This window comes from Gavia stellata, chromosome 13 (genome assembly GCF_030936135.1).
Source record: "Gavia stellata isolate bGavSte3 chromosome 13, bGavSte3.hap2, whole genome shotgun sequence".
NCBI classification, from domain to species: domain Eukaryota; kingdom Metazoa; phylum Chordata; class Aves; order Gaviiformes; family Gaviidae; genus Gavia; species Gavia stellata.
In genome coordinates, this window is record NC_082606.1 from 15,931,952 (window position 1) to 16,001,265 (window position 69,314).

Genomic DNA, 69,314 nt, shown 5'->3' on the forward strand with positions numbered 1-69,314 from the left:
CTCGCGGGGGGGCGGCGCGAGGGCCACCCGCTGCCCGGCGCGGCGCGACCGGTCCCCGCCCCGGGGGCGGGCGGCGGAGCACGTGGGGCCGCGGCGGGCCGGGCTGAGTCACTCCCCGCCCCGAGCCCCGCGGCGGAGCGGAGCGGCGCGGCGCGGCTCGGCTCGGTGCGGCTCGGCTCGGCACGGCTCCGCGGCACGGCTCGGGACGCAGCATGGAGGCGGCCAGGCCGTGGCGGGCGCTGCTCTCCCTGGGGCTGGGGCTATCGCTGCTGCTGGCCGTGGCCGGTGAGTGCCGGGGTGCGGGGGATCAGGGGTGCCAGGGAGCCCGGGGAGCCGGGGATCAGGGGTGCCAGGGAGCACGGGGTGACGGGGATCCGGGGTGCAGGGGATCCGGGGTGCAGGGGAGCCCGGGGTGCAGGGGATCCGGAGTGCAGAGGATCCAGTGTGCCGGGGAGCCCGGCGTGCTGAGGAGCCGGAGTGCAAGGGATCCGAAGTGCAGGGGATCCAGGGTGCAGGGTTGTCCGGTGGGCAGGGGATCCGGGGTGCAGGGGATCCGGGGTGCAGGGGAGCCCGGGGTGCAGGGGATCCGGGGTGCAGGGGATCCGGGGTGCAGGGGATCCGGCGCGCAGAGCGAGAGGGTCTGGGGTGCAGGTTGAGAGGCTCCGGGCTGCCGTGTGCGGGGTGCAGGGGTGGCGAGTGAGAGGGTGCGCAGCCCCCAGGGCTGCTGCTGCTGCTGCAGGAGCCGAGGAGTTCGGGTTCGCAGCCCCGTCCTTGCTCCGGAGCCGGGAATAGCTCAGCCGGGCTGTCCCGTGCTTTCGGGCTTAGATAACCGCGCCTGCGATGTAAACAGCTTCCCTGGGACCGCCTGGCACAGCGAGCCTGGCTGGCCTGGCCAGGGGAACCCCGGGGAGAAGCAGCTCCATCATCACCCTGTGGGTCATGCCTGGCGTGGGTGACTCTGAAAGGGGTGGGCAAGACCAGGGAAAAGGGGAGCAAGGCCCAAGCGTAGGCTCCGGGCCAGGGGACAAAGGGCAGCAGGAGGGCGTGCTGTGAGGAAAGCCCTGTTTGTGCCCGCTCTCCCTGCGGAGAGGTGCCCGTTTTGCCCTACGGAGACAGGCTTGACCTGACCTCCCCCAGCCCTGCTGGGATGAGCAGTCCCAGTTTTCGGAGGATGTTATTTTTGCCTTCCAGCCAGCCTGTGGGTTCATATAAGCAAACATTTCCAAAAGCGGTGGCTGATCTTTGTTGCCTTGGTTCCCGACTGTCCAGCCTGTGACAGCTCTGTCCCTGATCGGATCAAAATGTGTGTGGGGAGGATGGAGATGCTGAACTGCTCTGAAACCAGGCCTGAAACAGCTGAGAAATAGGAGCATCCAAAACTACTTGCCACAGTGGAAAATGTGACCTGTGTGCCTCGCTGCTAGGCAGGGGGCTGGCTCGCAAGACACAACACGTAAGGGGTTGTTCCTGGGAGGGGATAAAAGAGAGTCCAGTTGCTTGGGATAATTAAAGTATAAAACTGGGACCCCTCCTGTCCCAATCCGGGCAGGAGCCCTTGCTCCTTTCCCGCTGTGTCCCACCCCAGAAACTCCTGTGTCGGAGGCAGTGCGGATGCCGGAGAGCACACGTTCGTTGGCGCTCCGTGTCTGGGGCAGCAGCTGGCTCCCGTTGCTGAACAGGAGCAGCTCTGTGTGCAGGGCCTTGGCCGGCTGCCGGGAGATATCCTCGGGATGGGGCGGCTGGATGCGCCCGAGACCTGCGGAGGGGCGTGGGGCAAAGGCATCCCCACGTATCAGCACGAGCTCTCTCCTCCCGTGCTGTAGCTCATGGCAGTGCATTGATGGAGCATGAGGTCATGCAGAACAGGCTGGGCAGTGCAGGCAGCGACTTGAACCGGTGCCCAAGTTTTTCTGCCTCCTCAGGCTGGGCTAAGGGAGCTACAGCATCTTTTCGGAAACCTTCATGTAACGCTGGCCTGTCTGCCACCAATGCATACCCTACAGATGTGGAGTGTCAGGAAGAGTAGGATTAACTCAAAGGAGCCCTGCTATTAAAAGACTAATGAGTAGGAGCTCACTGAGTAGTAGCTTAAGCTAACGAGAGCTGTGCTGTTTGGTGTGGGTCTGGGCAGCGAGCCCATAGCTCATTAACTTCCACCTTCTCCAGGGCATGCAGGTAGTGGGGGGTTATTCCTGGGTCTCCACCTGGGTTCAGCCCTTGCTCTGACTCCTGAGCGTGGCAGAGAAGAGCCTGGCATCAAGGGATGTGCTGTCCCAGTGCTTGGCGAGGAGTTACTGAGAACTTTCAGCCTCAGTGGCAATCTGGTCTAGGTTTAAGGAGAGTGTTGCTGTCTTGCAGCTTTTGGGGCAGAATAAATTGAGGGTGGGAGGATTTTCAGCCTGGCTCTTGCAATCTGATTCAGCACTGCAATGGGGAGCAGAAGGTTGATGGGTGCGGTGGGTTGACCTCGGCTGGCTGCCAGGTGCCCACCCAGCAGCTCCCTCACTCCCCCTCCTCAGTGGGACGGGGGAGAAACGATGAAAAAGCTCCAGCGTAGGTCCTTCCCACGGGCTGCAGTTCTTCATGAACTGCTCCAGTGTGGGTCCTTTCCATGGGGTACAGCCCGTCAGGAACAGTCTGCTCCAGCATGGGGTCCTCCGTGGGCAAGGGGACAACCTGCTTCACTGTGGTCTTCTCCACAGGTTGCAGGGGGACAACCTGCTTCTCCATGGTATTCACCACAGGCTGCAGGGGAATCCCTGCTCCGTCGCCTGGGGCATCTCCTCCCCCTCCTTTTTCTCTATCCAGGGTGTCTGCAGGGCTGTTTCTCTCACATTTTTCTCACTCCTCTTTCCCACAGCTGCTGTGCAGTGTTTTTTACCTTATCTTACGTATATTATCACAGAGGCAACACCAGTGTTGGTGATGGGCTCAGCTTTCGGCAACAGTGGGTCTCTTTTAGAGTTGTCTGGGACTGGCTGTCCCCAACCTGGGGGCAGCTCCTGGTGTCTTCTCACAGAAGCCACCTCTGCAGCCCCCCAGCTACCACCACCTCACCACATAGTGTGGGAGATTGTGGAGGTGGATGGACAGGCAGGGGGGACGGTGCAGCCCCACCAGCTGCCCAGGGGACCTGCCTGTGGGCTGGGGCTGCCTGATGGAAGCTGCTCGGAGAGTGGTTGGAGTGAATGGAGTTCCAGCAGGCATCGTGCAGGGATGGACCCTGTGCTCCCTCCTCACGTGTCTCCAGCATCTGGGAGCTGAGGCATGCGGGCTCCCCCTACAATGGTTTTTTTCGGTCTTATGAGTACTAACTTCCATTAGCAAAACCCAGCCATGGGACCAGCCCCGTTGCCTTGAATAATCCTGTCCTGCTCATGCCTGAGCGAGCCCCAGCCTGGCCACCCCCACTTCCTAGCCGAGCGGTGGAAACATTTGATGCACCAAAGACCTGGGTTTCCATTGGCTTTGGTTTGACGTGCAGGCTCTGTTAAACCCCTTTTCTGATGTGCCAGGGCAGGGTAGGTCCTGGCCGCTCTCTCATGCTCCTGGTCTCAACCATTGCTCTTGAACGCCGGCAGTCCCATGCAGGATCCCGCAACCGGTCCCACCAGCCCCTGCTGGGTGCTCCCCTCCCCACAGCATCTGCCAGGGAGCAGTTCCTGCTGTCGAGCCGGGATGCCTCCATGTTCATCTGCATGGCTCTGATGGATGCCTGCCTTAGAGATGGCTTGCAGTGACACGTGGCTTTGCTTCCAGGTGACTTCTGCGATGTGAACCACTGTCAGAACGGGGGCACCTGCCTGACCGGGATTAATGAGACCCCCTTCTTCTGCATCTGCCCTGATGGCTATGTTGGGATTGACTGCAATGAGACAGAGAAAGGTGAGGTTCTGACCCCATCACGGGGGCTCCGTGAAGTCCAGCATGGCATGGTGCCCTTGTTGTGGCCCTGCACCACTGGCCCTGGGGTCTGGTCCTGGGGTCCAGCCCTGTTGATGAGCAGGTAGAGGGGAGATCCACGCAGGGATGCGGTGATGTCCATCACTTGGGGGGATGCAATGTCTTCAGGGAGCAACAGCCCACTGGATGCTCTTATTCTCCACCTGTGCCCATATTAAAGCCATTTCCCTCCCTTTCCCCTTCCCCAGGCCCCTGCCACCCCAATCCTTGCCACAACAACGGTGAGTGCCAGCTGGTCCCGAACCGGGGGGATGTCTTCACTGACTACATTTGCAAGTGCCCCGCGGGGTACGATGGCGTGCACTGCCAGAACAGTGAGTATAGCGTGGTGGGGGTTGGGGGGGGCTGCTCTGCCACTAAGGGCTTGGGGACACCCTGGGCAGCAGCGGGGGGATAACCGGGGCGTGTTTGCAGCTGTGGCTGCATTGGGCACTGGGCTCTGTCAGGGGCCGTGAGCTGGTTTGGACCTTGCAGGGCAGAGGAAAGGACTATGGCGCAGGGACACGGCTGTGTCTGAGCCTTGCTTTCCATATCTGGAGGGACACGGTGCCTCGAGTAATGGGACAAGTGGTGCCTTGAGGCTCAGCCTGCTCCACGTGAACTCCCAGCCTTGCCGTGGTTGCATGTCCTGATGCACCCGCATGGCTGCAGTCAGCGGGGACATGGCTTAGGCAGCTCCTTGGGTTAGAGCTTCAAGCCGTGCCACCATATCAGCAGGGACCCTGCCATGGCTCGTGCTCAGGGGATGCCTCCCCCCCTTCCCACTGCACTGAATGAGGGGTCTCCTCCCAAGGACTGGCTCTGGGGTCACCTCCTGAGCCCCCCCACTCTGTTTCCTAGACAAGAATGAGTGCTACTCCCAGCCTTGCAAAAATGGAGGCATCTGCCTGGACCTGGACGGCGACTACACCTGCAAGTGTCCTTCTCCGTTCCTGGGGAAGACCTGTCATGTCCGTAAGTCCCTGATACCACTGTACAGAATTCCCTTTCCCTCCCTGTTTCCCACTGCTCTGTCCCCTATTGCCATCATGCGCAGGGGAGATCTCCCCTGGTTTTGCTCCCTGGGCTCCCTGGTCATGGTTTCTCTTTGGTGCTGATGTCCTCACTGCCTCCAGGCTGTGCTGTTCTCCTGGGCATGGAAGGAGGAGCCATCTCTGACGCCCAGCTCTCGGCATCCTCTGTCCACTACGGCTTCCTTGGCCTCCAGCGCTGGGGGCCAGAGCTCGCCCGCCTCAACAACCACGGCATCGTCAATGCCTGGACCTCCAGCAACTATGACAAGAGCCCCTGGATCCAGGTACCCGTGGCAGGACTGGGAGCACTGGCATAGTGGGCAGGACTGGGAGAGCTGGTGTAGTGGGCTGTCCTGGTAGCCATGGCTGGTCTTGCAGGGCTGCTCTCATGGCATTTCTCTGCTCCTGGTGGCAAACGCGTGGCTAAATTGCTGCAGCAAGGTGCCGCCCAGGGGCGTCTTGTGAGGTGCCTGGAGAAGGCAAGGTCCCTGGGGAGAAGATCCCCCCTCCTCTGCCCACCCTGTGATGCAAGGCTGGAGGGATGGAGGGCTTTCGCCCCGAGGAAGTCACAGCACCCTGGGCAGCCCCTCTCCTGGTCCTGATGCTGAGCATGAGCCCACCCTCCCATCCAGGCTTGGTGGCGCTGGTGGGCTCAGGGGCTGTGCACCCCATCTGCCCTGCGCCCCGCTCATGCTCTTCTCCCCTCCCCAGGCCAACCTGCTGCGGAAGATGCGGCTGAGCGGGATCATCACGCAAGGTGCTCGCCGCGTGGGCCAGCAGGAGTACGTCCGTGCCTACAAAGTCGCCTACAGCCTGGACGGGCGGGAGTTCACCTTCTGCAAGGACGAGAAGCAGGATGCAGACAAGGTGGGCTGCGATGCTCCACGTGGGGGCTGTGCTGGCTCCCCCCACCCAGCGGTGCTGCGGGCGCTGGGGTGGCTGTGAGCTGCATCCCAAACTGTCCCCATGTTTGGGAAAGTGCTTTTGACCTGGGTCAAAGCCACGTTAGGAACTCTCCTAGCAGCAAGACGGCGCAGGTGGTTCCAGAGCTGGGCAGCGCTCTCTGGCTCTGTTTAATTGAGCATAATAAGCATAACCAAAGAAGCAGAGCTGACTTATTTAGGTCGTTCAGATAACATCTTTATTGCTGACACACTGTGGGAACTGGGCATGGTCTGGAAGTGCTAGTGAACGGCTTATGCGGCTTGGTGCTGTGTCTGCACCCAGCATGAGCTGACAGTGTATCTCACTCTCAAAGCAGGAATACTCATTGATCGCAGCACTCTCTGCTCTCAGTTTTTTATGGCAAGTGTCTCCTGGTTGTTCTTGAGCATCCAGGGAATGGCTGGGAGTATCTGCCTTGCTTTAAAAAAAAGAAAAGTTTCTCTTGTTTCTGCAGCGGTGGAAAAAAATGCATGAAAACATGACCTGACTCTATTTATTGTGCTAAAAAGAAAGAAGCAATCCACCTCTCTGCTTGCTGCAATTTGGTTTTTTTGTTTCCCTCATGGCTGTAGCAGGAGGGAATGGGTGTTGCTGCATGTGCGTCTCTGTGGGGCAAAGATGGAGCAGGGAGTGTTGCAAAGCTCTGTTGAGAGTGTTACAGCTGCTGCAAGGTCATGCACTGCTCCAGGGCACGAAAGAAGAGCCCAGCTTCCCCTGCTCTTGCCGTGTCGTTGTCGGTGCTGAGGTCTGCCGCTGAGGTCTGTCCGTCTGCTGGGCAAGGGATTTCATGCATGAGGCTGCAGGAGAGCTGGGGCACTCAGCCCTGCTTGCCATTGCAGGTTTTCCAGGGGAACATGGACTATGGCACCATGCAGACCAACATGTTCAACCCTCCCATCACCGCCCAGTTCATCCGCATCTACCCCGTGATGTGCCGCCGTGCCTGCACGCTGCGATTTGAACTCATCGGCTGCGAGATGAACGGTAAACGTCGGTGGCTCTCCCCTCCCCAGGGACCACAGGGCAGGGGGTGACACGGGGCAGGGCATCACCCCTTCTACCGGCTCTGATCCCCTGGGACAAGGGGGGACAAGGCGCTTGTTTTTCTCACACTGTCTACGTGATGCCTGGAAATACCCATGGGTGCTTTTGGGGAGCACGCTGCTAACACCTTCCCAAGCTGGAGTTTTTTATTGTGCCCCCTCCCTGTCTGAGCTGTGAATTGGCTGTTTTTCCTGCTGGAGAGCTTGAAAAGCACCAGAGGATCAAAGTCCTCTGGGAAACGTGGGGGATGATTAGCCTGAGCCCATTCCCTGTGCCTCCCGCATTCCTGCCCTGCAGCACGTCCCGGGCAGTTGAGCAGGACCTGCGTGCAGTGCCGGGGTGGGAGTGGGGTGCCATGGGGGCTTGGGTCATGTCCTGCTGCTGCGTGGGTGCGGTGCCAGCCGTGTTTTCGGCTGGGGATGGCTTTGCATTGGTCTTTTCACCCGTGAAAGCATCCTCCTCTGCCTCCTGCCAGAGCCGTCTGTATTCCAAGGCTGTGCTGCGGGGACGTCCATGTGTCCCTGCAGCAGGAGGCACTGTGAACCAGGGAATAGCTCAGAGCTAAAAATCCCGGGAAAGGGCAAACTCCCTGCGACCCTGTGCCTCTGCTGAGCCTTTCCCTGCCTGGCCCTGCCTGCCGCTCCGGGCAGCGGAAACATGGGAACGTGGGGGCACCTGCCGGGGCTGTGGGCTTTTGCTTGCGTCGGTGCTGTGGACTCTTTCCTTTTCACTGCCTGTGTAAACCGTTGTGTTACAGTGTATTTCAACACGGCAGGTTGCTCGGAGCCTCTGGGCATGAAATCCCGCCTGATCTCCGACCAGCAGATCACAGCCTCCAGCGTCTTCAAGACCTGGGGCATTGACGCCTTTACCTGGCACCCCCATTACGCTCGCCTGGACAAGACGGGCAAAACCAACGCATGGACGGCACTCCACAACGGCCAGTCCGAGTGGCTGCAGGTCGGTCTCGGTGCCCTCCCTCTGTAACCTCGTTTCTCCGCCCCAGCTCCTCCAGCTGTGCCCAGGGCCACCACCTGTGCTTGGGGCCACCTCCTGTGCTCGGGTGGCTGGAAGCAGGACAGGCACAGCGGGAGAGGCTGGGCAGAGCTGCAGGGATGGTGTGGCCGGAGCCTTGCCATGGGGCACGCAGCCCGGCAGTGCTCTCCCCGAGCTGGGATCGCAGGGGAAGGTTGGGATGGGGCTGCAGCCACCGGCTTTAGCAGCGATGCTGGAGCGCTGGGTCGGAAACATCAGCACCCATAGGGACAGGGACAGGGTGGTACCATCTCTGCAGAACTTCTTGCGGGGTGCACTGAGCCCACAGCACCACAGCTCTGCATCACCCCCTTGGGAAGTACAATCCTGGCCTGGGGTGACCATCCCACGACCCTCCGGCTGCCTGGAACACCGTGTTTCTGTTTTGCAGGAAAGAATCAGGTTTGCTTTTCTCTGCCCAGTCTGGAATGGGAACAAATAGTTTTGAAATTTCCTTCTCAGTTTCCTTTCCTCCCCTGTTTTTATGCTTTTCACATGATTTCATGACATAATGGGACAAAGTAGTTTAGATATTTGTCCCGCTTTTTATTTGGGAAATGATTAAAAGCAGCTGCTCCATGGCCCTAAATAAACCAGCTTATCAAGACGTCTGCTGATAGGGTCAGGATGACACGCTGAGTTGGCCTGTCACACCGCAGGCTGCCTGTTGGTGTACGTGTATATAGATTTGCATGTATACTCATACGTATATGCTTGCATGTGTATATGTATAGATAGTACTGCTCGCGACGAGCATAAAATAGGAACTAAATTAAGGACACTTTCAGTTCATTTGCTGGGTTACCCTGTAGCATGCCAGCAGCAGTAGCACAGTGTAGCAGAGTAAAAAGAATAGAAACCATCTCACTTACAAACCAAATGTCAGAACGCGCAGAACAGCATATTTTCTCAGCCAGAATAATTTTCCAGTGGAAATGCATTTCCTCTGGGAATCCTTTAATTTTTTTTATATTGAGATTTTTTTGCCATCATTCCCACATTGACCTTTAGAGCAAAAAATGTCGAGGCGGCAGCAATGGGGAAGGGAGCTGAGATGGCAGGGTTTGCATCCCACTTTGGGTTGGTTTGAGGGATGCTGCAAGTGTTAAAGGGTCAAGTATTTCACGGTAGTGTTTTGTTAGTTGCTCTGGCATTGGGGTGGGGGTTGAGTGGTGTTTTCTCCACTCTTGACCCCTGAGGGTCAGTGCATCCTGGCTGCCTCTGGGACACACAGGATGCTCCTGGGTGGGAGAACTGCTCCTTTGAGGAGCCTCAATGAGCCTTGTCTCCATGCCAGATCGACCTCCAGAACCAGAAGAAGGTGACAGGCATCATCACGCAAGGAGCCCGTGACTTTGGGCACATCCAGTACGTGGCAGCCTACAAGGTGGCCTACAGCGACAACGGCACGTCCTGGACCCTCTACCGGGATGGCCAGACGAACGCCACCAAGGTGTGTGGGGCAGGGCAAGGCGGGCAGCGACCTCCTAGGGCTCGGGGATGCTGCTGTGGGGAGGATTGGGATGGTGGCGGGGAGGTCCCGGCAGTGCTGACACCCACCTTTCTCCCCCTAGATCTTCCACGGTAACAGCGACAACTACTCGCACAAGAAGAACGTGTTCGATGTGCCCTTCTATGCCCGCTTCGTCCGCATCCTGCCCGTGGCTTGGCACAACCGCATCACCCTGCGTGTGGAGCTGCTGGGCTGCGACGAATAGGCACCCGGGGACGAAGGACGGGGCTGCTCTTCCCTGCCGCCCGGCCCGCGCCCTACTTACTCCTGCCCGCTCCTGCTCCGACCTCACACTCCCCTTTCCATGTCCCTAAACTCGGGAGGCGGCCGGGAGGGCTCCTCTGCCCCACGTTGGCGCTGGGGCCGCAGCACTGCACTTTACAGGGCCCTTGCAGGTGGTATGCAGGGACGGCTCCTGCCCTTTTGCCCCACTAGCCATGGGTGAGACACCTTCCTGCAACCGGGTCTTGGCTGGGAGACCCTCTCCTGCAACGAGGGCTTCCTTGGGGGACCCCATTCTGCACATGGGGCTTTGCTGGGCACCCCGTTCTGCAACCAGGGCTTGGCTGTATCCTCCCAGCTAAGCCTGGAGACAAATTTTCTCCCCCTTTTTGCTTCTGCTTCCAGCAGAGAGGCTGCAGCCAGCGGCAGTCGCTTGCCTGCACTGGGGCTCAGCAGTTTTGGGGGGCTTAGGGCAGGCACCCCGGGTTTGCAGCCTCCGATGTCCCTCATGCACCCTGCACGGCTGCAAGCAGGGGCTCTGAAAAACCTACTCAGCTGTTGTCCCCTGCCCATTTTGCCAGCCCTGGGTCTCCTTGCCTGAGGTGTCAGCACCGCATAGTGCGAAGGGAGTGATGAGACGGCTCCTATCAAAGGCACCGGGTCCCTATTGCTGGTGGCTCTACCCGCTGGGTGCTCCCGGCAGGCGCCATGGCTGGTGTTTCTGCAGGCTCTGCCCATTCCCCTTCCTGGGGTGCCAGCTCCAGTGTCCTCCAAGTCTCAGCATTGCTGCCGTCCCCACCTTACTGCAGTTTGGGGTGCTTGGAGGTCCCTTGTCCCCAGAGCCAAGCGGTGACCAGGGGGGCTGCAGTCTGATAGTGGGGGAGAGATGGTTTGTAGCCACAAGGGTGTGGAGAAAGGATGTGAAAGGTGGTGGTTAAACCACCCAAATGCAGTAGGCAGAGACCTGTGCCATGACCCTTTTTGTAACCTGATTTTTTCCCTTTCTGTGGGGTGGAGGGGAGCCTCTTGCAATGCTCAAGCCCTCGGGATTAGCAGTAGGAGACGAGTGAGACCTGGCACCGGCAAGCCAGAGTGCAGGCAGGGTGTCCGGGCAGCGGCGCTGGTGGCGATGCTTCTCCTGCCTGCTGGGATGCGAAGCGGCCATGGAGCCGGGCCAGCGGCGGGTTCACTTTCGCAAGCGCCAAGGGAGCCCAGGTGGGATGGCGGCGGTGGCCCTGCTCCGGGGTGTCTCTGACAGTATTAAAACCAGCTGAAACTTTGGGGCTGTTGGTTTGGTTGCTCTGTGCCTCCCCGAGAGCCACCTCCCAAAGCCCGGCAGGTCTGGTGATCCCCCAGGATCCCCTCTGAGCCCCCCAGTTCTTCCATCCCAGGCAGCTGCTGGCTGCCGTGCTGACCCTACAGTTCTGCTTTCACAGACCCTCCTAGCTCAGTTCCCTGCCTGAAAAACAGGGTACCAGGGCTTTGTGCATCTTCCTTGCTGCCTCCACCCTGTTGCAGCTGCCAGAGCCTGTGCTCGCAGCTGGCCAAGTGCAGCGGGATGGGACTTGGGGAGCGGAAGCCACTATCAGCACCCAACGCCCTGTGTCTCCTCCTTTGGCTTTGATCCTGGAGGAAAAGTCTGCAGAAGAGGAGGCTGAGGGGAGACCTCATCGCTCTCTACAGTTACCTGAAAGGGGGTTGTAGAGAGGTGGGTGTTGGTCTCTTCTCCCAAGTGACAAGTGACAGGACAAGAGGAAATGGCCTCAAGTTGCGCCAGGGAAGTTTAGACTGGATATTAGGAAAAATTTCTTTACTGAGAGAGTGGTGAGACACTGGAACAGGCTGCCCAGGGAAGTGGTGGAGTCACCATCACTGGAGGTGTTCAAGGAATGTGTGGACGAGGCATGGTGGGACATGGTTTAATGGGCATGGGGGTGTAAGTTGATGGTTGGACTTGATGATCTTACAGGTCTTTTCCAACCTTAGTGATTCTGTGAAATCCCCCAGCTTGGAGCAAAACTGGCTCTTGCACCCTGGTGCGCTCCCAGGGCTGGAGGCAGCTGTGGGTTTTGCCAGGGCTGCCTGCGGGGATGCTCCCAGCAGAGCCCCCCTGGGCAGGGTGGGGGGACGGATGCTGCTGGAGCAGGATCCCCCTGCATCAAGGATGGGGTCCCTGGTAGGGAAGGGGTATGGATGAAGAGGACAGAGGAGCTGTGCTCTTCTCCAGAGTCTTCTGCCACACTGGGCAGGGACCCCTGAGGCTGCCACAAATGGCCCAGGGCCAACTGCATCCCACCACAGCTCTCCATCCCTGCAGCTCTGGACAACATCCATGCACCTTCCCGCTGCCAGCATTGCCCTGCTCGGCCATGCATCCCCTCCCCAGGCCCTGCCTGCGGGAGGTGGGCTCCTGCCTGGCCCTGTGGGTGCCAGCCCTGGGCACCAGAGGGGCTGGGGGACTGCTTACAGAGACGGGGCTGAATTCATTGTGGCTGTGGCTGCTTGGTGACAAATAGCAGCCACAGCTCGAGCCAGGGATGGGGGGGGACAGTCGGCCCAGTTCATGTCCAAGCATGCCACCCTTATCGCCGGGAAGCTGGGGCAGAGATAAGAGCAGCTTGCTCTGAGTCCAGCCAAGACAGCCCCGAGCCCAGGGCACGGCAGAGGCTCCATGGGGAGGGTGATGGCAGTAGATGCCATGTGTCAGAGCGGGGGACACATCCTGAGCGCCTGGCTGCCGCTTCCCCCTGCCCGTTGCCACCCCCCAGGCGAATCCTGCTGACGGATGCTGAGCCCTTTCCCAGCTCTGCGGTATTTCCTTCCTCCTCCAGAGCCCCAGGACGGGGGTGTTGGTGAGGGCCAGGGTGCCCTCCACGCCATGCACAGCCCCTCATGGCTTGTCCTGGTCCCTCGTATGCTCTTCCTGGACGCGGCTGGGTTGCTGGGGCGGCAGGAAGGCTGGGATGGCCGGCACGCTGCGGCCGCGGCACCCCGCTGCCTGCTGACTCGGCTGCCGGAGCTGCCAGCTGCCCGCGAGCCAGTTCCTCAGGAAGCAGCCGTCGGGGAGAGCATCCTCTCGCCTCCACCCGGAAAGCCAGCACAGGTCACAGCCTCCTCCATCCCACCAGGAACGTGGGTTTTCCTCCCCAGTTTGAGCCTTGGGCAACAGGTTCCTGCTGGAACTGTCCCGCGCAAGCGGCATTTCAGGGAGAAATCTCTCCGGTGGGGCCACGGTGGAGCTGTCAGCTGCTGGCTTTGAGGTGGGGAAGACAGGGATGACATTTTTATGGCTCCTGTTCAACCAAAAGCTCAGCCAGCCCTAAACATGTGCCCTAAGCACGTGCTCCTGGGTCAGAGCTACCCTGAAACGCACAGTCCCACCCAGGGTCCCCCTTGGGGAGCAGAAAATAAATCTGGGATCATCCCTGAAGCTCCAAAAATAGGGTGAGAGGTGTGAGGGAGCAAAGGGGATTCCTCCTTCCTCAGGGGGCTGCTGGTGGCTGGATCCTTCCCCATGCCGCCTGCTCCCCAGGAGGAGGTGGAGGGCATTGGTGGCCACATCCAGATGAGCTGTGGTCGAACATGAGCCATGAGCTGTTGCTGAAAAGAGGTGCACAAAAAGCATCCCTCTCCCCTTCCCCGCTGCCGACCAGCGCAGGCAGCACAGGGTACCATGTGGCTTGTTCCTTGGCTCTGGAACAATGGAGCGGCCACGCCAAGGAGCAGCATGCCCCGACAGGGCTGTCTGTCTGCACGGCTGGGGGGTGGAGGGAACCATCCTGATCGCCGGCTTACTGGGACACAGACAACTTGGGCAAGCAACTGCAGGGGGGCACCGGTGGTCAGGATGCAGCTGGGATGCAGCTGGGATGCCATGCCACCACCTCCTCCGGCCATGGGGCAGGGCTGGGGGGACCACGGACCCTCAGCCAGGATGCAGGCAGTGCAGCGGCCGCGTGCCGCCACGCTGGGAGATGTAATCGCCCCTCCATTGTGGGCTGCGGAGCAGCCTGCTCCGGGCAGGCAAGCAGGCAGCGTGCCGGGCCGTCACGCTCCTGTGTCCCTGGGCAGCCCGGCCCCACTGTGCCCCTCCTTGGGGAGGGCTGGTGGGCCCTGATGGGTGGGTGTGCAGGGAAAAGGACAGCAAGGAAAAGCAGTGCCTCCAGACCCCGGGTCCCGCAGCCATCCCCGGCTGGGGCTTCCCATGGGGGACGGGGGCTGCGGGGCTGGCGCTGGAGGCAGATAACGCTGTTTCCGTGCTGGCTGCTCCCTATCAGTGTGGTGGCGGCGGGCAGACAAGATCGCACCGCGAGCGCGCCGTGCCGGGGGCTCTTGGGAAGGGGTCCTGGCCCCCTTCACCCCACAGACAGCCCCAGGGCAGTTTATTTTTGCACGAGTTGTTTTCTTTCCGGCTTGACGCCGTCCCGTGCGGCGGCAAGAGCTGGACCGGGGCCCCCGTGCCTCATTTCCTTGCCATAAAACAACAAAGTGGGGGGTGAAGTGGCGCGCCAGGCCAGGGCTGTGGGTCGCCGGGTCAGGGCACATGCCGATCCGTGGTTCCTCTGTGTGCTCGGTCCCTTTGGCCACTCCCGGACTGGCATCCCCCAGCTGTGCCACCACAGCGCTGCCCTTCCAGAGGGCCAGAACCGGGGCTCTCACAGCTGGGCTGCATGTCCGTGTGCCAGCGGGAGCTGGCATGGAGGGCATCACTCAAGTCTAGGAATGATGCCCCCTCAGATGGGTGCAACCAGGCACCCCAAAGCTTTTGCCCTGGTTTCTGTGCCTCTGCTTTGTCCCCGCAGCCCCAAGCGGACCCCTGAAGAGGCTGCACCCTATGGCTCGGCTGTCTCCCGAGGACCCGGCAGCAGGCAGGTGCTGCCTGCACATCCTGGGCGCAGCCCACCCCACGCCACAGCCCACCTCTCCCGAGCTGCTCGTGCCCACCGGTGCTCCTGCCACGTGCATGCTCGGCACCACCATTACCTGGGGAACGCAGCCAGTCCCCTCGGTGGGACATGGGACAAGGGGTAGCTCTTCTCCCCCAGCGCTGTGGCTTCACTGAGGCTTTGTAAGGGGCATCACGGGGTCCCACCAGACCCATGGGGCACGCTGCTCCCCGCTGCTCTCCCCTTCAAGCCGGGGGCAATGCTGGCAGCTGGCACATCACAGATGAGGTGTGCGGGCAGCGTGCGGGCAGCGTGCAGGCATCGTGCAGGCGCACACCGAGGCTGTCGCCCAGGCACGGTGGGCATGCGGGAGGCCGGGGGCACCCACCCCAGCTCCGGGCTGCAAGCAGGGGGTTGGGAAAGGCGTGTGTTTCCCTTTAAGAGGCAGGCCCTGGAGCTGCTTCCTCTCAGCCCTGCAAGAGCCCTAAACACAGTGCATCTGCCTGCAGCCTGCCTGCACGCCTGCCTGCAGCCTGCCCGCAACCAGTGTGAGTAGGGCTTGGCCCCGGGGCTGGGGAGGGCTGGCACCGCGGGGTGGTGGGCACCCTGCTTGCCGTGGAGGGCAGGGAGGGGTGGCATCACCATGGAGGGCGATGGGCATCACCACGGAAGGTGCCCATCATCACTACGGTGGGTGCTGCAGCACGATGCTTACTGGCATTACGGTTGGGCGCCCCGCCATGTCACCGCAACGCTGGGCTCTGGGGGGTGGCTAGGCATCGGGGGCACTGGGGGGCCAGGGCTTGTGCCGCCCAAACCAAGGTGCAAAGCTGCCGGTGCCTCGAGCCTGCCCTGCCGCGCGCGGGCAGCACGTGGCACCATGCCTGCGGGCTCCGGTGCCTGCCGTGCCGCGCACCGCTGCTGCCCGCCGCCCGGGGCTGTGCTGGCCATCGAGCGGGGGCACCCCGTGCCCTCCAGCACCGGCTCCGCAGACCCTGGTGGGTGGCAAGCGTGGGCTGCACCCCACGGGAAGGTGAGCGGTGGCACCGACAGCAGAGGAGAGCCCGGGAGCGAGCAATGCATGGTAAGAGCAGCCGGTTGCACGGCCCCGTCGGTGGAGACCACCACCGCACCCTGTATCAGACCCTGTCGGGGGTGAGCACCCACTCCCCCACAGCCCCCTGGCCTGGGGCACCTTTGCAGGCACTTGTAAACCTTGTCCAAGCAGGGGGCACAGATGTCAGGTCCCCCCCAGAGCTGGAGGGGGGCTGCTGGAGGCTTGCTGGGTGCCGGGCCCCCTCTGCCGGCTCCGGGACAGCTCGCAAGCCAGCAAATACTGCTGCGAGCTGCCCTGGGTGAGCCCCATGCAGGGGACCCTTGGGTGCCTGGGGCACCCATAGCTCGGGGCAGTGTGGGTCTCCAGTGCTCTGGGGCAGCCAGGCTTCCCCCCACCCAGGGGACGTGCTTCGGGAGCAAAACGTGTTGCATGGGGTCAGCGCCAGCTGCGTCTGTGGTGCAAAACGGCAGCCCTGGGTGGGAGCTGGGGGTCCTCGGCCATGCCGGCGGGGTGCCACAGGGCTTTGTCGGGTGCTGGGGCAGCAGAGGCAGCCCCGAGCTCTCTCCTCCCCTCTTCAGCTGGGTTGCACGCTTGGCTGCTTCTGTAAACTGAGCTTGCGGCTTACAGCGGGGGCTGGCCACTTCTCTCCCCCCGCACCCCCTACGTGATGTTTTCCCAGTGCTCCCTGTTCAAAGGATGCCCTGAGATCCCATTTCCCCCAGCTGCCCTGTCCTCGCTTGCTCTCAGCTCCCCGCTCCATGCCGGCTGCTCCACAAGCCCCCACGGGCGGCAGTGGCGAATGCAGCGGTGCACGGTGTGACCCCCGTGGCACACAGCAGGATGAGAACAGAGGGCCCTGGTTGTGGGGCAGGTCTGGGGGCACAGCTCTGGTTGCCTGTGCCCTCCCCTGCGGGCAGGTGAACCACTCTGCAGGCTGTTCCCACCCCTCTAACTTGCATCCCTGCGATGGGGTTTGCCTGCCACCGTGTGCCAGGCAGAGCTGGGGCCCTCCTGCTTATTTTGGGGTGTTACCACAGCCCTTTCCCCTCGGCAGCCCGGGCTCAGGGTTCGGCCTCGCTCCCCAGCCATGCTGCTGCTGCCGCTGCTCCTGGAGGCCACCCTGCTGCGGCTGGCCAGTGGCTCCCACCACCCCTTCTACAACGGCTTCTACTACAATCACATCATGAACGACAAGGGCAACGGGCAGGAAAAAGGTATATTGGGGATTGGCAGGGCTGGCGGAAATGGGGGATGGCAGGTCAGCGCAAGGGGTTGAAGTCCCCTCCTGCCTCCAGGATGGGGCTGGAATGCATCTCTTGAGGGGGATGTGGGGCCCAGAGGAGCAGGTGGGGGTGCTCCAGGGATGCTCTGGGGATGCTTGTGGGATGCTCAGGCAGAAGAGGAGGTGGCTGGAGGGAGGGAGCAGAGCAGCTGCAGAGAGGTTTGGGGATGCTGCCCAGCCCTGGATCCCAAACTGCCTATCATGCCTTCCCTCCCTGTCCCCAGATGCTTACTTCAATGGGGCCAAGCTGGTGGTGGAGACCCCCAAAGACCCTGTCTACAGCTCCAACGGTGCCAACGTCACCCTGCCATGCCACTACCGCTACGAGCCCGACCTGGAGGCCAAGCGCAAGATCCGCATCAAGTGGTCCAAGCTGCGGGACGACTACAGCAAGGAGCAGGACGTGTTGGTGGCGATCGGCAAGACCTACATGGCCTTCGGGGACTTCCGGGGCCGAGCTCACCTCCGCCACGTGGGCCGGCGTGAGGCCTCGCTGGTCGTCAGCGACGTGCGCTTGCAGGATGATGGCAAATACCGCTGCGAGGTCATTGATGGGCTGGAGGATGAGAGCGACGTGGTGGACCTCCGGCTGCAAGGTGGGGGCACAGTGGGGACCGTGTGAACTGCTGCACCAAGCCAGTGAGCCTGGCCTTCCCGTGGCACCCCCTCCTTGGGGGAGGTGGCAAGGCAGAGGGGTCGGGGAGCCCAGTCATGGGCAGAAAGAGGCTGGGATGCTTGGTGTGATGGGGTGGTGGCTTGGGGCTGTCTGACTGTGTGGTCTCAGCAGAGAGGCTGGGTGGTCTCCTCAGTGCTCAGGTGAGCCCGGAGCAGTCTGCCCAGCCGGGATGCTTGGGGTGCTACTGTGGAGTCAGAGTTGGGGGTGACCTCATGGCTGCAGCATTTCTTGCCTCTGCCCACCCATCTTCCCGCTGTGCTGTATCATGTGCAGCCGCGCCCTCTCCCCAGCTGTGGGTGTCCCCATGCATCTTGTGACGAACCTTGGTGACTCGTCCAACCCCTTTTGCTCACTTGCCACGAGGGACCTGACTCAGCCCTGGATCCAGTGCCAAGCTGAGAGCTGGGGAAACGTCCCCCTTGCTGTGCCCCTGCCCACCCCCTCAGCCCCCGTGGCCTCCCTCCCCGGTGGCTTGTCCCCAGCAGTCCCTGTGACTGTGGTCCGTGGTGGTGCACATGTTCCCGTGGTCCATCCATCCCTATGTTGGTGGTCCATGTGTCCTGGGGTCATGGTCCATATGTCCCCCTGATGCTGGTCCTTGTGTCCCTGTTCCTGTAGCCTGTGCATCCCCATGACGATGGTCTCTCCATCCCCACAGCGGTGGTCCATGCCTCCCTGGGACCACAGTCTGTGTGTCCCCAGGACCGTAGTCCCTACGTCCATGTGGTGGTGGTCCCTGCATCCCTGTTATTGTAGCCTGTGCATCCCTGCATGTGCTGGTGCTGTCCCCACGAGGGTGGTCTATGTGTCCCCAGGACCGAGCCCCTGTGTCCCTGTGCCACCAGATGTCGCTGGCAACTCACTGCTGGTGGCTGCACGCCTGGAGCAGCCCTGTCCCTGCCCGCCTGAGCCTGGGGCTGTGCCACCCTGGGGGGGTCCCTGTCCCAGAACCTGAATTTGGGATGGGTTGGGGATGCCTGAGGCTCCTGGCGGGGCTGGGCTCGGGGCAGGTGGGCTGCCCGCGGAGCCAGCTGAGCGCCCCGTCTGCCCCCAGGCGTCGTGTTCCCCTACCAGCCTCCCCGTGGGCAGTACAGGCTCAACTTCCACGAAGCCGAGCGAGCATGCCAGGAGCAGGGTGCCATCCTCGCCACCTTCAACCAGCTCTTCCAGGCCTGGAGCGAGGGGCTGGACTGGTGCAACGCAGGCTGGCTGGCCGATGGCACCGTGCAGTACCCCATCCGCCTGCCCCGCAAGCCTTGCGGCGGGCTGCACCTCGCCCCCGGCATCCGCAGCTATGGCCCGCGCCACCGGCACCTGCACCGCTTTGATGCCTTCTGCTTCTCCTCCACGCTCAGAGGTGGGTGCCGGGCCAGGGGCTGGGTGGGAGGGAACCTGGGGAAGGTGCTGTGCCCGATCAGTGGCATCCCATGTCCTCCTTAGGGCACAGGGCTCAGCCGGGCGGGGATGCTTCAGGCAGGGGTGCTCCAGATGGGGATGCTCTGGATGATGCTCAGCACTGATGCTCCCCTCTCGTGCTCCCCTCTCCCTCCTAGGAGAGGTTTTCTACCTGGACCACCCGGCTGGGATGACGCTGGAGGAGGCCAAGCAGAGCTGCCAGGATGCGGGGGCTGAGATCGCCCAGGTGGGGCAGCTCTACTCTGCCTGGAAGTTCCTGGGGCTGGACCGTTGCGATGCTGGCTGGCTGGCGGATGGCAGTGTCCGCTACCCCATTGCCAAGCCCCGGGCCAACTGTGGCCCCATGGAGCCTGGTGTCCGCAGCTTTGGCTTCCCAAGCAAGGGCAGGTTTGGGGTCTTTTGCTACAAGGAGCGATAAGGAGCTGGGAGGGCTCCTTCTTGGCCGGAGGATGTTTCCAGCCTGACGGTGACCGGCGTCTGGTGTTTCCCAGGGCTGTTTTGGAGCTGACTGGGGGGAGGCGGGGTGGGGGAGAGGCTTCTTTTTGTTTCATTTTGTTTCCTTCCTTTATATTTTCCACGTCTTGCTGAGCAGCCGGCACATGCAGCTGCTCGGGGCGGCTCCCAGCTGGGGCAGCATGGGACCGTACCCAGCATGGGGTGCACACGAGGACGGTCCCCACAACAGTGGGGCTGGCGGTGTGCAGGCTGCTGCCACCCTGCTTGGCCCCTTCCCGCGGTGGCAGCAGGACACCAACACCTGCCTGCCCTTCCAGGATGGTCCTGCTCCGGAGCTTGTGGGGTGGGAGACAGGGGAGGCTGGATTCGGCCAGAGGCAAAGAGTGGGTGTCTCCATTGCATCCCAGCCCCTCTTCCAGCCCCATCCCACTCAAGGATGCCGTTGTGCCTGTCCCTGTGGGAGTGCCAGTGCCTTATCTCCATGTGCCCCTTGCCCGGACTCCACTTGAACTCTGGTGCCTTCTTTGAGCGTTTGGTTATGAACAGATGTATTTTCCTGGACCTCTTATAATAAATCGGTGGAGAAAACCCTGGAGCAACATGGCTGTGTCCCCATCTCTGTCCCAGCATGAGAGAGGGGTCTACCACAGAGAGAGGATTTGGGGATCCCTGGCTGGACACCCGGCACTGTCTCATCATGTCATCACCTCCAGCTCAGCCTTGTGCCCGCCCTGAGTTCCTGCAAGGGAGCTCATTAATGAGTGTTAATTAACCCCCCGGGTGTCAGGACTGGAAGCTGGAGAGTGAAGCATTTGCTGCTGGTGATGGATTTTAGACGTGTTTTAGGCATGTGGGTTAACCCCCTCCTGGGGCGGGAGCTGAATGGGGGGTGATGTCCTACCCCAGGGTCCTTCTTTGGTTGGGGCTTGGGAATCATAGAATAGTTTGGGTTAGAAGGGACCTTTGAAGGTCACCTAGTCCCCACACCTCTGTTGTCCCCAGGGCTGCACCCTTTGCACCCAGCTGGGGCTGAGCCGGTCCTGTGTAGCTTGGAGCACCCTGTTTGGGATCCCCTCCTTCCCCGCTGCCTCGCCATGGGGGAGCCCCCCAGCCCACACAGACACTCCCCTTTCCCCAAAAAACAACACCAACAAAGCGCCCGTTCCGATTTCACTCTCTTTATTATTTATCATTCTTTCAAAATAGGATATGTTCAAAAATATAAATAGGTGCAGGGAACGCTGGTGCCCCGCACGGTCCCCTGGAAAGAGCATGTCGTCCCGGGACGGGCGCTGCGCTGCGGGGGGGCGGCGGGGAAGCAGAGAGGGGCCGCAGCCCCCGGGTCCCGGGTCTCAGCATCCTCTCGCCTCCCTCCTCCTGCAGCTCCTTCCACCGCAGCCCCCCAGCCCTCCCCACCCGCCCCAACGCGCTGCAGCAGTAGGAGGATTCTGGAAAAAAAAATAAAATAAAACCCCAAAAGGTGCTGTTCACCCCGGAGATTAAATAACAGAAATAATTACATTGTTTGTGGATAAAATCAGGAAAAAATAATCATCTTTATTATTTAACTTAACCCCCTGCCCTCTGCAAACCCACCCCCCTCCCTGTCCCCGAAGGCACGAAGATAATTGGAACCGGACGGTTAGTAAAAATGCTGAGATCTAATTCGCTTTGCTTTGGTGCTTGGAAAAACATTAATTTTTTTTTATATATATACACAAAGGTGGGTTTGTCTTTAATATAATCTGGTTTTCCTTATATGACAAAAAAGCAACAAGAAGAAGAAGAAATCGACTCTGTTAATATAACTGTTCTGTTAAAAATCTCTCTTTCTCTCTCGCTTTCCCCCTCGGTCTCTCTCGCCCCGCTCTAATGGGTGGGTCTGTGCACGGCTCTGCCGCTGGGTCTCGACCGGCTCCTGGGGCTCCTCTTGTATAGCCTGCGCTGGTAGTTGGAGGCTGTGGGAGAGGGAGGAGAAGAAAAGGCACCTTGTTAGCAGGAGCCAGGACAGAGACGCTGCTTGTCCCGCGCTGGCCACCCCGGCCCCTGGCTCCCTGGAGAAACACGGGCAGCCGCAGGCAGCACTGCCCGGCATGCGGCCGTGTGTGCCCCGGCGCCAGCCTGCTCGCCTGCACACAATTAGCCCTTCTCTCGCCCTCGCAGCTGGGGTTTGCTTCACCCAGGGGTGAAGGTGCCCGGTGCCTCCTGGGAGCCCGGGCAGGAACATCCTCTCTGTGGATGCTCGGCCCATCCCTTCTCTGTGCCCAGCCAGGAGGGCAGCTCTGCTAACAGGGTGGGCATGGGAACCGCTTCCCCATCTCCCCCGCTGCCCTGCCAGTCCCTCCCCAATCCCCTGGGACAGGGAGGGAAATATCCATCAGCAGTGGGGTGTGCTTAGGGCACAGGAGGGGAAACAGCCCCATCTGGCTGGCAGGGACAAGGTTTCTGTCTAGTCGTTGCTGCCAGTTTCCCTCCAAGCTGGCACCGCTCCGGTGCAATAATTGCAGGAGGGTTTTGATGGAAGCAGCAAAAGCTGGTTGGGAATAGCCCATGTCTCTTGATCGCTGGGAGCAGCCTGCAGCTCTCCAGGTCTGCAGCAGAGCCAAGGGAGTCAGCGGCTTGGTCCACACCACGTGGCACCCTCGGACATCTCCTCCATCCCTCCTCCTTCCGTCTCCTCCCTGGGGCGGAGGTTTGTCCCTTAAGCCCGTATCGACTTTCCCTGGCTGTGGAACTGTTGCTTTAGCTGGAATTGCCCAGCTGGACCAGAACCTGGCAAGGAGGCCACCAGACAGATGCGATTTGGCTGAGGCCGATGAAATTATTGGGAAGCTGCAGGCAAGCAGGGACGGGACAGGGGTGTAGGCAGGGATGGGACAGGGGTGTAGGCAGGGATGGGACAGGGGTGTAGGCAGGCCTGGGAGTGGGCTGGGACACCAGTGGGAGAGGGCTGGCTGCCGTCAGCTGGAGGCCTGACAGGAGGAGGGTCAGGAGCCCAGCCCTGTCCCTTGGATTAGCTCTGCCACAGGCTCTTGTCCGCTCCCAGGGCAGGGGGATACCGTGGAGGGCTCGGAGGGGACCGTAACTCCCTGCTTCTATTCTCTCTGCTGATGCAGGTGGTGCCAAAACTCACCCCTTCAGAAACTGTTTTTCTTTCCTTTCTTTAAGTAGGCTGGGCCCTTGGTAAGCTCCTTGTTGCCTTTTCCTGGCTCCAGACCTGCCCCTGCCCTGTCTAGGTGGAGGAACCTCCAGGGCAGGAATCGCCCAGGCTGTCCCTCCTGCCAGCCCCCGTGGTCCACACCCGCCCGGAAGATGTCAGCTCCCATGGCCGCATCACAGGGGAGCTTTCAGCAAGTCAAGGGGACCATGATGTCCCCTTCTGCCTGGCTCATCACCGGCTCCTCCTCCCCGCTGCAGGGATGCACCAGCCCTAACCCAAAGACGAAGGGGCCGAGACGTACGGTTTATGCAGGATATCCGCGGCTCCTCCCACTGCCCGTTGGGCTGGCACCGAATCGTGGGCACGTGGCGCTGGATGTAGCCTTGGTTGCACTGGTACCGCACCATGGAGTTTATTTCATAGCGGTCCTTCTTCCGACCAAAGGTCCTGGCATTCTCCACCATGGGGGGGTCCCCGCAGGCCACTGCAGGAGATGGGCAGAGACACGGAGAGCTCGAGGAGTCCTGCCTGGCTGAGCAGGCAGCTCACACACGGGCAGCTCCTGCCTGCCCGGTTGCAGGCTGGGCACGCACAGCCTTGTCCCTCCACTTCTCCCGCACCCTGTCCTGTGAGGTCTCTAAGTGCTGGAGGGAGGCAGTGTGCGGTGGTTGCCTGAATGGTAGCCACTTCTGGGGTGGAAAGAGGCAGCGGTGTCCACAGCCATCCTTGCCCAGCCCTGAGATGCAGTGGGAGCGATGCCCTCCCCTGTTATTCCCCCCTTGGAATAACATCTCTGACCTAGAAATTGTCTGGGTCCTATCTGGGCAGGTGCTATCACCTCAGCCTACTGGACTTTTTTTGCTACATCCACAGAGGGATTGTTCCTTTGTTTGGGTGGGGACAGACAGAGGCAATACAAAAAAGGGACAGTTGATTAAAAAATCCATAAAACCTTAAATCCTTCTGAGATTGCCCACAAAATTTAGCGGCAGGAGAATATAGAAATTCTGTGATGGGCCTTGAAATTAAGCAGCGGTCTGCCTCAGAGCTCCATTCCTGCCTCCCGGAGAGGCAGGGAGAGCTCGGCATCGCAACAACCACTTGTGTCTGTGGGAGGGCACGGAGCTGGTGTGCGGGAGTGATGCTGCAGCCAGGGTACTGCTCTGCCTGGGGACACGAAGCCCTGGCCCTGACTCCAGCCCCACAGCCGCTGCCTAAGCCCCCCCGTCCTTGCCGGCGCGGCGCAGGGTGCTGACCTGTTCCTTTCTTGCAGGTGAAAGGGAGGTGATAGTTGCAGGGGACGTCGTTCCATTCGCCTTGCTCGTGCCAGATCATCACAACGCAGTCCTCACCCGCCGCAAAGAAGTTATCAGGTTGGTTGGGCCGCCAGTTCTCAAATTGCTGCCGAGAGAGGAAAGCCCTTTGCCTGAGGTTGAGCCCTCCCCTCTCCTACTCCCTCCTTCACCCCTGCTGCTGCCTCCCCCATGCATCTCACCAGCAGAGACCATGGGTTGCCAGCACCGCTACTACAGTGGTTGTTTTTATTGCGACGCTGACCGGGAGCTTAGCTGACCAGCTTTACCAGAGCCCTACAAAGTTTAGGGCTGCCTCCACTCAACGCCCAACCCAAGCACTCAGCACATAACTCATGGGGCTCTGTTGACCCAGGGGGAACCTCTTCCTCCCCACCAAAAGCCAGTGCCTGCCCACACCCCGGGCTGCAGGCTTACCAGGGCGTGCCCGTCGGACCAGCGGAAATCGTTCTCCACGGCTCTGTCACTGAGGCCGATCCACTGGTAGTCCTGCGCGTGGCCTGGAAGAGACGGAGGGGGAGAGAAGAGTGGGTCGTGGTTCCCCTACACCTTGCTGGAATTGTTTCTTTGCTGTCTCAGCTGTCTCTGGCCCTGGAGCCTCCTTCCCAGGCTCCTTCCCAGTCACTAGCCCCTGATGTCCTTTTGTCCCTGCATCATGCTTGTCCATCTCCCTCCGCACTCAGCGTGCCACGAACATGGATTCATCCATGTTAGCATGGGTTACTGCACTTATTGCAGCAAGTGAACATCTTGTGAACAAGCCATGTCAGCAATGTGGTAAGAGCAAAGATCTGTCCTAGACGAGAAAGGGCCTTCTTCTGTCTCATGGCTGGATGGTTCTTCCTCTCCCATGCAAGGGTGAGGTCTTGTTAGGAAATATTTGAGCACCAGTGGGGGAAATTGTGGTTTTTACATGATTTTGGATACATCTGTCCATAGACTCAGAGTCCAACGGGTGGACCCCTGCCCAGTCTCAGACTGCCCTCAGCACTCACTGTTCACAAATTCTTGCTCCTCTGGGGTGATGATACTGCTCAGGTGGGCTTGATGTTGTCGGCATCTGGTCTCTGCATCCATCCAAGTCTCCCTCTCTTCAAAGTGCCTGTAGCAGTGGCCTTGGAACTTGGTCCAGCCTTCCTCACAGTTTTCCAGGTCTGAAACACACAAAGGAGGGATGAAAAGGAGTTGGCGCATGGGTCTGGAAGCCTTCCAACTCACCTGTTAGCAGCTCATGCTCTCACGGCATGGGACAACACACGGTCACTTCCACTAAAAAGCAAACCCTGACACTGTTGCCTGTGGGAAATCCCAGGGAAAATTATCAGAAGGCGTCCAAGACACATGCAGAGAGGGGAGCCTGTTTTGAAGTCCCCGTGTTTGCAGTAATGTGACCAGTACTACTAGAAAACTTGAGTGATACAAACTTATTCCTGAGCAATTCAACCCCCATGTCATGTTCCTGGACTCTGTTTTGAGGAACTGACCAAGCAAGGACCCTTCTCTTCCCACTTGTGTTGGCCTGCAGAGTTTTCCTGCTTTGGAAAGAAACTCCAAAACCTGGATCCAGATGCCCAGAATCAAAATGTATGTGTTGAAAATGAAAGAGGGGAGGAGAGCCCAGGTTCGGGTGGTCGTACCGCTTCGTGTGGTTCTGGGGGTCTGGAGGAGAAGCAAGCCTACCAAGATGGGAGAAAAGAGTTGGAGGCAGGAACTTACCATGGCGGAGAGAGAAAATGAAATCTCAAGGAAAAAGCTTGGAAGCTGCTAAAGAAGTACAAAAATTTCTCAATGTTTCAGAACATCTTTTACCATCTGAGAAACACTGAAGAATTGAACCCATTAATTAAAAAAAAAGAAACCACAGATGGGGGAGAGCAGAGGCAAACGGAGAAACCACCAGAAAAGACCTTTAGCAGCTCCCATGCAATGCAACACCACACATCTGCTCCATGTGACTGAAGGAAACAGAAAATGAAATGTGTTTAATCTCAGCCTTTCAGATGCCCAATCTACCATCCTTTCTCAGGCACTTGCTGTTCTTGCAGTGGTGGGCTTCCATGAGTCCTCATGCCTCTCTCCCTTTCTGGTGAAGATTTCTGTACCCAGTTTCATTCTTCTGTTGTTAAACTTGGTAGGTCAAAGCACTTGTCACCTTCAATCACACTAATTCCTCCTAATCCACCCTTCTGATGTTCTTCCAGCTGGAGATTGCAGACACTTCATAGATGTTGGAAGGGTTGGTAGTTAGTTGAGGCATTAAAAACATTTTCTGCCTTCTTCAACAGATCAAATGGATTATTTGGAAGTAGCTGAAGCTGTAAGGATTCTTGGTCTTTGCAGGCAGATCGCTTGCACAAATGAGCAGAGAACACGCTCTGTCTTTTGAGATTTAAGAATTTTTTCCAGCAGCCTGAATGCCACCCCTTGTCATCACAGCCTGGGAATGGGGCAGCACATGGTACAGAACCTCAACAGGACATTTCTTAGGAGAAATGCCACTCTTTCCTACCTAGCTGTTACTTACGGGGAAATATGACAACGATTGTCTTGCAAAAGAATGATGAAAATCTTGTTCCCTGGTAGGGACACTGTAGAGGTGACAAGAAGGACTGGCTGTGTGCACAGATGGCAGAGCTCACCTATGGTGTCCTGCTGTTCTTAAAGACTGACAGAAAGGATGGTCTGCCTCATGGGAATAATGAAGATTTACATTCCCCGCTGAATTCGGGGTACTACTGGCTTCCTCTTGCATCTCCCAGGCTGTGGCCCCCAGGCATCATGAGCCCATAAATCAGAGAAGAGAGGAAATTAAGTCTGGCTTGGACCAAACAAGATCGTAAGCAGCCACAGGGTAGAAAGTCTCTTGTTGGATTACAGGGATTTTCAACAACAGGTGGCAGGAACAGGTAAATCAGGGACTGATTAGGCTGTATTAGGAAAGTGATGTTAAGACAGCACAATTCCTGCCCAGATGGTCCAATGATTCTGAGCCGCCTTCTTATGCCTACTCCATATGTTCATATTGGAAGCAGAAAGAGAGATGCAGAGAAAGGGGAGGAGAAAATCCAATACATGTTATCATTACTCGTGCCAAGGTGAAGAAGACACTGCAACCTTATTCCTCTTTTGTTTGAGCAAGGCAGGAAAGCTTGCCCTCAGCTAAGCTGATAAAAGTTTGGACTTCCATCAGCTTTAAGAAAAAAAACAAACCTTTTTTTCTTTCCTTATAGAAACAAAAAGAAGTATTAGTGCAGGTCAGAGTATCTAATTTTGACGGAAAAATAGGTCACTTCACGTTTTCTCAAAGATATATATTCCCTGCTGATTTTGCTACAGGAAGCCATGTTGAAGAGATGACAAAAATGTCATGCTGTGTCAAATCGGTGGAGATTCCTGGAGTGAACGAGGCTTCTCTCAGCTGCATCTTCACAGAGAGAAACACAATCATTTTTCATGGCTCAGTTGAAGCATCCTTCCATGAAATTCCAGTCTAGCAGAGAAAGTTTGCCTGGGGTGAAGATGTACTCAGATGTTTCCCTACTGTTACAGATGAACAGAAAGGCCCCTGACCCAAAGAGACAGCGACTTCTGTGAGCAACACCATGGAGCTTCACTACAGAAACTTAACAAAAAAGAGAAAGCCGAAGAAGACACCAGAAGCTCCTGCTTAGGCATCTTAGAGGACACAGTGCTGTGATGAACAAAGTAATCAAAATACATAAGCAAAAGTCTCAAAACTTTTTCCTAGTGTATTTTAAGCTGCTGTTAGATGTTAGCTTACTGAGGACAGGACTGATGGGAGCACTTAGGATCAGCTTTTTTTTGGGGTAGGGTGCGAATGAGGTAGTGCAGCAGTTAGTAAGATTAGCTGAAGCCAGGTAGGCCGTACCGATCTCACACAGGTCCCCTCCGTAGCTGGGAAGGCATAAGCATTTGAAAGAGTCGATGCCATCAACGCAGGTAGCTCCATTCAGACAGGGGCTTGAGTGGCACTCATCAGTGTCTGCAAGAAATCAAGAGCTTCCATTAGGGCTCTGGGCAGACAACTCCACCAACAGGAGAACTTGTTTCCTTGCTTGTTTAGGAGGGAATATCAGTTGTTTTGGGGGAACCTGGGAGTTGCTAGGGTCTTATTTTAAAATGTACTGCCACTGCCGCTGCTGGAAGAATGAAGGCAAGAGACCCAACCCACCCTACAAGGAAGACATTGCTTTTCTGTCACTTGATTGTTGAACACCACTCTGAAGATACCAGTACAAGCTCAGCAAGATGTATCCAATACACAGCACTCAGTGTCTTTGACAGCTGTGGTAACTCCTCCTTGTCCACTGTCTGCCTGATGGATCAAACATGCAAACTTGTGTCTGTGTTTCCACTAGATATGGGTCTATGAGGAAGAATGTGGAATTTTCATAAGTGATGGGAACATCCTGAAATAGATCTCTAGCTCATAACCAGCCTTCCTGGGGTCAGTACTAACTACTAGTTTCTTCCTAACTGTAATTCAGATGAAGTCTTGGGGCAAGAAATCCTTTCTCAGTGAAGATGAAGAAAGTGCGGAGAAGGAAAGAAGGGGGTTCAAAGGTGGTTCAGAGACCCTCAACTTTTTCATTTTGAGGATCTTAAGCCTAGCTACAGGTGCCTCTTCCTTGGTGGAGAATACTGGAGCGCAGTGCCATTTTCTCCAGATCTGTCCCCACTATGCTCTCTCTTGCTTGTGATGGGGCTGGAAGAAGTTTTATGTATTTTCTAGCTGTGGATTCCCTCTTGGTGGAGGAAACTACTCTCAGTTTCGCACCTAGAGCAGCCCTTAAGATTCTTTCTGCTTTTCTGGAGGTGAAAAGAGAAGTTGGTATGGGAAGAGTTTGGCCCCCAGCTCTCCAATGTTTCTCAACTTGCTAATTAGCACAATCCTGGGTAGGACTTCCATCCCCTGTCATCTTGGTGCAGAAGGAAGGAAGCATGGATGCTCTGAAGAAGGCCACAGGTAGCCAGTTTGTAACTATATATTGTAGAATCTAGCTTGTGCTGGAAGTAAAAGCTCTTCTCGCAGTGTCTCTCCAGACTGACCCTTAATCCTACTTATTGAGCTTCGGAATCAGAAGAAAAATCATTCAGCATGGAAAGATTTCAGAGATGTTCAACTCAAGAAACAAGGAAGAAGACTAAGGAAGGAAGTGGGAGCACATCCATGCAGGTTAGGTTAAATGATGACTGGTTAGATCCTCATGCGAGATGTTTCTCTCTTTCATGCTCAGAAGAAATGTAAGGCTTTAAAAGTGCTGACTAACACTCCGTGCTCTTCTTGTGGATGAGAGGGGTTAGTGAGGAAACATTCAAAGATGATAAACATGCTGGCTAAGGAAATACCAGAGCAGAGCAGCGACTCCTCAAGGTCTGTGCTCGTCTTCTGATTGGGGTATATTTAGTCGGACACTGTCTCCCTGCAGAACTGTGGCCCAGCTGCTCAGTGTCCCCAGACATATGAGAGCGGATGCATGTTTTACCCCATGTGGCTGTCTAGTTGCTCAGTGGCCAATGTCTGATATGTCAACTAAAAGTTGATGTGTTCTGTAACGTGCCTAAGTGATGGAAAAAATTCCTCTTGACCTTGGATGGTAAATTGGTTTGTGCTTTGGAGCATGAAGGTTGTCATCTTTATTCTAGGCTGTATCACTGCGAGCAATGCAATTATTCCTCAGATGGCTGATGAACCTCTTACACCAGTTTTGCAGTTAGTTCTTCACTGATAGAAGGAATTTTTTTCCTCTAAATTGCCCTTCTAAATACTCATCAATGCTTTCCGGATTTCTTTGTTCACTGCAACATGAAGAGAATTGGAGATCCTGTTTCCATGGCACTAATAAATACTTTCCAGAACAAAATGGGGGTCATGGGCCTAACAGAAGTGAAGAGTTGAACTTGGCTGGCTATTGCTTACTAGTCACACTTGACGTTCCTAGAAGATAGAGAGCATAAAGGAAAATGAGGTATCCTGAGGGATGATTACAGCTCTAGAGGCCCTTTGGGCTTCCCAACAGCAGTGGCAGCAGAAGTTTCTGTTGATTCCAGTGGGCTCCAGCTGAACAAGGAAAGGCTCTCTTTTGTCCATTAAGCTCCATGAAGTGGAAAGCACGCTGTAGAAGTGGGAACAAAGCACATACGAGAGCTAAAGCAGAATGTTTAGCAGGGAATAATAATCAGCTGTCTTCGGCCACGTGGACTAAAACTTGGCACATCCAGGATCTCTTCTGAGATGCAGGAGACCCACTGTGAGTTGCCATCCCTGGTCTTGGAGGAGGAGGGAGCAGGCAAACACATGCGATTCATTGCCACAAATTTCCATCTGGGAAATAACACTGGAACAGAATTTCCTTTTACAGATATTGGATATAATATGATTGCACATATTATATATGCTGTAAAAACAAATCTCTGCATATAATATATATGTTATATATCTCTCCATACATATACATATATATTTTTATATATGATACATAGAGAAAGGGTGTGTACTTGTAGGTAGTATGGGAAAGCCAGACAACAAATACAAGTGAGACACAGACAGGTTTTTTTTTTTCCCCCCAGAATTGTGCTGCAAATGGCTGGAGAGAAGACATTTTAAGCACATGGTGATCATAAATACCAAACTCCCCCTTCAGCCCATTGGGCTGTTGGGGCAGTGACCCTATCTCCATCTGGATGTAGAATCAGCTCACCAAGCTGGTATCAGGAAACCAAACATACCAGCTGGGTTGGAAGAAGTATTGCTGATTCTGGTCCTCCCGGAAGATCTAGGTTTTGGAGGTCTTTTTGAAAAGTAAAAGTTCTAAATGGTAAAATTGCCAGCGATGTTGTCTCTGTAAACCTTGGCAAGGCAGTTTGCAGGTGTTTCTAGGATATCGCATCAAAACCATAGGATTTACAGGAGGTGAGAAGTCCAGTAAAAAAAAAAAAAAGCCGTCTATCATGCAATTCTTGTCTATTTTCTTCGTAACCTTTTATATACCATAAATATGTCCACTTCCACAGAGTTTAGAGCTAGATGAGGTTAGTAAATCACCGTACACCTCTTCAGCCAGCTGAAAAGCCTGCCGCACACTGAGTGTGCCAGCTCTGCTCAGCGCGAAGCGAGCCCCCCGCTTCCACAGCACCGGCTGCCAGGTACCTTGACATCCAAGGATCTTACGCAGATGCGAGCTATTTATTTGCTTGGGTGAGCAGTCATTCAAAAAGTCAGCTCTGCTTTGAGATGCAGCTCAAGTGCTTACCAACTGACAAGAAGACAAGACTACTGCTATTATTACCCAGCACTAACAAAGGACGAGTGATGGCATGGGATGCAGAACAGAGGCAGCCCTTGCTTTCAAGAGCTTCAGCTCTAAAACAAAGACAGGGGAGAAAATGCCTTGCGGTGCCAAGAATAGGAAGCCCATTTAGAACATATCATTAACTCACTTCTTGAGGATAATGCAAAATTAACAGCTCTTTAGAAGACGGTTTGTACTGTAATTAATATCGCCCAGAAGTTGCAAAAGATTGTTCAAATCTATTGTCACAACAGTTTCTATTTTTTGCTACTAACAGGACCCAAGGTCTAACTCTAGATTTTTTTTTTTTTAAAATAAAACAATTAAAACGAAATATCCAATGTAAACAGGGTCTTGCATCTGGAAGATGTAAACTGTTGGCTGGAGAAAGCAAGGGGAGTTACATAGCTACAATGCAAACTTTGAATTTGTTTCACCATTTTCTTCCTAAGATTTCTTTTACATTGCCAGATACATACTATATTAGTAAGAATGATTTTCTTTTGGTGCAACTAACCACAACATAAGTATTGTCCCAACGCCTTTGAAAACAGTTTGCTGTACTAGATCACGTAAATTGGAAAGAGAAATCCTTTAGAAATGAAAGAGAAATAGATTGGTCCTGGTTTTGCTCAGAAGGCAAATGGCATGCAAAAATGAACACGCAGTGTCAGTGGTGAGAAGGAAATGCTTTTAAAATCCTTCATCCCCAGCTAAGAAGACAATACTAGAAACAGTGCTAACACTTTTTAAAACAATACAGTCTGTGCATTTCTCTCAATGGCAGCCTGGATGGAAGATCAGCAAGAATACCCATGAAACAAGATCAGCTTTGTGCTTAAAACATCTACTAAGGAGAAGCAGCTTGTGAACAGAGAGGATGCTATCACCCGAACCCTGAACAAACTGTATCGTTTTCCTGAAGCTGTGAGGAACTGGTTTAGAAATATACCCTAGGATTTAAACTCCTGTTTTTATTCTGCAGAGAGGAGAAGGTAAGAGAGAAAGGCAAGGCATTTTCAGGATGTCCAACAGTCCCTGTTGTGCCCCTCACCCTTTCTTTATAGGCCTTCTTTTAAGTGCAATTATCCAAACAGGGACTCAGAGACCAGCTAGATAATTATCTTCTAGAGACTGAGGAAAAAAATCCAGGTGGAAATTAAATTTGCTTTTCAGAGACTCCTGGAAAGTTTGAACTGCTGACCTGATAGCTCAAACAGTGAAGAAAAACATTGGAGTGATTGTAGGGTGACTCCTACAAGAAAAGAATAGGAGGAGTCAGGGAAAACAGTTCTCTCAAATTTTAAGTAAAATGCTAGCATCAAACATCACATAGCCAGCTAGTGACTTACGATGAGCAATTAAGTCATTAAAATAATTAACTACAATAATTAAACCAAAGCCTCCACGCAGCAGACGGGGCAGATATTGCTACAGCATTAAAAATCTAGAGAACAGCAAGTTTCCAGGAGAACCTGTTGATCTGCTGTGACCTTCGATTTGTACAACACTCTCACGGAAGGAGAGCTCTGGAAATTTGGACATCTCTGCCTCCAAAATATTATGTGTAAAAGTAAACTGACATGTATATAACACTAGTCCAGGACTGTAGGCTGCCTCTTCAGAGAAAGGTTTTAATTAAGCTAATAAACTTCTGATGCAAAATATACAGTATATCCAGGAGACATAAAATCATCTGGTCAGCCACAAATGGTCTGTGCTTTTGCTTGTCTCTCAGCCAGGACTGGTACCTCCATCTCCTTCTTGAGAGCATACTCTTCATTCCTCATTAGGTGAAACATTATGAATCAGGTGAATGTTTTCTAGACTTTTTTCTTCTGGGTTGATCTTCTCTGGACCAACAAAACACTATCTCTGGACTTCCAGAGCATGAAGAATGAAGAAAGCCCATGAAGACCTTTCCTCATTTGGATTCTAACCTTCAGCTGTGTCGGGGCTATAAGCAACAGACTTCATGAGCTTGTTTCACCAGACACAAGCAAAACTTAACATAAAAAGCTGCCATATCAGCACATTTCTCTTTTTTCCCCCAACTTGAGTGAAGTTTTTAAGACATTGACTGGTCAGAGTGCTCCAAACCACAGCCTTTCACTGAAGTGCCAGCATGCTTTTTTCAGCTAATAATTATTTGTCTTCAAATGTTACCAGAAGCAAAAAAACCCGCTGAGCTGGAAAAACTCTGGATGAAGAAGCCAAGCCTATGGACAATTCTTCAAGCTTGTGGGGTTCCTGTCCTCGCGGAGGAATCAAACTGCTGACTAAAGACGTGCATGCGTAGCCTTCAATTTGGTTAAATACTAAAAAATACTGGCACTCCAAGTGTTAATCTTCAGTCTTCTTGTGCTTCTGGCTCTGGCTTTTAGAGAGAAGTAGAAGCTACAGCAGAGCAGAAAAATATTATTCTTAAATCATTCCACTAAAAAGACTGCTGGATCTAACTGGAACCCTTCAACGACAGAACAAGAGAGCAAAAGCCCCCTGCCTCCCTGCTCCTCACTCTAAGCTCCTGTAATCTGAACTAGCTTCACCTGTGCTTTAATGTTAGTCAAAATTAATTGCACTTAATGGGCATCCATTACATCCTAAAAATTCTGAGCACAGCACAAGGCACAGATATTAGAACTGATCTTTTTGCAAGAGCTAAATTTCAAGACTGGGAAGCTTCAGGCAAAAAGGCAGCCAGAACATGGGAAATAGCATTTTGGGTTCCAGCCTATGGTTCTTCCTTGTAGACTTTCCATGTTCACAGTCCCCAGAGCACTATAAAGAGTAATGACCCAAAAAAGGAAATTTGTGATTATTTTTCCTTTTTTTTCCCCCCTTCTTCTTTTGTCATCACTTTGCTCTAATTCTCTAGCAGAAGTTTGCCTTGTTGCAAGGGTGTTGCAAGTTCATGGTCATTACACTTTCTTGCCACCTGGATGAGCTTCCTTCAGACCCTGACCAGGACTGCATTTAACCCTATAGGGACACTGTAGTAAAGAAGCTGGCCAATAAAAAGAGAAGTTTTACCCTAGAATATCTTCCCTGATGGGAGCACTAGCCATGCACGGGTACTCAAGCCCATCTCTAGTTTATAAAGAGTCTACAATTAAACTCATGCAGTCGTTGCTTACCTCTCCATGTCACCTGCTAAGAAACCCCAGCTGCTACATCGTCCCCTCTGTGACTTGCAAATACACAACATGTTCCAATTTCAGAACATTTTTCAAGCCTCTTCACACATGAGCTGCCGAACACATGGTTTTCTTTCAAAATACTTCACAAGAATGTTGGCTAACAAACGCTCCGAAGAATCTGGCAATCGCCTTGTGGGTAATTTATGAAAAGAAAAAGCAGTGAAATAAAACCATACTTCATGGCCAATATTTTTTTTTAATTTTTTTTTTTTACTGAGCCTCGCTGGCTAGTTTCTTTCCTTCCCTTCAACCCTGCCTTTGCTGGCTTGCTTTTGTCTCCAGGCTTGGACGTGGCAGCGGGCATGGCCCAAAAGCAGAGCCCATTGGGTGTGCAAGGAGGGTGCGTAACTCCTGCAGCACCCTGCCAAGCCCCGGACGCTATGGCAGGCTGGACGGGTGCTGTGAGAACGACCCCGCTGACTTGCCCTCACTCAGTCCTGCAGCATCCGCTGTGTAGCTGCTCAGCAGAAACAGACAGGACCTCAAAGGTGTTATGAGCAGGACTGAACAAAGGTTTGTGATTACCTGTTTTCTCAGAGGGAGAGAAGTGACTCAGAGGGAAATGCAGTGACTCATTCGAAACACTTTGGGGATGGAAATGATGTTAGAAACCAGGCTGAGCTTCACAAAGCCCTGCACTTACAGACACTTACTGAGTCCAGAGCTACCAGTGCTAAGTGGTGTAAATTAACCAAAAAGAAGCAGTTCAGGAGGTAATGTGGGGAGGGGGTGGAATGAATACTACTTTTGCTAGAAGGAACTGAGCAAATATCTTTGCACATACATTTTGTACCATACTTAAGCAACATGTCCTACATGAACGTGTGGCCCATTGAGAACTGAGCATATGTAGGACCTTCATACAGCAGCACAAGCATTGATGGTTTTCAAACGGGGCCTGTCCCCTGGAGCCTGCTCTGGATTGCAGCAAAGTGAAACCAAGCCACGGCCAGGGATGTGGGGACATCCTGTGTTACCGGGACTGGGCTCCTCCCTTGGCCAAGCAGCAGCCACCAGCAAGCACAACAACGTCCCATCTCATTTTCTTCTCATTGCAGTATCCTAATGCCTCCACAGCACATAACACTGCTCGGGGGATGCTCATCAAAAAGCTAGCAGAGTGTTTTCACCATAAATGGTTACTCAGATTTAAATATTGTGTCTGTTTACACTTGGCAGCAAGGGGTCCTACCGAAGACAGAGCGCTAAAACGCCAAAAAGGGGCAGGGGGGAAGGAAGGGCATTTATCAGCAGAGCTGACAAAAGGTAGCAATGCTCTGAGCATTGTCTCACACATTTAGTCCATTCTAGCTGCAGAGAACAGCGTAAGACACAGACCAGAGGGCACCCACGCTCTGTGCCAAAAGGACCGGAGCAGTTTGCCTGATGCAAACATTGCACTCAGCACAGATGATGCTGAGAGCAGAGATTTTTGTCCCCAGCTGGCTTGCTTTGCCTCTTACCCCTCGGCACTGCAAAACTGCTGATGGCCAGCCTCCCACTCTGGAGCAAGCACTATGAAACAGTCAGGGATACAGGCAGCAAGTCAACACATCATGGAAAGAGAAATAAAACAGGACAGACACTTGCAGCCCATCTTATCCAACTTCTCAGCTGCATCCACTAGCCAGAGTGGAAGTCTCTGGCAGGTGGAGCCATCTTTGCTCTTGTTTCCACGTGAGAAGAAAAAATTATTGCTTTCTCTGGATTATAGCAATGGCTAAGAGCAATTTCAGAGAGAATGCGAATGCTGTGTCACACTCAGGAGCCTGGTCACAGCAGCTCTCAATGATCATTCACAGAATACTCTTTACGGAGCCCCCACCTCTGGCAGCACAGAGGGGAGAGCTCACCCACGTCCCAGCGATAGCCTCGGTACCCCGGTGGGCACAAGCAGACGATGCCCCCATCATGTTCCTGGCAAGTGCCAGCTCCACCAGGCTGCTGATCGCGGCTGGGGTGCAGCCGTGTCCACCAGGAACAGCGATTCAGAGGAGTGACTGATGCCTACTGCTATGGTGCAGTGGGGGAAGGCCAGATATACACGTCCTGGTGCTTCCCTTGAACTAGTTCTCTGCTGCTCTTCCCAGGGGCATGTAATTGCCATTGGCAGGCAGGAGGGAGGTCCAGGAGGCTTCTGGAGATGTGGTTATGCTGGCTGGATAATTGCATTACCTGCCCAAACACAGACTATCATTTGTTAAGACAGAAGCTATTGAACACGGCCTGTGGAAAACCCCACAAGTTTATGGCTTCCCTCCACAGTAATATTTTGCTCAAGCCTGCTTCCGTGTTAATGTTCTCTGCTGTAGAAACAGCAAAATGTGACAGCTATGCCTCCTCCCTCCCTTCCCCTCTACAGCACGTTCCCTTCCATAGGAGAAGAAGACACGGTACCTTCTGTAGTGGGTCCTAATGCATCTATTGCTTCTTGTGAGACTTGAGGCAGGACAGCAGTAGCGGTGGCCAGCAGATGGGGATTGTCTAGAACAACAGCTGTCTCCGTCTCTTGTCCTGACACCGCGGGAGGGGAGGGCTCTATTTCGAGCTGAACCTCTTCAGGGTTCCTGGGTCCCCGTGTTGGTTCAACATCTGGAGTACTGGTACTAATTACAACGTCTGGGACAGAGGCTTCCCCTGAAATGCCCGCGATTGGGTGTGTAACAGTTCCAGATGTTGCATCAGGAATTTCCTTCTCCTCGGGAGCACCAGAGGGTTCACCACTGGCCAGAGATGTGGCAGCTGTTTCGATGTTAGCAGCAGGCAGTGCGGATGCTTCTCCACTGGTTTCATGGACTGTGGATGTTTCTATGCTAATCTCAGGAAATGCAGATGTTTCACCCCGGGCTTCTTGACTTGTGGATGTTTCTATTCTAATTTCAGGAAACGCAGAGGTTTCCCCACTTACTTCTTGAACTGTGGATGTTTCTATGCTAATTTCAGGGTAGGCAGATGTTTCACCCCTGGCTTCTTGACTTGTTGGTGTTTCTATACTAATCTCAGGGAATGCAGATGTTTCTCCACTGATTTCATGGACTGTAGAAGTTTCTATGCTAATCTCAGGAAAGGCAGATGTTTCACCCTGGGCTTCTTGACTTGTGGATGTTTCTATGCTAATTTCAGGAAAAGCAGATGTTTCCCCACTGATTTCGTGGACCGTTGAAGTTTCTATGCTGATTTCAGGAAATGCGGATGCTTCCCCACTGGTTTCGTGGACTGTGGATGTTTCTATGCTAATTTCGGGATAGGCAGATGTTTCACCCCTGGCTTCTTGATTTGTGGATGTTTCTATTCTAATTTCAGGAAATGCAGAACTTTCCCCACTAATTTCATGGACTGTGGAAGTTTCTATGCTAATTTCAGGAAAGGCCGCTGTTTCTCCACTGATTTCGTGGACTGTTGACGTTTCTATGCTGATTTCAGGAAAGGCAGATGTTTCTCCACTGATTTCATGGACTGTGGATGTTTCTATGCTAATTTCAGGATAGCCAGATGTTTCACCCCTGGCCTCCTGACTTGTGAATGTTTCTATTCTAATGTCAGGAAATGCAGATGTTTCTCCACTGATGTCTTGAATGGTGGATGTTTCTATTCTAATTTCAGGAAAAGAAGATGTTTCCCCACTGATTTCTTGTATTGTGGATGTTTCTGTGCTACTTTCAGGAAACGCAGAGGTTTCCCCACTTACTTCTTGAACTGTGGATGTTTCTATGCTAATTTCAGGATAGCCAGATGTTTCACCCCTGGCTTCTTGACTTGTGGATGTTTCTATAATAATTTCAGGAAATGCAGATGTTTCTCCACTGATTTCTTGAATTGTTGATGTTTCTATGCTAAACTCGGGGAATGCAGATGTCTCCCCACTGATTTCGTGAATTGTGGATGTTTCTACACTAGTTTCAGGAAATGCAGATGTTTCCCCACTGATTTCTTGAATTGTGGATGTTTCTACACTAGTTTCAGGAAATGCAGATGTTTCCCCACTGATTTCTTGAATTGTGGATGTTTCTACATTAGTTTCAGGAAATGCAGGTGTTTCACCACTGATTTCATAAGCTGTTGATGTTTCTGTACTACTTTCTGGCAATGCAGATGTTTCCCCACTTAGTTCACCAGATGAAGAGGCCTCACCACTTAGCCCAAAACCATAGGGAAATGTCACAGCTGTTTCCCCACCCAGTTCCTGTGATACTGTTGGTCTTGTCACAACTTCTACTAAATCAGAAGTGACTAAAGTAACTTCTGGAAGCCCTGAGGCCTCCCCACTAATATCAGTCACTGCTGAAGACTGTCCGCTTAGATCTGTGGCTCCAGAAAAGTCTCCACTGACATATGGGATCCCGGATGGCTCTCCACTGAAGTCTCCCGTCCCTGAAGGAAACCCACTAGTCTCCACAGTTCCAGACCCTTCTCCAGACAGTTGTCTGTCTCCAGAAGGAAATCCACTGATTTCTATCATCCCGGATGGCCCTTCTCCCACCTCTTGTGCAGCTGACGTCTGTGTTACAACTTCCACCAAAGTGGTATCCACAAGAGAGACTGTGGGAAAGCCAGAGGTGAGTCCACTTTCCTCTCCAGATGGTAGGCCACTGGTGACATCAACTCCAGAGACTTCTCCACTGCTGTCAATCACTCCACTCGGGTGTCCACTCATCTCGAGCACTCCAGAAACACTCCCACCAAAGTCTACATGCCCAGAAGGCTCACCACTGATGTCGAAACTCCCAGATACCATGCCTGATGACTCTTCACCTCCTGAAGGCAATCCACTGATTTCCAAAATCTCTTTTGCTTCTGCTCCTGTAATTGCGGGCGTTGTTGTCACTTCCTCCAAATTGGCATCTACAAAGGTAATGCCCGAGGCCTCACCGCTTCCATCGATACCAGAAGTAAGGCCACTTAGGTCCACCAGGCCACTGACCTCATGTGTTCCAGATGGTTCTCCACTGACATCCAGTCCTGAGGGCAACCCGCTGAGCTCAGGCCCTCTGGAGGGCTCCCCGCTGAGCTCGGGCACCCCAGAAGGCTCCCCACTGAGCTCAGGCTCTCCAGAGGGCTCCCCGCTGAGCTCGGGCACCCCAGAAGGCTCTCCGCTGAGCTCAGGCCCTCTGGAGGGTTCCCCGCTGAGCTCGGGCACCCCAGAAGGCTCCCCACTGAGCTCAGGCTCTCCAGAGGGCTCCCCGCTGAGCTCAGCTCCTGAGGGTGTCCCTTGGGCTCTGCCACTGGTGTCCCACTCAGTGGATGGGAACCCTGACAGATCTCCTTCACCGCTGACTCCGATGGATCCTTTTCCCTCCTCTCGCCGTTCTGGCGCTGTTGTGACAACTTCCACCAATGTGGTATCCACAAGAGAGACAGTAGGAAAACCAGAGGCGAGTCCACTTTCCTCTCCAGATGACACACCACTGACTAGCTCAGTGCCAGAAATTTCTCCGCTAAATCCAGAAGGCAGCCCACTGCTTTCCACTCCAGATGGCATCCCACTGATTTCTGGTATCGTTGAAATAGACACTGATATCTCTTCCTCTGCAGAAGGTAAGCCACTGATGTCAACAATGCCAGAAGGCACCCCACTAAGGTCCCCTGAGGGTAGCCCACTTTCTCCAGGTAGAAAGCCACTGGTATGCAGGTCTACCGATGGTAATCCACTTTCTCCAATCCCTGAGTGTTCTCCACTAAGTTCAAAAACTCCGGAAGTTGGTTCTCCACTTGTATCCGGGACTCCAGATATCCACCCGGATGCCAAAGATTCATCAGTGACTTGATGTTCTCCAGACTCAGTCACCTCCCCTGACACTTCACTGACGGAAGCATCGGTACTTGTTTCCTCTGGTATTACGGTAGCTGGAGGAAAAGCAGATGGACTCACTGGAAAAGAAAGGGCAAACAAAGAGGGAGAGGTAGGATTAAAACTAAATTGTTTTAAAGAAGCTATTAACAATTTCCTGATTGACTTTACCTCCAGACTGATACCTTTGGTATCAGGCATAAAGTGCTTGCAAAAATCATTTGGTCCCTTCAAATTTGTTGATGAACATTATATCTTACACAACTGTAAATTATGTATCTCTGGGAAACTGACAGAATATATACTCTTCTGATGCGGGACAATGGCAACAGTGACACCAATTCCCAGGTTCCAAAATCAAGCTACTGCTTCCTCTAAGATAACACGTGGAAGAGATAAAGTTTGGTGCTGCTCTGACCACAGTGCAGCTCTGTCCTCCCTGGAAGGCATGGTCTGAGATCTGTTTCTAGCCTGCCTTCCCCATCCCAGATACACAAGAACATATTTTGTAAGGTTGCCTGGCAATGCTATGTGTGCCGGTCTGCAGACAAAAGTTCAATAATACACATATGTAGATCCTCCTGTGGTACCTGTGTTCACAGCCTCAGACTTTGCTAATATGGTGATAATTGTCTGGATTTGGAGGGAGTCCCCTTCAGCAAAGACACAACCCATTTATTCTGGGAGTGTCCCAACCCTACAACACCAGCCAAGTGCAACCCAGGAGATGGGGAAGCTCTGACCCACCTGAGAGCAGTGACACATCAGTTGGAAAGACCTCTGTCCCCCAGGCTGTCTGATTCTCAGGTTGAGTAGCAAACTCCGTCTCCACAGTCGCCTCCTCCCCAGAGGGTACCCCCTCCACTCCAGGGATCACTTGGGTTGCCAGCACATCTTCTTCAAAGAATGAGGTAACCCCCTCCTCTGCAGGTGGCAGAGCTGGAACAAAAAGGTATTGGAGGGAGTTTCCAAAAATTCACAGTCCAAGACGCCGGTGAAATGCTTCGCCCAAACTGGCACCCCAATGTGCCCAACCTCCCTCTTGAAATCCCTTTCCCTGAGGAGACTGGTCTACACGCCCGACAAGGGTGGGAGGGTACCTCTGAAGCAGAAGGCGTGATGCCGGGACAGCGGGTCGGGAAAGCCTGTCTGGTTGTAGTGCTGGTAGACGGTTCTCACGCCAGGCGCATCCCCCCCGCAGGCGGGACGGGGGCTCACGATGGGATAGCGGAGGCTGCCGTCGGCTAACCAGCCAGCATAGCATCTGTCCATGCCCTGCTTCCAGGCGGCATGGAGTTGGCCAACAGAGGCCAGTGTGGCATTTTGGCTCTCACAGTACTGCTGAGCTTCTGGGAAGGTGAACTGCTCTGGCTGGGTTGCGAAGAACACCTCACCTGAGGGATGGGAGAGAAAACAGGCATGAGTCCCTGCACCCCACCCATGCACACGCAGATGTGGAGGTGTGAAGCAGGTCTTTGCTCCACAACCGTGCCCAGAGGAAAGGGGAAGAACGTACCCTTGAGCCTGTCAATGTAGCAGTACACATCGTAGGTCTCCGAGGCTGGGCGCATGCCATACGACCGCACACCCGGAGAGCTCTCTTTGTCTCCTACACAGTTACTTCGGGGATTCACAATTGGATACCTACCAAAAGAAGAGAAGTGGTAACCCAAGGTCAGCCCTATGTGCCCTGGACTGAAGAACCTTGGTGTACTTGGCAGCAGGACACGAACACTTCACTGTTAGAGGTGCTCAAAGCGCCCAGCGTGACTTGGAAACGAGTTTGATCTGCACTTACAGCTTGGGGCAATGACTACAAACTTTCCTCCACTTTTCCTACATGTCAGTACACTGTGGAGCTCACTGCTGCAGGAGGTATGCACAGGTTAGGAAAGAGGTAGAACAGGTTGAGAAGAACAGGTCTATTGGCCACTAGATATGGCCTGGAGACAACCTTAGGTCAGGAAAGCTTTAGATGCTGATGAGCAGAGCAGCAGGACAGATCAGAGTAAAGCCTCAATTTCATGGCTGAATAGTCATTTTGAGAGGTGTCTTCCTCAAGTCAATATAGTTTTACCTGACTGTCTGGTCCCGCAGCCAGCCGGCATCGCATTGGTCGAAGCCAGCCTCGTAGGCAGCCTGGAGCTGTTCCGGAGTGGCGATAACTGCGTTGTTCTCCAGGCAGGCCTGCTGGGCTTGGACGAAGGAGAAGGCGTATCTACTGGTGGCGGCACGGTAGTGAAACACCACACCTGTGGGGAAGAGAAGCCGTGGTGAGACAGCAGATACAGAATCCCCCTCCACTGAGATGCATGACCAGAAAGCGTCTTCCCAACAACAGCGCAAGGATCAGTGGCTGTTGAACCCACTTTGATGGAGGTGACTCATTCATTGAGCTCTGCTGCCACTGAGGACGATCTGGAGATCTCTTTAGCCCTCCTCTAGGATCTTCCTACCTGGAATTTGCCCTTCCCTGGAGCCAGATGCACATAGGAGTGCAAGGTGTGACCATGGCAGCCACAAGCATCAGCCAGCTGAGGCCTTTTCAGTCCCACAGCCTCCTCCTCACCCCTCCTGCCGCACCGTAGTGGAGGCACTCAGCCTGCCCCTGACCCCAAACAGGCCTGCACACCTCTGGGGACCTGGATGTCCACTGCAATGGCAGAAGCTCAGACTGTTTTCAGCAGAATGGTTACCTCTAGGAGAAACTGATCTTCAGGCTTCTCAGAGTCGTGGTGACTTACCCGTGGGTGAGATGGGCTGCTCGGGGAGAAGACCGACACCGGGGGCTGCTGTCACTTGCACGAGCTGATCTTCCGCTGTGAACACCAATGTAGACTCTAGTCCTGGTGTGGCAGTCACCCCCATGGCATCTTCCACCGAGCTCACCTCTGCCGTTTCAGTGGTGATGGCAGTGCCTAAGGCCATGGTGGTCACCTCTTCAGGTACAGCCCACACCCCTGTGACATCCCCCCTGGTCACGTTCACCTCCTCTGGGGCAGGTGTCTCTGCTGTGACACCAGTGGCAAAGAGATCGGGCAGGACAGTGAAGCCCTCATACAGCTCGCTGGCGGTGGGTGTGATCTCAATGGGCTCCAGGGTGGCGATGCTGCCACGAGCCTCCTCCTCCGTGGCGTTGCGTGGTAGAGGTAGCTCCACTTCAGTCTGGGTGACCGTCTGGACAGTGAAGGCACTGCCCAGCTCGCTTCCAGTCTCGTCGATGAACTGCCCTGGGACCAGAGTCTCAACGTCGTCCCCTACACCAGGAGACAAAGCAGCAATCAGAGAGTACATGATCAGTTAGCAAGGTGTACTGCGCTCGTGCTGCCTCCGAGAAGAAGCTGGGTGTTTGCTGGCTCTGAGAGGAGCAGGAAAATCATAAAGGTCTGCTAAAACAAATAGTTTTCCTTCCTCCACAATGGCTCTCTGCAACACCCCAGCACGGAGGGTACCACAGCTGGTAAATGAGAGAGGACTTTCCTGCTCTCCTTCCCGGGAACACCTTGCCCATATCCAAGTCTGCACTGACCTCTAGTGCCTGCTGCAAGGAATTTAAGGTGGCCGGAGGGAAGTAGGGGAGCTCGGATAACCTCCACAGCACGTCTGAGCCGTGGGAGAAAGACAACTGGATCCTCACGCTCAATGCATGAAGCCTCACCAGGATCACTATCTCCTGCTCTGCCCAGGCGACAGCTTAAGACCTCATCACATATAAGCACGCTAACCCCATCACCAGGACAGCCAAGGCCACTTGCTCTACCAAATACATTCGAACAACTCCCATCTTTCCCCTCCCAAATCACTTTTCTGCTCAAGTCACATCCCTTGAGTGTAGGAGAACGTGTTTTAACGTGCCACTGAGCAGGTCAGCCTACAGCAAGGATGGTGGTTTAAAGAGCAGCATAGAACAGAACTGGGCAGCTGAGGGGGGGATGGGACATCTTGGATATGCAGCAAGGCAGGTCTCGGCTGGGGAGGGAGAGATAATGAGACACTGTCAGGCTTTTCCCCTAATACTGCTTTCTGTGCTCTATATATTCCAATTCCATTTTCCTGCTAGTTCATTTTAGCCAGTACCTCTCAGACCTCAAGGGGTTCAGAGAATTAGATAGAGATGCTCAGACAAGGACTGGCTGTACTCAGCAGTTTCAGTTGCATACCCTGAGATAGCCAGAAGGATGTGGCTTGTGGACCAGTCTTTAGCTTGGCCACATAGCTGGATAACTCCAAGGGGCCTGGGAGGTTTTACAGGGTCTCCTAACACACTGATCATGCATGCATCTGGGCACAATAGGTCTGTATCAAAGGGGTTTAAAAACATATTTTAAAATATTGTTATTATTTTTTTAAAGATGGCAATCCTATTTGAATGTTAGCCTCTGATTGCCCCGAATAGACCATATGCTGCTGTGCTTTGCCCCCTTCTTGCTGCAGGAAGGAGTACAATTAGAAGAAAGGGGGAGTAGCTGGGATGCTCTCCACTTCCTAGGTGCAATTTTGCCCTATTTCTGATTGCTAGGGACTGCTGCAGTCTCTGGTTTATCCCAGTATGGAAACTCAGACATGTGTCTGCACCACAGCACAGCACTATACACGTCTTCAGGATCAGATCTGTTCTCTTTTTCCTTCTTTTCCATCTTCAGCATTCAAAGTCTTCTACATGAAGCACCTGGGCTCTGCTCCATGTCTTCTGGAGAGCTACCAAAGCTGGAAGGTGTGGGAGGACTGGAGAGAAGAGGGCTGTGTTACACCCACCTCCTGAGACCCTCCCCCATACAGGGCAGGCATCCCTGCTCTTTCTAGACTCTGCTTCCTACCTGCACATGAACGGGGGACTAAGTCCTTTGCCAAACCTGCTTTCCCCCCAGCTTTCTTTTAAAGAAGAAAAAAAGAAGCAAGAGGGTAGCTCTGTTCAGGGAGCTCCTGCTTGCTGATGTGTAGAGACACATTGCTTAGTCCCACAGCCCCGATGCACTCACCACTATAGCAGATGGCATCGTAGCGAGAGTGGGGGTGAGGGTACCCCGTTTGGTTGACATACAGGTACACTGTCCGCACGCCCACCAGGTTTCCTCCGCAGTTGGGTCGTGCTCTGGAAATAGGGTAGCGGACGCTGCGATCGGCCAGCCAGCCTGCGCTGCACATGTCCATGCCGTCCTTCCAGGCCAAGTACAGCTCTCCTGTGGTGGCCAAACGGGCTCCCAAACTGCGGCATTTGTCGAAAGCTTCTTGGAAGGTGAATTTCTCGGGGGCGGTGGCATAGAAGACTTTGCCTGCAATCACACCATCCATTAGCACAGGAATTAGCTGTGGAATTTAATCCCAATTCCCTTTCTCTCCCCTTCCCACTCCTGAGAGTCTAGATAAGATGAAAAATCCTGTGAATTACAGCTGAATTGCAACCCCATGTTGGTGACTGTCTATAAGGACCAAAAGAAAGGGAGTCTTACAGACCGAATACAGACTGGAGCAAAACTAGTTGGACTCACAGGGCAAGACGAAGATAAAGGACAATTTAAGTTCTGATGTGCTGAATATTTCAATGGTTCTCTGTCATAAGCATGTGTGATGGACACCTCTGAATGTCACACCCTCAAATGGATGACCAGAGACACGCAGGATGGCATGGCCTCTGGTGGAGGTTAGACGGACTCCACCCTCTGTACTGCATTAGTCATTTGACATTAAAATTGTCCAAGGTCTAACAAAGAGACTGTAGAGAATATCTGGCCTTGCTGGGGGATGTGCTTTTCCATTTAACCTGTCTTGACTCAAGGTCCTTTGGCTCTGTATTTGCTGTTGTCCAGTCTAGGCATGAACAGAGCTTTGGCTGCTTCTGCATTTAGTAAGAACAAAAGCGCCAAATCACCTTGCATTTGCTCTGCATAGCAGTAGACATCATAGGTTTCATCTGGCTCACGGACACCGTAGGTCCTCACTCCCGGAAATTCATCCTTGTCGCCGTAGCAGCGCTCCCGGGGCCAGTGGATGGGGTACCTGGAGGAGAGAGGGTGTGTAGAGAGTGGGAGCAGGACCCTGGCAGCCGCAGCGAGGCTGCGGAGCACTGCGCGGTATGACGCTTTATGGCTTTTCCTGAGTTATGGGGAAGGGGCAGGAGGATCTGCTGTCCTGCCCTCCCTCTGATGGTCCTGAGCACAGCCGGTCCCTGGGAGCACTGGCCAAAGACATCAGGCCAAAATGCCTCCCCCATGGGGGATGCACAGCTTGGTATGGTTGAGCCACACTTGTGCATCTTGGCGTAGCATCTGTTTTGTTCAAGAAGGATGAAGGATCAGGATTAAGCCATTGTCCACTCAGCTGTCACCACCAGCTTAGGAGGACAGTGGTCACTGTGCTTTCCTACTATAGATCATCCCTGGCAGAGAATGGCTTGCAACCCACCACCTCCCTCCGCGCACCAGCAATTACAACAGCTGCTATTTAGCAACTGTTTCTCAACTGTTTTCAGTCAGTGGGTTCATTACAGAAGCCCTTCCCTAACGACCCCGCTGTGGCTTCCATTTCCCCTCCACGTTCATTACCTGACAGTCTGATCAGCCAGCCAGCCAGCATCACACTGCTCGTACCCATCCTCGTAGGCAGCTTGCAGCTGCTCGGGAGTAGCGATGACAGCGCTATTCTGGATACAGGCCTGCTTTGCTTTCTCAAAGTTCAAGGTGTACCTTGTGGAGATTGCTCTGTAGTGGAATACAATGCCTGGAAAACACGATGGCCATCACTCACACATCTGCTAGAGAGCAACCAGCCCCTTTCCTTCCAAAGAAGTTAGGGATTCAGATAACTGATACTACATGTCAACTAGAAACAATGAACTATTTCTGCTGATTATCTGTATTTGAGCATCTCAAGCTAAGGGTGAGTTGATGGGCTTCTTTCACAGGACCTTGCAGAGGACATTGGTGACCTAGGACAGTGACTGCTCTCCCATGGTGCTGTAACAAAGTCATGGTGCATTAAAAGCCAGTACCTGAATAGTAGTGTGAACAGTGGGAGGAAACCCATTGCCCAGAACACAGAGCTGTATCACCATCAGAAGGACTCAATACTTCCCTGCTACAGCTTTGTGCAGTATTTTAAATGCACGGATCAGAAATCAGCCAGCGGGACAGAGCAGGCACCGTGCTGCTGTGCAGGTTTGAAAGCTGCCACCTCCCAAAGTCCTGCTCAGGACGAAGGGTGCAGAGTGTCAATCGCTATACAAACACCCAGGAAACAATAACAAGAGGCAAATATATTTAAAATCTCCAGATCTGCTGCAAACATATCTAAGTCACATTTTTTTGATGAACAGGGATCTTTATAAAGGATGGCTATTGGTACACTCTGGTCTGGCATGAGCAGACTTTAAGTCAAGTGGAAAATGGACCAGGAGATAATGAGGGGGGTTCCAGCCTCCAGCCTCCACTGTCAGATATGTGCTCCAGTGCATGTGAGCAGCAGAGACCTGCCAGTTAACTGTTGTAGTGGACACTGTCTCCCTGTCCTACACTGAAAGCAAGAACCAAGGTAAAGGTAAGGATTGTAGGAAACTTTTGTTATTTTATCTACCTATTACTAGGGTGGGCTTTGCAAGACGATAGGGAAAGTTTTTCTAGAACAGACCAATTCTCCAGCTGAGGGCATCCCACCTCCTAAAATGTTGGGAAGAAATAAAAGGTCTTATAATGGCCTTGTTCCAGCTTCACCCCTCTGAGAAACAGCCCAGCGTATCCAGTACCACCTCCTGCCAAGGATGTCGTCTTGCTATCTCTATAACTCACCTTCTGCCAGAAGAGTAATTTTATTGCCATGTATTCTACCATAAGTAATTTTTCTGGTTTGTTTAGTCTGGTCCCAGCCTGCTAAAATAAATGCCTGACCCATGGTTTGTGCTCACCTGCCCATGGCCTTACCTATGACCTGACCGAAAGGGTTTATGCCTATGGGGAGAGCAGTATCTCCTCTGCTCATATATTTCTTCCTCCCTTCTGCCCAGGCCAGGCAGCAAAACCTTGAGAGGAAAGTGCAAGGGCAGGATCTCACCTTTCACTAGGACCTCTATTGTGTCTTGTCTGTCCTCAATCCCATACATCACTTCACAGCGATAAATCCCAGTGTGGTTGGATCTCAGTGCCTTGATTTCCAAGGTGGCATCGGTGGGGATGGCAGGGTAGTTGGGCAAAGAGATTGCCTCCCTGTACTCAGTGTTGAGACGGATTTTCCCACCGGTGGCCACTAGCAAGACGACTTCGGTCCCATTCGAGAGTTTGCTCCATTTGATCCGTGGGGTCAGCAGAGCACTGGTGTCCTGTTCCTCTGGGATGTTGAAGTAACAGGGGATATTCAAGGAGCTTCCCAGGACAACACGCAGGGGAGACTGCTCTGGTATCTTCACTTCCAGGCCATCACTACTGTCTGCCAGTTCCCAGACAAAGCAATGGTTACATCAATAACACATTTAATCCAAAATATTCAGTGCTTCCATATGCTCCAATGCCTGTATCTGCTTTGTAAACCCATACCCACATATTCAGACATACTCTTTTTTGGTTTAGTCTGCTGAAAATAACTTGCAAAAGGGAAGTTACAAACATGACCTTTGCGCTATGGTTGCTTTTGGGATTTGGACCAGTTCTGGATGTGGGAATGAAGGGAATGAAGGGCTCTACTGCAGTGTAGCTGCAGTCCATGATATGAGATCACACCTGATAGGGTTTAAGAAAGGGCAGTGCTGGAAATCCCTTGATTTCCCCAATCTGCCTTTGCCTGGAGCTCTCTCCCTGGCTCCCCAAGTACAAGAATAGTGACAGGCTATGACATAGCAGCCATCCAAAGAGAAGAGCCCTGTGTGTACACAGAGCAGATCTTTGGTACGCTTATTTCTGGCAGCTGCCTGCGCTTGGGGATGGGACCAGAGTGCAGCACATTGCTCAGCCCCACTTTCCTACACGCCGGGGCACGTACCTGAGAGCTCCACAGAGACGGCTGCGGTGATGACTCGCAAACACACAAACACTAATAGTAAAGTGGTCATAGTTTACCTGTAAGAAACAACACAGGGAGAAAGGATTTATGACAGCTGTATGTTCATAGGGAGCAGAGTGCTGCGGATGCTGCTGCGGGGCAGTGCAATGCTTTCAGCCGCCCCTTAAGCCTCCTACATGTGGCTGGCAGTGAAAGCCGGTCCTTGGGGAAGGACGGTGTCTCAAAGTGCCTCTTGCTTCAGAAAATGAGTCCCTGAAACAAATAAGATGCTCTGCTATGTACAACAGACTGAAGTGTTAAGTGTTATTCTATATCGCTTATTATATTGCTCTCCCATTCTCTCTCTTGTGAGTCAATCTTCCCTGTGGAGCAGAAAGGCAATTTTGCAACAGATCTTCACATTTATTATGTATTTACTCAAGAGGGACCATCACGTCCACTAAGCTTTCACCTCAGAACAGGAGCTGCCCCTCACCAGCATCCTCCATCCAAGCCAGCACTGGCTCTCTGGTCAGATGGTTGGATCCATTTTGTATACCTTAAAACGTTCTGAAGGGAAATCTGCCTTCTATATGGTGGAAAAGCCAAAGGTTATAACGCTTTGGTACAATACTCTTGCACTGACAGCATACATAGCCTTAACTGCAAATGGATCCTGAACTGATACAAGAAATCCTCAGGATACAATTCTGGGCATCTTAACTTCACCCTAAAAATATCCTCTTGGGATTCCTTAATTAGTCAGAGCAATCTGCTACTTCTGAAAGCTTTAGGAAAGGAAAGGAGCATCCTCCTGACATTGAATGGCAGAAGCAATATAGGGAGGCCAACTAAATTAATCCTAACTGGATTATCATCCAGTATAATATAATGGAATTCTAAATAGCCATAAATGCTCAAGTTGGTTTTAATATTTCAAATAAAAACCATGTCCTCCGACAACACAGAATCATTTGGTGTCACATTTCAGCGGTGACTCAAGAAGGAAGGACCACACCTACTGAATCACTGGTGTTTCCTTTGAGGTCACCTGTCCAAATACTGGCTGTTTAACTTCTGTGATCTAGAAAGATCCCAGCTGACTTCAGCTGACAGGGAACATTCTGAGTATACGCCTGTTGACCTTGCAGAAAAGTCCATTAAATATCCTCACTAGCACAAGAAAAGGCCAAAAATAAACCTCATCCTGTACAGTCTTTCACTTATGAAAAAGTTGACCTCCATGCACTCATTCATTTCAACATGACACATCACAAAAACTTATCTTTGTGAAATCTTTAGTTAATAGAGGCAGCTATACTGTCAGAAAACGGGACAGAACAGGGCTGGAACACATTGGCAGAGAAGCACGGAGGCTTGAGTTTGCAGCTGTAGGGCTGAACAAGATCAAATGGACATATCTCAATTTCTGCTGGGCCTGGGAATAAAATTTCAGGTAAGTGCCAACCTCAGGGAGAAACCGTGGAGTTGTGTGTCTGTTTGGGTGTCTCTCCCATTAGGAATGGTATCTGCATAAACAACGTATTAGGAACCTCTTCTGCAGCATGCTGGTTGACTTCACCATTTCCCTCTACTGATGGCCAGGACCAAGTCAACTACCATGCTGCAGAAGTGGCCAAAGTGTTTGGCAGTCAGTACCTGGATGGTGGCAGGGGAATGTTCCCATAGGATGTGGGGGCAATGTGGGGGGCAATGAAGTGCCTTCTGCTCATCCGTAAGCAAGGAGAATTGGAAACACCATCTGCTACAGATAAACAGTCTGAAATCAGCTTGGCTAAACAGCCGTACCCAAGAGTCCTTAAAGAGCTGGCTGAGTAAATTGCTGGCCCACTGATGTTCATTTATAATCTGCGCTGGAGCACTGGGGCAGGTCCAGAATACTGAAGCACTGTGCCAATAGTCAGCCAAGATATACAACGATGAGCCTCATAAATACACACTGGTTTGATTGACATAAATTCCAGGCAAAATAATGGAAAATCTGATACAGACTTCAATTCATTAAGCACTGAAGAATAGGCGTAATATTAATCATAGTTGAGGCACTTGTATATAACAGGTGCTTCCAAACTTGATTTTATTAGTTGGCATGATTCTAAGTTTGTCTGATAAAGATGCCGGCATGGCTGTAACATAATGTAATTAGATTTTGATAAGGTTTCACTTTCACAGGGGTCCATGATAAGAAGATATGTAATGTCAGTAGAACATACATTAAAATGGCTTAGCAGAAGCCTAGCTGGCAGGTCTCTAAAAGGAGCCATCTGAGGGTCACTGATGTTGAAGGAGGTATTTCTAATGGGCATCTACAGGGGTCAGTATTATATCCAGTGTGTTTCCAAATAGACTATATTTTAATAGAATCAAATATGAAGTTATACAGGGGATGCAGAACATGCCTGACAATGGGACGTTGTGTCCTAGAAAGAGTCACTCAGGAGAGCTACTGCCATCATCTGACAAAACCAAACAAGAATACCTCTCTGTGCAACAGTGGTAAGCAACAGGAATACTGTGAGCACCTCTGGGTTGGCATAAGGATATCAGAAAAATATGGTGCAGAATATATCCACTAGCAAGGATCTGAGGGCTGGAGGAAATGCCTTATGGGGGGAGACTAGGAAGTCTGAATTGAATTATTGTAACAACAACACACAAAAGAAGACTGAGAAGTTGACAACAGTGCACAAATATTGTTTCAAGCAGAAGCTGCTGATGCTAAAGGGCTCTTTGATCTAACAGAAAGTCATCACCAGAACTAATAGCTGGGAGCCATATGCCAAGCAAACTCAAATGGGAAACAAAGCCCACATTTTAAACAGAGGGTTACAGATCATTTGAACTGGTACCAAGGGAAGCAATGGAGTTTCTATCCCTTGGTAGCTTCGAATCCAGACTTGAAGGCTTCTTTGGAAGACATGGCTTAGGCAAACACAAGTTAGTGGGCTCAATACAGAGGTAACAGGGTGAAGTTTAAGGGGCCTACATTCACAGGAGATCAGCCCAGAATGGTCCCTTCTGACATAAAAAGTCATGAATATGAAAGTATCACTGTTTCGATCTCTGCTCTTGTATTATTCATCTTGCCTGGCTCTAGGCAGTACAAAGAATCATGGTTATGAATATCACACACATTTTTTTACCTGCCTTGTAGGATCTAAGGCAAAAAAAGACATCCTGTAAAATTAACCCCCTTCCCTGCTCAATCTGAGCCAGCTGTGCCTGAAGCCTGCACAGGCAAGACATCCCCCGGCTCTGTGTCGGGCAGGGAGAAAGGGATTCGGGGGTAAGCTGCCAATAGAGGAGAAGGATAAGGGCTTAACCTGTATTTTGAGGAACATCTCCAGGTTATAGACCAGTCACTGCTAACACATGAGGCACTGCAGAAAACTTGAAGCAGACACAGCTTCTGCATTTTGGTGTATCTTTAAGTTTTGGGGGGAAACTGAAGTCTACTCTGAAGCACATTTTTGTTTATTTAGAGGAATGCTTCCTACAAGAACAAGTAACTGTGGGACTGTGCATCCAGAGCCCTCCTAGAGTAGGTCACTACTTTCACTATGGACCAGCCCGACATTGACTGAGGACTGTCTCCCTGGAATGAACTGAGGTTGTGGGGTAGGCTCAGATTATTTCTACTTGTACCATCCCAAACCTGCCATTCCAGTGGATATTCTCCATTCTCATCCTCTGGATAAAAGGAGAAATAGGAAGGCAAAGGTCACGTGAGTCCTGGGAGCAGGGGTGGACCCTCCAGGACAGAAGGCACTTGGAGGGGATTCAGGTAGAGGACATTTTCCTAGCCATTAGTAACTAAGTCTTTAGTCATGATACCCGCTCAAGCATTAAATAAAAGCTCTTACTTCTCCAGTGTCCTTAAATCCGGTACCTTTCAGCAGGCTCTGCATTTTGTCAGATTCCAAGTAAGCTGAACAGCCCTGAGATTCATGCGATAAACTCGGCCAAGAGAGACAGACAGCTTTAGACCTGGATTGCTTACTAAAGAATAGAAACATCCTAGAACATGGAAACAGAGATGTTTAAATAAAATGGGAACTCTCTGTCTGAAAAGACTTTTAGGGTCCATGTCTACAGCAAACTCGTTTTGTTCTGAGTCCCACACAGTTGTTGTTTCTGTGTACATTGGCAACGGGTAGGAGAAGGGCAGGTTCATCTGTGCATCAGTTAGACATCACAGAACAAAATGCCCTAAACAGAGGAAATTCACTTTACCCCAAAAGCTGAACCAAGCCCATGTACTCCTAGTCTTATTCAAGCTTTATGCTGATCTTTCACAAGGAAAAATAGCCTCATATGATAACAGCTGGGACCAGCAGGATCTTTGCAGTTTGGTTTAGCTATGGAGAAAAAACCCCAACCTCCTCTTATCCCACAGAAGCCCGGAGGCAATGGCTGTTCCTGGTGAGCAGTGGTTAAACAAATCACAATAACAATGTTTTGGGTGTATTCTGCGAAAGTGTTGACTCCCTGCCAGTAAGAAACCCAACCTACTCCTCAGGGTGCTGTTTGCAATGATCATCTCCATTTTTCATTCCGCTTAAGTGCGCCAAAGAGATCCAACCCTGAGTCTGCACGCAGCTCTTGTCAGGATTCACTATGCCGGGAATGCCTTTGATTAACGTCTTGTTGTTACAGCAATGGTTCCATGCTGCAATCATTCCACTCCGTGTTGTCTCTAGTGGGATATCCAAGCACATGATAACGAGCAAACAGCTGTTTGAAGGAGCAGTTCTGGAAAGAAGTAAGTAAAGACAGCCGTCTGTCTGAGCAGACATCCATAGCGCAGATGATGGAGACCTGCTCTGTCTAGCCAAGGGAACTGGGGAGGTCGTTCCTCTCATTCCAAAGCGACATCTAAAACAGATTATATAGCACATACCTCAAAACTGATGACCCCTCTCCACTGACTGTCAGAGAAGAGGAGGCTGATTAGCTCAAGTGTGGATGTTGTCTCTACAGAGGTGAGAATTCAGATTAGATGAGCTGTGCCCAAGGAGCATGAAGGTACAGTTCAGTGCATGGGAGTATTGACCTGGAGCAGTGTGTGCTTGCTGAGCTGGGATCTGGCACAGAGGAAATATATTCAAGGATAAGGAAGCACCTGAGCTGCATGACTGAGACAAGCCAGAGTAAAGCCTGGAGCAGGGTAAGCAGCAGCAGGAACATTCCCTGTTCAGCATCTTACTGATGGCCCCAACTATGGCAGAATGGCTAAATAGAGAGGTGGCCCCCAACATGTTGGGGATATAGTCAATATACCTACCATATATGTCATAAATAACACAGACTTCTGGAGATAACTTAATTTGACTACTTTTTTGAAAATAATTAAGGTAGCCTGGCTACTAGGAAAAGGTGAGCTACTGAACCCGTAGGAGCTACCAGGTCACTGCTGACAAACTCCAATTCAGTTGCAGGGTCCTTATCTTCTAGTAGAAAAAGTCACGTCAAAGAGAAGTTCTGCAGACACTTTGATGGAGCTCCTTCTAGGGTGACTACGAAGAGAGGATTGTCCAAGCCCTAGCAGGGAGCACTGGGAGGGACTAATTCTTGCAGCACAGAGCCCTACACACAAGCAGCAATGATCATGCTATGCTTTCTGAAAGGTCCATGCTACAAAACCACCCTCCAGCCCTGCAGATTACTTTCTTGCAAGACTCCATTTGCACTTGCTGGGAGAACGGCTGGAGCAGGCAGCTTTTGTGGCGAGAAGAGAGGAGGAGGTAGGACAAGTTATGCGAGGTCATGGCTATGCCTCTGCATCAAAATAACTGTCCCTGTGCAGAGTACTGGTCATCCTACCTTCTCTAACCTGTGACCAAGACAGAAACAAGGCCCTCTCCAATTCAGCCCGGGCCAGGAAGAATTCAGGAAAAGTTCTTGCCTTTCCAAAAAAGACAGAGTTGGGAAATGCTGGTAGGCTCAGGAGCTCTCCACCCCAGAGAACAACTGTCCCTTTCACTGAAGTTTATTGCCACTTTATTTTATGCCTAAGGTCGTGCTTCTGTATCAGGTTGTGTGCAGACTGTCCTAAATTGGCTGCATATAAATACGTTTATTTGAGAATCTAAGTGTGTGGAGGGAAGTGTGTACATATGTGCAGACAGGTTTAATCCCTTGCTCTTCCAACCCTGTTCCCAGATTTTTAAAGGACTGAAGAATCTGGAGGGAGCAAGAAAAGGAAAAGTCACTACAGTGAAAGTCCAACAAAGTGCCTACACAGTAAGACTGTACAGTGGAAAATGGCCAGATGGCCCATTTGCAGCACAGTCTAACTTGTTTGCTTGCTGGAAAGCATTTTCTGTTCTAGTCTATTTTAATTGAGTCCCATCTGCAGTTTCTCCTGTGGCCTTTGCTTGTTCCAGACCATGTTAATCACCCTTGTTGCAATTAAATTTATCTTCATCACCCTTAATCCTGCTGTTGTCCTTTTTTTTTTTTTTTGGATGGGGGTGGATGGGTCATTTTAAGCTTCCTTGTTTCTCAATTTTGGAAGACCTTTAATACACTTATGTATTGTTTCTGGCAGCTAATAAAATGCCACTTATTACCTAGAAGATATGCCTGGGCATAAAGGTATTTCCAAAGACAATATTTCCTTTAAAATTGTGGATATAAAGAGGCTGCTGAACAAGAGTCAAAACCAGCACTACTCATTTAGCCTTGGATTCTCTCTCTTCAACTGTTTTTCCATCCCCTGTTTACTCCCCATCAGGGAACAGACCTTAGTTTCTCTAGGGCACATGGTCACCTCCATCCATCCTTATTTTAGCACTATTATTTTCAGGGTCCAGCACTGGGGACCAAGGGTTTGATGAGGTCTGAGGAGACACCATCACCCAGGAGAGACATCGGGAGGGTTCTCACGTATGTTTAAACAGCATGTCCCACATCCCTGTAGGCTTCAGCATCAAACGGTGGTTTCTCCAACATGTAAAACTACAGACCATTCCTCTACGATCTCTATGAACAAACACTTTATTGTCCCTCTGCATGTTCCCAGCCTCTGTGCAGGACTGAGAGCTTTTCTGTTAAAAAAACCTCAGCCTGGTCCAGGAAATGGGAGGGAAGGAAGGGGGGAAAAAAGTGAGGGGGGTGGGCAACACCAGTTTTATTTCTTTTTCTTTTTTTAAATAAGGCAAACTTTGGAACTGAAATATGGCAATAAATGCACTCCTGTGATTTTTCATGTTTTTTCAGCTGTAAAGAAAATAGGAGAAATATTCCATTCTGTCTAGCTTCCAAACCATTCTGAGAGTAAGGTCTTTATGCACAGAGCAGCTTGGATGCTGCTCCTGCCTGCTCTGTTTCTGAAACCATCCCTGGAACAATAAAGTCCTTTTTTCCCCAATCAGAAAGACACACGGCAGTAACTGCTCAGATATTTTGTCATCGAGGGATGTAGTCCTCCACATGCTGACAGTCTTGCAGCATTGGCTGCCTAGATTGCTACAGGAGATGGCAAACTGATGGCACCGAGGCGTTCTTAGTATATAAGGCACAAAACAGAGAACATTTGTTGAAGACTAGGAATAATATCAGGTTTCACCTCAAGCCTCAGCTGGCTCCTGTCCTCAAGAACCCCTTGGTACTGCAGGCATGAACATGGTCAGACACAGCTCTGCTAATATACCCTAGTGATGGTATCAGTGTGTCCCTCAGCCACAATGTGTGGTCCAGAGCTCCTCTCTGTCCTCCTCCACAAAGAACAAAAGTTGCCTGCACCTGTAATTTTGGTTCTATCCTATTCCATTTTCAGTGTCTTTATGACTTTTCTTTCAATAAAAGAGTTGCAGTCTGTTATGATTTGACTGTTTATCTAATTATATTGCACATACACTACAGGAAAAGCCAAGATAGCCAGGGATGTATGGACATGCTTTCAATAAGCAAGGTGCCGCAGGAAATCTTAGCAAAACCTAAACAGTCATATGCTAGGTTCAGTTAGTGATCCAAGCTCAGATATATGGTCTGGAACAAATTTCCTACTGAACACAAAAAGCTTTATAAGCATTTATCTTTTTTCTGGTATCTACCACAGAACAGCTCTCATTCTTTCCTGATTTACATTGGTTTTACATTACATCTCCATTAACTTCAGCAGCATTTCCCCCTTTTTTTTCCTTTTTTTCTTTTTTCCCCCTCTAAGAGATCAGAAAACAAGCTAAACACAGAGGCTCCAGAACAGCAGGAACCCATACCACTGGCCACCCCAAGACTAGCTGTCTTGCAGGAAAACCAGAACTGTCTGTCACTAGCAACACACCCCCCAGCAATATTCCTACCCTTCAAGGACAGAGAAGTTGCAAAATGTCCACTATGGCAAGCAGATGACAGCTGGAGCCTTTCATGCAAGGTGTGGGATCAGCACCAAGTCCTGAGCTGCCATGGCTCTGAGTGTCCGCTCAATATGGAAAGCAAGAGCCACATTGAAACAGCCCCTAGAGCCTCTAAATTCAAGGGAACAATGAGCCTTTGAGACCAGCTGAAGCTCGCGCTGAAAATCCTCTCTACTCCAAGGGGAGAAAAAGAAACCTCTACAGAGCAATTCATCTCCTTATGAAATAGATGTCTCGGTTGAGAATCTTTAAAGAGTGGTTCAGCCATTTCTCTATCGGCTAGTAAGGGAGCCTGGAGCACTGTTAGACATCTAACTTGTAGAGATGGGAGGGTGATTATGCACTTCATAAAGCCCCCTTATACCCTATTTTTTGTGCACAACAGTCGGATGTAATTAGTATGTATCCCTTTGCTTGCAAGGAAGAATTTAATCTTCAAAGAAGCAATGGAACTTGGAAATCTCTTTCCTCCTGGATATGCTGTCTCTGCAAATGACAACCACCCATCACCCTTCTTCTTTGGTAGCAAGAGGCAGGTAAACAATTATATCCCAGGGAAAGAAAGAAACAATCTACACTTGTCTTCTGGAACTGCTGTTAGCCTTGAGCAAAGCTGCCCTAGACACAGGAAGGAAATCCACCAAAACACAAAAGAAGAGAAACTAGATGCTCCCTGGATGTCAGGTATGAAGATGGCAGCTTGGACCATGATCCAAGGAAGTCAAGAACAAGCCCTTCAAGTGACAACTTTTTCGATTCAAATGCAGCGGCTCACTATAAAACCCACTGAGAAATACAAAAGCTGTTGTTTCTGTGCACCTAGGTCCAAGCTACCTAAGCCTAGTACAGAGCAGGAGAAAGGGAAGACTGAGGGACCTGGAAAAACCTCCTTCCATTAACTTGGTAAGGCTGCTACCATTTACCCGCTCTAAATCGCCACATAACCACCTGCTCCAAGCAGGCATCAGCTAAACAGGTCCTCTGCAGATGCTGTGAGAGTTAGTGTGGGACGGGTAAAGCTCAGCTGACTGACAGCAGCTACTTGCCCCAGTTGGGGGACAGCCCATTACTCTGCTGGAGTGTGTGAATGATGCACAGGCTGTGGTGGAGATTTTTACTTGTGCAGAATTTGGCTTTTCACTTGTTTTCTGAGTAGGCTGAAACATCATTTGTGCATAGAAGCAGCCTTAAAAATGAGAAAACATCCCTCTCTGACTACAGAACAAGACACAAACATGGCTGCAGAAGCAAATCTCTGCAGTCTTCTACGCTGGCAGAAGATTCATGGATATATTCTGCCTTGCTTCCCCTTCACTCTGACCCAGATCAGTGCTTCAGAAGGCTGGTTTTCCAGAAATACGTAATGCCTTTGAAACTGCGTTTTAATACAGAATCCATAGGCACAGAGACATAAGTCTTCACTGACTTTGCTAGTTACTGCCCAAATCTGATATCTGTTAATACTCTGCTCCCCAAAATTGCCTTGGATGCAACATATGTGCTCCTAAGAAATGTGATGTGAAAATTCACCTAACAAGGCACTGGGGAGGACTGGAAGAGGTATCATGAAGCTGGTCCCTGTCAGCTTCACAATTGTAAAGATTTTTCCCTGTGCTGTGCTCCAGGTAGAGAGAAAGCATCATGCTGCCTCAGAAAGTCAACAAACTTAGGAGATTCAGGGTGAGAACCACAAGACCATGTGCATGGCTGCATGGCCTCTCTAATAACTGCACGTTTGGGTCATGCTAATGACATGTAGTGTGACCACATTTCTGATTGGTACCAGTCATGTAATATTGTGCATAGCCTCGGCTTGCATTAATGTCCCTTCATGTGAATAGACACCTCTTATAAGATACACAGGCTGCAACAACCTCTTCCTAAGGACACCTTCTACTGATGTGCTACATGCATCACGCTGCACCACCATCTTTGGTGAGGTTGTCCATGCTGGCAATACACACAGCTGGTAGTGCTAAACACCCTCACAGTCACAGTTTGGACACAAAAGAGATAGGTGAGTGATCATATCCTATCTGGTCTTTGCATTACCAAGTATTGCATGCTGCTGGTGCTTAACAGCAGTGAAAGCAACCTTCCAACCAACCTGGAGGAAGAGCTTCCAGCTTCATCACAGTCTCAGTATCTCCCTCTTTTTACTCCCCATTTTCTCTTTCCAAAGTTGGCACCTGAAAGTTTTCTCTGCATTAATTCCAGACATTGTGTAAACACTGTGCTTAGATTTACTTAAATGAGGCTGTTTCAGTCCCAGCTTTCCTCCCAAGTAGATTTCCTGTCTCATAAATTCAAGACATGCACAGTTTAGCTTTGCTGGAAAGGTGGAATCTTGACTCGATCCTCCCTTTGGGATGACCTGGAAGACAAAAGGGCAAATGGCATGGGAGAGGGCCTGGGGCTTTCCGGTTATTGGCTGGAAAGGAGGGAGACATCCTGCCATGTGCTGTTCAGGAGGTAGTGCCAGTGGTCCAAGAGAGTGTTACTACTTGCCATAAATAATCTGCAAGATTGGGAATCTACCAATCTCTTGGCATTTTTTTTCTTCATAACCCCAGAAGGTGGAGAACCATCTTTTCCTACTGAGCAGATCACTGGCATTTTCAATGGAGAAGCAAGGGATTACTATTTTCTGCTGTTTCCAGATGCTCAAACTCTTTGTAACTCCTTAGAAAGGCACATGCATATCAAATGTTCACATGCACTCCTTGTGCAGGCAAGCAGAAGTCGTCTCCTGGGAGTGAAAGAGCCTTTCCTCTTTGATTCACAAGTCTCTAGTCACTAGGACTTCAGATATTTTTTTCTGGCAGCAATGTGAACCCCCAACCACAATGCAAGTGTCGGTTTGCTGCTGCTGACGAAGGCTCTCAGGCACCCCTGTGCCTGAAGAAGGGTCTTTACCAAAACGTTGGAGTAGGTTTTCATGAAAGTTGTCTGCTGCCTGGGACTGATATGATGAACGTCAGTTCTGGAGGCACTGGGCTGGCTTTGCCTTCCAGTTTATGGAGAGGGCACACAGTATAAACAGAGACCACAGACTTCACGTTCAGACTATAATGAGGGTTTTGCTGCCTTGGCTGTGTTGAGGATGACTCTCCCACTTCTCAGTTTCCTCTGCCAGCAAACCTCTGACAACTAGACTAAGCACAAAACAGCCATGCCAGCTTGTACTAATGTAGGAGATTGAATGGTAGCGGAAGGATTAAGAAAGAGAAGCAGCTTTTCACTCCCATCACTGGTTCTAGGAAAGCTTAATCAATGGCTGGGCATTGCACCGCCTGAAACTGCCTCATGCATAACAGCAGGAGAATGGATCGCTGTCTCCTCTCATTTCCTCCTAGACCAGCTTCCCCAGCACATTTTGTCCCCCTCTTGACAGCCTTAGCAGTGATGGAAGGCTATGTGGACCACAGACAATGCACTCCCCCTCACCTCCCTTCCAGGGACCGAGTCACGCAGCAGGCGGGTGCTGAGCGGGGGCAGTGTCCGTGGCTACTGTCTGGCTGTACAAACCAGGGGCCTTCCTGTAAGCGTGTAGAGGGGTTAAGGCCCTGTTGAAATCTTATCAGTCTATCTCTTCTTTCAGGTTTTTCCTTTAAATTCATCCCCAGTCACTCCCCCAGCCAGTGCCATCTCATGGCACCTGGTAGCTCTGCACCCCTGTACAATTCCTTCCTTTTCTGTGGGCTCAAACCGTTCACCTACCAGGAGACCGTTCTGGCATGCAGTGCCCTCCTCCCTCTTAACCAAGGCACACAGTGTGTATTCAACTCAATTTAACTGGCTCAGTCAATAAAGTCCCTGTTTATTTCAATATTGCTCCATTCCTTTTTGGGGACGGAGGTACCTCAAGGTGCAGTCATCTGCCCTGTCCTGCACCAGTTGTTCCAAGGGGATTTCACCATGTTGGGAACACTGAGGGATGCTCAGCTCTCCTTGCTAGGGACCGTCCTGTAGGGCACAGACACTCATCCGCTGTTCCTATTCACTTGTCAAGACACTTTATCCAAACAGTAATTCCTGCCTTTGGTTCAGCCTGTTCTTTTCTGTTTGGGCAGAAACCAACGGGGACTCCAGGCAGAAAATAAATCTTCCTCTTGTTTTTTTCTACTCTAGTGATGCTTTTGAACCAAGCCAAATTGTACAGTGGCAAACAAAACACGACAAGAAAGAAGATAACGACAAAATAGTTCACAGCCAAACCAGGTTGTTTTGGGTTTGCCACAGAGAAGACCATCCATCAGAGACCTCAACAGCTTTAAGTCCTACTTTATGAGACTGGCAGGGAGTTGGAAGAGAAGGAGCAAGGTGATGGAAAAGATGCCTAAGAAATTGTCCTCTTCTAGCCACTGACCCCTCCATGAAGGTGGATGTTGGTCTCTGGGTGTGTATTCATCCACCCAGCAGAAAAGATAATGGGACCCCTCAGTATGGGAGAGGGAATAATTGGAAAAAGGGTTTCAGTTCCCCAGCTGAGATTTCCATTTTGGGTCAGTCCAAAACTTCCCTGAGAAAACCCTTCAAATAAACACTTTCTGAAACTAACAACATATACAAAAGGTTAATTTTTTAATCATACGAGACCCATTGTTCAATCTGAAACTGAATCACAGCCTTTTGTTTTTTTCCAAAGGACATTTCAGTGTCTTCACAAAACTCTGCCAACACTGAAAGGTCTGTTCCTTCAAACACATGGTGAAACTAGCCTGAAGAACAGAAACACTGCACTTTAAAAACAACCACACTCTTTGACCTGAATGTATGTTATGTATACATAGAGCTTTCTCTCTACATATACATGAATTTATAAATGGGCTTAGGTACGGTATTACTTAGGAAGAAACTGTGATGATGTGACATTGAAAGAGAGAGCAAGACGGAGACAATTAGCCTCTCCAAAATTAGTTTCAGTCTAGGGTCAATGAATGCATATCAATAATCTTTTCATTACAGCTCAGATCTCAGGGCTCCACTGAATTACCCCAGCACAGGCAGACAACAGTCCCTGTCTTAAAGATCTTGCAATCTAGAAAGTATGCTGCTGACCAAGCCTAGACAGCACAAATGTGAATTTGGGGAGACCACGGGAATCCTGAATAAAAGCAAAGTTCTTACCTGAAATGTAAAATCATTCTGTGAGGCGTAGACTGCGAAGGGAAAGAAATTTAACCTTAGCATAAGCCACAGATGTTTGGAGAGCCACTGTTGCTAAGCCCAAACCTAGAGTTTGCTAAGCAAAGTCCATATGTCATACCTTCAAAAAGAGAAAGTGAGGTATGGAGGAAACCAAAACAGTAATTTGATGGAAACACAAAGTTTTCTGAGAGGCAAATAAATTCCTATGTATGAGATGTGGTTGAGGGAGAGAGCCAAAACATTGCCCAGCGTTTGGTGAAGCATTCTGTAAGGGCAACAGAAAATGTTGTTTTTCCAGAGGTATGTGGAACAGCTTAAAACCAACATTGCCCACATTTTGGGGAACAGAAAGGCACCAACACAGATCCCCTTGTAGGCAAAATAACTGCCTAGCAAAGTGTTTCAAACCAGCAAATATGCTCCGGCATTGATGGAGGAGATGTGGGCTTTAAAATGGATCCCGGAGCACCCTACACTGGTATTTTAACTCAGACACAAAACACTAGCAAGAGAAACTGTATAAAAGTAAAATTTGTTTTATACTATTGGCATAAAAGACCAATTCGAAGGCAAGTAATAATTATGATCTATTTTAACCAAACTATCTTGTAATTCTTCCAGTAAGATGGGCAGGTAAATTGTCTGGTGGCCAGATCCAGTTACCACTGGAATCAGTAAAAAAGATGCCTTTTACCTCTGAGGTTAGGAACATTAAGCCTGAGTTCTGGTATTAAAACCTAGTCTAGACAAGTAACTGCTTGCAAGTCCCAAACAGACAGCAGGGAGAACTCTCAAAAGGAAGCCTAAATTCCCACAAGTTTGTACAGAGCACTCTGCCTTCAGACAGAAAAAGAATTAATTCCATAAGACAATATAACAGGGAAAATCCTGTTTGGCTTTTACACACAGTATGAGAACTGGATCTAATCATACACAACATTTGGGCACTGTCGCGGTGCAGTCTGCAGACTGTGGTAATTCTGTAGCTGCGCTTGAAAAGCCATCACAGCGTTAATATGCACATTGATCCACACCATTTAAATAAACCACACAATGGGAGCGATGTTCAGTAAACTAGTTGACAGCTAAATGTTCAAAACAAAAATATTCTCTAACATTTAGGACGAGCATTCCTGCAAACATGGTTGAATGAGTCATACTTTAAGTTAATGATTCTTAATGGAAGTATACTGGGAAGGTGAGGGGCTGCAGCTGATATTTGTTCTGGCCCTCAAAGATTGGTCCATGCAGACCCCAGGCTTGCCCAGCCAATGTCTGGGGCCTCTCGAGCCCCCTGTGCAGCATTGAGGATGTTCAAAAGCCGTGTTGGAGGTCCTCTGCCCTTAGGCTGTGCGCTCTGTGCTTGCTCTCTGAAAGACTCAATGCAATCTCCTTCCTACCATAAGGATGTTGCAAAAGAAAATGAAAAGTATATGCAAGTATTTTGAAGAGCAAAAGAAACAAACTCCACCGGTCGTTAACAAAACTAGCAGATGGCTTCTAAACCGACCTTTAAAAGATCTTGAATACAAGTTTTGATACAACAGCAAGAGACGCGGTGCACTCTCGCATGGATGCCGTGAGATTTCTGGGAATGTCAAAATTGTTTAGTAAAACTCTGATAGCCTGCCAAGTTGTCCATGGTATTTCAGAATTTAAAGATGCAAATGGATGAGCAAGGCACCTAATGGAATTTGCAGAAGTGCTTCTCTGTGTCTTTGGGCACTTCGCTGCTTCCGCAAAACGTGGCCTTGAGTCCCTAAAGCAACTTCTGGAAAAGGACATAATTTTATAAGGGAGATAAATCCAATCAGCTATCTGAGTGTTTAATGAGCCTGAGTCCCAATCAGTTTTGAAATATTATTGTTTAGTCACACCAACGGCACAGATGAGAGAGGCATCTCTAACAGATGAGGCACCATAGATCTACAGAAAAACTGTCAGCTGCATTTGCAGTTGTAGAACAGAGAGCAATCCCGTTGAAGAATAAAAGGTATTGGAAATAAACTGTGCCGGGATTGAAGAGAAGGTGCCAACCAACGTATTTGACTGTCTTCACTTTCACCAACACACATAATGGAGGCATGAATAAAGCTTCAGCGGTACTCTGAGACTGCAGTGTGAGAAAGATGTTTCCATTTTAAGCATGAGCAAACCCAACCTTGTTGTCTTTGATGTTAAACTATGATTCTGAAGCTGCCAAGACACCCTCTCTCCAACGACACGTGAACAGATGAGCTGCCACAGAGGATACAGGGGGAGCGGAGGACCTTAGCACCTAGGAAAGAAAGGGCTGAGCGTAATATTCATAAAGTACGTGGGTTTATCTCAGTTTGATGTGCTTATTCAAAGTAGGAGGCCAGTGGTTATTCAATGAAACTGGCCAAAACAAGAGCAGAAGTGAGGTAGCCTGGGTGGATTGAAAAGCTGGAAAAGGAGCTTGTGTTAGCCCAAGCATCTCTGTTTTCCAGTGTTCTCAGCTGCACTTGGAGGTACCACCTCTGCCTACAAACCTTACCTTGACTAAAGGAGAGCATCTGGTGGGGCTAGCAGAAGGAAGGACAGAAGATTATTAACTCTTTGAAACAGGGTCTCTAGGGGAAAATACATAGTTTCCCTAAAGGAGAACATAGATGAAGACTGACGGGCACTTGCCCTAATTTCTTCCAGGGGAATGTCACTAGGTAGTGTAGACAAGACTGAGCTGGCTGCCACCCAGCTAAGCTCCGTGCCCTGGCAGTGTGGTGTCCAGCAGAGGCCAGCTCACCCGAGAACTTATCTCGCTTCTCAGGAAGGTTTTGTAGTCCACACTAAACTCAGTGCTGTCTTGGTCAGAGTGGTGATGGTGCCTGGGCTAGCTAATTCAAAGTTACTTTGGGTATGTTGGTGAGAACTGGAAGCACAACATTGAAGATGAACTGAAATTAAGATCTTGGTTGACTCTGAGATCTTCATGCCCATAATCCACATGCCTGCCTGGATACAGTAAGAGAATGGCCCAAAACAGCATTCACATATTTCAGAAAGGTATAAAGGAAGGTACACATTCCTGTCGGTGTACCAATATGGGAATAATTTTGCAGATGAAATGGTTACAACACTGCATGTAGTCTCAGGGGCATGCTGGGGTTGTTCTGGAGCATTTCAAAACGCTGGACAGATTCAGAGCTGAACAGTAAGAGCAATGAAGACCCTTCTGTCCTCTGCTAAACACGACTCAACATTATCGGTGGTGCTGAATCATTTCATGCTATCCTGTAAGAGGCAGGAAACCATACATCGAGCCTGGAGGGTGATATCTGCTGTTAGCTAGCATCAAGGGTTTTTTTTAGGAGGCAAACTGCAGGGAATCTGGGAATCATGAAGGGACAAGGATTTTGCCCTGTCTTTGGCAAAATTGCTCGTGATCTTGAAGGGCAGCAGGAAGGGTCAAGATCCCATGGGCTAGCTGGCTAAGCAAAGGGGTGACCGCGTTTCCCTGCTGGCATGCAGTGATGGTTGCAGGATAGCTCCAGCTCTGTGGCTGCTGACCACCCTGTTTTTTGAGAGAAGGCCCAAGTAACAGAGACGAAGGGCTGAGCTGGGAGCCCAGCATCCCCCACTGCACAGCCCTGCTGTGTCATCTAATGCCAGTGTAGTAGGCAGTATTAGCAGACTAAGTACCCTGCAGTCTGAAGGTATCGCTTACATATCAATTACTACAAGGCAGCAGGGTATTATTTATACAATAAGTGCTATACAAAACAGCAGGGTAATATTTAGAGGGCAAATACTATGGAGAGGAAGGCTGCAATTTTTTCTGCAGCAGCAGGATGTTCTGTGCACTCCAAAGTACCGAGCAGGATTAGGGTGACACTTACATGCCAACTCCTGTATGAGGACAGGGTATTATTTAAACCCCAGATACAATGGTAGGGAAAGAGTATTATTTACTAACCAGACTGAATGCAATAGCAGTAGTGGCAGTAACTGCACGGTATAATTTACAACAGAGGAAAAGACATAATTTGCAGACTGGTTATTACAGAATGGGAGGGTATTCGTTATGGTACAGCACTGAAGTATTACTCTGAATCTGAGCGCTATAGAGGTACAGGGTATTATTTATACACCAAACACCATAGAAACTATTTTTCTGGGGTAAGTAATAGTGACAGTTAATCATTTATATGAAAGCCATCCTGTAATTTCCAATATGTGAACTACGTGATTATTTCAACCTTGAAACTGTGGTACAGATGATGTAATGTTAATTACACTTAGATCTACGGCTGCTGTACCGCAGGACTGCTAAGCCAGAGTAATCTTCTGAAGTTAATAGATTTATGCCAGCAAAACTACTGAATCTGCCCCTGCTCTGTGCAAAGTCTGCAGTGCCCGGGGATTTCCAGGGTTGTGGCAGGGTATTTATCCCTGACCCTGCGCAGATTCCCAGCAGGAGCAGCAGGTTTTGCTGTGGATTACAGGTTATTCAATCCCTGGTGCAGTGGCTGCTCTCCTGGCAGAGGTGTGAATGATGGATGGGAGCTCCAGCTGGAAGGGATCAGCACCATCATTTTCACCTGTTTATCAGCTGCTGGCCTCCGCATTTTCTTTACACACCTTTTTCCTCCAGTCTGTGATCTAACCTCAGCCGGGAGATGTTCCTTGGTTATTTCTTGTTAGTTTCTCCTACGGGTTTTTTTTTCCTGTCAGATTATTCCTACCTAAATTTCTCACCTATTAAGTCAAATCTGTATCTCCTGCAGCCATCACAGACAATTCCTTCTGTCCTTCAGTGGTTTTCTACACTACTGCTAATAAAGTGTCCGAGTCCTCTGCCCAGTGCTAACCAAGGGCATTTGAGAAGCCAAAGGCGCATGGAAATTGCCAGACCAGATGAAACCAATGGTGTGTCCAGGCCAGTATCCTGTCTTGGACAAGATCTATATCACCAGCTTCAGAGCAAAGTTCTCATCATCGAAAAATAGGGAATAAATTGCTGAGAAGGAAGTTTCTTTTTAACACTAGGCATTTAGTGGTTACCTTATGCCTTGAAGCATGAGTATTTACATTCCATATTCTCCCGCTAATGTAAGCTAGGTTTATTGGGCATGGCTTAATAGACAGTTTTACTCCTCCCCGGCCTAACCCATGAGCACTACCCTGCCAGAAGAAATTTCCTGTCCTGGTCACTTCATCCCTACGATATGACATGGTTGCTCTCTCAGATGCCCTTTTGTCTTATGTTGCCTGATGTGGCCTCTGTTGAAGCGAATGCCTTTCCTCTGGAACCTGCCCTACCCATCGCTGGGCATGGAGGAAGGCTGGGTTCAGCTCCTTCTCCACCCCTCTGCAGCACCAAGGTGCGTCAGAAGATCCCTGGCTCCCAAGTAGTTCCCTGGTAACATGGTGCCATCCAGGACTGTCCCTGTGTTCAAGGGCCATGCGGTGCCTCACTAACTGTCATAGCAAGTACAGGTGCCAGGGCAAACAGCACAGACCTGCCTTTCCCAGGACATGCCATCACCCAAGTTCTTCACAGCGATCACAGCTCCTTTCCATCATAAGCCTCCACACTCTCAGGACACGGTGACAACCTGGGGGGAACTGAGCAGCGAGGTAAGACTCTTCACCAGAGTTAATTTTGGGTCCCTCCCAAAGTTCCCCCTACTTCAAGTGACCCAGGTGTCCTCTGGTTTGCACTGGGGTTTGTAGAAAAGCCATGAATTGCCATGCCTTGGTTGACATAAAGAGCAACTACAAAGGTGAAAGCCCAGATGATTATGCTTGTCAGAGGTCTCCCATTCCCGCGCTTTCATCTCTTGCTACCTTCTCTCAGCAGAGTCCTTTCTGTGGCCTCCACTCTGTCCTCCCCTCCAGCTCCCAAGCACAGCAAGGTTTCCTCCTCAGCCAGCCTCAGGGAAAGGCAGAGCCACGGAAACCCGCAGGCAAAGCCACGGAAACCCGCAGGTAAAGCCACAGAAACCTGCAGGCAAAGCCGGCTCCCAGGCTGCTTCCATGCAGCTTATACAGCAGGAATGGGGACCTGGTGGCTTCTGGATTTCACTGCATGGCCAACGTGCTCAAGTCACATCATCTCCCTTATCCTCACTTGGTCGTGGGGCTGTGACACTGCTCCAGCTGCCTCCATCAATGGGCTGAAGACTTTGGGAGCATTAGATCAGTCAAGCCGATCGCGCAGCGGTTGGGCTTGTAAAGCAGGGGAAGGAAATCGGAGTGAGGCGGTCCATATGGCTGCTACTTAACACCTCAGGGCATTTCAACAGCTAAAGCACATGGAGGGTCTTGGGGTACTCAAGCCGAATGATTCTGGTATTTCTCATCTTTCCCCCCACCCTTCTGCTCTCTGGTCTGTACAGAGCAATCACCGGGGAGGGGGAATATCATGCGAGGAAGAAATGGAAATTTTTCTGAAAAAGGGAAAGCCCAACGAAAAACACACGAAGGAAAAAAATCTCGGTGTGAAGGGTCTCAAAAAAGGCTGCGCGGGTAGCACGACAAAACCCCCCGCCTATTCATCAGGCCAACAAAAA

General features: G+C 51.5%; 3 protein-coding genes across 4 annotated transcripts; 2 read left to right on the forward strand and 1 right to left on the reverse strand.

Annotated features, from left to right (window-relative positions):
- Nucleotides 1-205: 205 nt before the first annotated feature.
- Nucleotides 206-11,014, forward strand: MFGE8 (milk fat globule EGF and factor V/VIII domain containing). Of its 2 annotated transcripts, none has more exons than XM_059823718.1 (10): nt 206-285; nt 3,760-3,885; nt 4,152-4,277; nt 4,804-4,917; nt 5,079-5,260; nt 5,688-5,843; nt 6,761-6,905; nt 7,723-7,925; nt 9,298-9,453; nt 9,575-11,014. In XM_059823718.1, exons 1-10 carry the CDS (start codon nt 213-215, stop codon nt 9,716-9,718), a joined length of 1,425 nt encoding a protein of 474 aa, XP_059679701.1. In that variant the 5' UTR covers nt 206-212; the 3' UTR covers nt 9,719-11,014. The 2 variants fall into 2 exon arrangements, with proteins under 2 accessions (XP_059679701.1, XP_059679702.1); XM_059823719.1 differs by having other exon boundaries at nt 7,741-7,925.
- A 4,135-nt stretch (nt 11,015-15,149) lies between these two features.
- Nucleotides 15,150-19,527, forward strand: HAPLN3 (hyaluronan and proteoglycan link protein 3). The gene is made up of 5 exons (XM_059824027.1): nt 15,150-15,169; nt 16,733-16,892; nt 17,185-17,556; nt 18,691-18,993; nt 19,190-19,527. The coding sequence occupies exons 2-5, from the start codon at nt 16,766-16,768 to the stop codon at nt 19,468-19,470; spliced, it is 1,083 nt and encodes a 360-aa protein (XP_059680010.1). The 5' UTR covers nt 15,150-15,169; nt 16,733-16,765; the 3' UTR covers nt 19,471-19,527.
- A 1,850-nt stretch (nt 19,528-21,377) lies between these two features.
- ACAN (aggrecan) lies at nt 21,378-49,316 on the reverse strand. The gene is made up of 18 exons (XM_059823959.1): nt 49,247-49,316; nt 48,326-48,697; nt 46,825-46,999; nt 46,152-46,279; nt 45,262-45,555; nt 43,027-43,539; nt 42,360-42,534; nt 41,799-41,926; nt 41,383-41,676; nt 41,030-41,221; nt 38,419-40,362; nt 36,892-38,241; nt 27,871-27,984; nt 24,977-25,135; nt 24,399-24,481; nt 23,925-24,069; nt 22,970-23,152; nt 21,378-21,466 (listed from the first exon to the last, which is right to left on the reverse strand). Exons 1-18 carry the CDS (start codon nt 49,314-49,316, stop codon nt 21,378-21,380), a joined length of 6,408 nt encoding a protein of 2,135 aa, XP_059679942.1.
- Nucleotides 49,317-69,314: the final 19,998 nt, after the last annotated feature.

Excerpts from the sequence above, each read along its gene's own strand:
- MFGE8 (XM_059823718.1), top strand. The coding sequence starts at position 213 with ATGGAGGCGGCCAGGCCGTGGCGGGCGCTGCTCTCCCTGGGGCTGGGG. Across the intron at positions 4,918-5,078 it reads GGGGAAGACCTGTCATGTCC|GCTGTGCTGTTCTCCTGGGC; the intron begins GTAAGTCCCTGA and ends CACTGCCTCCAG. Across the intron at positions 7,926-9,297 it reads GCCAGTCCGAGTGGCTGCAG|ATCGACCTCCAGAACCAGAA; the intron begins GTCGGTCTCGGT and ends TCTCCATGCCAG.
- HAPLN3 (XM_059824027.1), top strand. The coding sequence starts at position 16,766 with ATGCTGCTGCTGCCGCTGCTCCTGGAGGCCACCCTGCTGCGGCTGGCC. Across the intron at positions 17,557-18,690 it reads GGTGGACCTCCGGCTGCAAG|GCGTCGTGTTCCCCTACCAG; the intron begins GTGGGGGCACAG and ends GTCTGCCCCCAG. Across the intron at positions 18,994-19,189 it reads CTTCTCCTCCACGCTCAGAG|GAGAGGTTTTCTACCTGGAC; the intron begins GTGGGTGCCGGG and ends TCTCCCTCCTAG.
- ACAN (XM_059823959.1), bottom strand. The coding sequence starts at position 49,316 with ATGACCACTTTACTATTAGTGTTTGTGTGTTTGCGAGTCATCACCGCA. Across the intron at positions 47,000-48,325 it reads AATAGAGGTCCTAGTGAAAG|GCATTGTATTCCACTACAGA; the intron begins GTGAGATCCTGC and ends CGTGTTTTCCAG. Across the intron at positions 45,556-46,151 it reads CTATGCAGAGCAAATGCAAG|GCAAAGTCTTCTATGCCACC; the intron begins GTGATTTGGCGC and ends GTGTGATTGCAG.